Consider the following 72,089-nt stretch of genomic DNA (forward strand, 5'->3'; position numbering starts at 1 on the left):
CTTGACCGACGAACTCATAGTAGATGTGAATCCACGTCGGCTCTTGTTCAGCCAGAAAATTGCAAACTTCTCGATCCCTGGGAGAGATCCCTTCAAGAACTCAACACCATCGTGCGCGGGCCCCATGGTGGGCGCCAACTGTCGTGGAATTGTCATGGCAGATGTCCTTAGTGTGAGGACTTAGTCGTGAGGCCAACACATCTATGTGGTAGCTTGAGAGGGGTTGGGCAGAATCGAGAGATGCAACATTAGACAAGGATTTAGACAGCTTCGGGCCCCGGGAAACATCATCCGATAATAACCCTACATGCTGTTTGTGGCTAGGTCTTATTATGATCATGAGGGGGTCGCTAGTAAGCCGGCTCTTTGTCTCTAGCCCTAGAGATTGTTTCTTCTTGCTTGTCCCCCTCTTGGGGTGCCCTGCCCCTCCTTATATAAGTTAGAGGGACGGGTTACATGTGGAGTCCTAGTAGGATTAGGACTAGTCTATCTTTTCTTACAAGCTGAATACAAGTCCGGGTCTTACTTCCTCGTAAAGGAAATATTCATCATCCCTTTTCTCTTAAGCCGGCCCATCATAACATGAGCCGGCCTTCTGGGCCTTGGGCCTTGTCTTCTATCTGACCCGCCGCCAGGGCCATCCTTGAGTCGCCAGTCCTTCGGCGAGTTACCAATGAAAATGTCAAGCCCGGCCGGGTCATACTTCCGGTCGGATCATACCGCGGGGTATATCCCTGACAGGAACCAATATGGGCATCCAGGACTCGCTATTGGTTATTGGCCGGAGAAGTGTCTCGGTCATGTCTACATCATTCTTGAACCTGTAGGATCCGCACGCTAATGTTCATTGATGATATAGTATTATATGAGTTATGTATGTTGGTGACCGAATGTTTTTTGGAGTCCCGGATGAGATCACAGACATGATGAGGAACTTCGGAATAGTCCGAAGGTAAAGATTGATATATGGGATAATAGTGTTTGGTCTCCGGAAGGTTCCGGAATTCACCGAAGGGGTTTTGGATGTTTCCCGAAATGTTCGTGTATGAGAACACTTTATTTGGGCCAAGGGGTAAAGACCATGAGGCTTAAGTAAGGTGCAAAAGGAAGTTTTGCGGAGGCCAGGGGCCAGACGCCAGGGACCCTGGCGTCTGGGGCCAGACGACGAGGACCCTGGTGTCTGGTCCTAGAGTCCGAGAAGGACTCTTGCCTTGCGGGCTAAACCAACTTTGAGGAGGCTCTTTCTCCAAGTTACGACCCCAGTGCTCAACATATAAATAGAGGGGCAGGGCTAGCACCCGGAACACAACAAGATTCACCAAGCCGTGTGCCGGCAACCCCGCCCCTCTAGTTTATCCTCTATCTAGTATCCATTGTGCTTGGCGAAGCCCTGCAGATATTGTTCTTCACCAGCACCGTCACCATGCCGTCGTGTTGCCGGAACTCATCTACTACTTCGCCCCTCTTGCTGGATCAAGAAGGCAAGGACGTCATCGAGATTAATGTGTGCTGAATGCTGAGGTGCCGTACGTTCGGTACTTGATCGGGACAAATCTGAAGGTGTACGACAACATCAACTGCGTTGATAAACACTTCCTCTTAGCTATCTTCAAGGGTATGAAGATGCTCTCCCCCTCTCGTAGTTATGCATCTCCATGGATAGATCTTGTGTGTGCATAGAATTTTTTTATTTTCCATGCAACGTTCCCCAACAGTGGCATCAGAGCCAGGTCTATGCGTAGATGATATGCACGAGTTGAACACAAAGGAGTTAAGGGCGGTGATGTTCATACTGCTTACCACCAACGTATTATTTTGATTCGGCGGTATTGTGGGATGAAGCGGCCCGGACCAACCTTACATGTCCACGTACATGAGACCGGTTCCACCAACTGATGCAACTTGTTTTGCATAAGGTGGTTGGTAGGTGTTTGTTTCTCTCACTTTAGTTGAATCGAATTTGACTATGGCCGGTCCTTGCAGAAGGTTAAAACAGCAAACTTGATAATCACCATTGTGGTTTTGCGTAGGCAAGAACGGTTTTTGCTAGTTACACATAGCAGCCACGTAAAACTTGCAACAACAAAGTAGAAGACGTCTAACTTGTTTTTGCGTGGGTATGTTGTGATGTGATATGGTCAAGATGTGATGTGATTTACGTTGTTGTATGAGATGATCATGTTTTGTAATATCGACAACCGACAGGAGCCTTAGGGTTGTCTTTTAATTATTGTATGACCTACGTGTCAATCATTAAGCGCCATGTAGTTTCTTTACTTTATCGCTATGCATTAGCAATAGTTGTGGAAGCAATAGTTGGCGAGATGACCCCGGCGCAACGATGGAGATCAAGGTGTCGCGCCGGTGATGATGGAGATCATGACGTTGCTTTGGAGATGGAGATCAAAAGCACAAGATGATGATGACCATATCATGTCACATATTTGAGTGTATGTGATGTTTATCCTTTATGCATCTTATTATGCTTAGAACGACTGTAGCATTATAAGATGATCCCTTCACTTAATTTCAAGATAGAAGTGTTCTCCCCGAGTATGCACCGTTGCTAAAGTTCGTCGTTTCGAAGCACCTCGTGATGATCGGGTGTGATAGACTCTACGTTCACATACAACGGGTGTAAGTCAGTTTTGCACAAGCAGAATACTTGGGTTAAACTTGACGAGCCTAGCATGTACAGACATGGTCTCGGAACACTGGAGACCGAAAGGTCGAACATGAGTCATATAGTAGATATGATCAACATGGAGATGTTCACCATTGATGACTACCCCATATCACGTGATGATCGGACATGGGTTAGTTGATTTGGATCACGTATCACTTAGATAACTTGAGGGATGTTAATTTAAGTGGGAGTTCATTAATTGAGCTTAATTTATCATGAACATAGTCAAAATTTCTTTGCAAATTATGTTGTAGATCAATAGCTCGCGATGTAGCTCCCCTATTTTTGATACGTTCATAGAGAAAACTAAGTTCAAAAATGATGGTAGCAATAATGCGGACTGGGTCCCTAATCTGAGGATTATCCTCATTGCAACACAGAAGAATTATGTGCTTGATGCACCACTAGGTGACAGACCTGCTGCAGGAGTTGATGCAGACTTTATGAACGTTTGACAAGCTCGATCTGATGACTACTTGATAGTTCAGTGCACCATGCTTTATGACTTAGAATCGAGGCTCTAAAGACGTTTTGAACGCCATAGAACATATGAGATGTTCCAAGAGCTGTCGGGGATATACCCCGCGGTGTAACCCGGCCGGATGTATAACCCGGCCGGACTTGGCGACTCACCAGAGACCTGGCTGGAGCTTGGCGACTCACTGGCGATCCGCCCGGACATGGCGGTTTACATGTAACCCGTCTGGACATTGTGATTCACTGGAGACCCGGCAGGCGGATTAGATGGACGACAAGGCCCAAGGCCCAGCAGGCCGACTTATATTCTGGTGGGCCGGCTTAAGAGGAAAGCATAAGGAATATTCCCTTACAAAGGAAGCAAGACTAGGACTCCACTTGTAATTGAGTAATTCTAATCCTATTAGGACTAGTCATGTAACCCGCCCCTTCAACTTATATAAGGAGGGGCAGGGCACCCCAAAGAGGAACAAGCAACAAGAAATAAGATCTAGGGCTAGACAGAAAGAGGAGAGTCAGCTTAGGGCGACTCCCTTATGAGCATAATGAGACCTATCCTCAAACAGCATGTAGGGCTATTCCGGATGATGTTTCCTGGGGCCCGAAGCTGTCTAAATCCTTGTCTTGCGTGTTGCGTCCCTCGATTCCGATCAACCCCTCTCAAGCTACCACATAGATGCGTTGGCCTCGCGACTAAGTCCTTACACTAAGGACATCTACCGTGACAATTCCACGACAGTTGACGCCCACCGTGGGGCTCGCGCGCGGTGGTGATGAGTTCTTGGAGGGATTTCTTCCAGGGATTGAGAAGTTTGCAGTTTTTTAGGATGAAAAATAACCAGTTTGAAAGGATTTGCATCAGCATCAAGTTCATCAGTTACTGATTTACAATCTGTGAAGATTTTGAGATCAAGAGAAGATTAGGGTTGCGCGTTGTGTTGCTGATGAACATGACCCGGCAATCCGTCAAGACTAGAGACGAATCAATATCTGTTAGTGGCTGTCATGCGAGTCAAGAAAACCATTTATTCTAGCGAGCCGCCGGTGTCCTGTGCTTGAATAGCAAAATACCATGATCCAGACATGGATTGTTCAAGACCATTACAACCTGGAGTAGGTCAACTTTCGTTGTTGTTATCGTGGGTCGCCGAAGCAGTCAGGGGATAGGCGGATAGCACTCCAGGTTAAAGTCAATCTATCAAAGTTATCTCCCTGGAGTAGTACTGGCAGAATTACCACAAGTAAAGGCAAATCAGCGTAGAGTACCAAAAAGAAAAGGAAGATCCGGATGTGGATTGGATTCCGTTCCGTCCGCTAACATCGCCACTTCGTGCCGTCCCCGCAGCGCCGAGCAGCCATCCCTGCGCCGCCGAGCCGGTGCTCTGTGCAACAAACCGCCTCCAAACCGTTGCTCCCTCGGCTGTTGCACGCCCGCGCCTAATGTGGCCCAGCGTCCCGTTTTCTGCTGCACTCCCGCGTCCGTTGTCGAGCGGCCCTGTTCCGAGCCGGACCTGCCTTGCTCGGGGCCGGTCTGCTTTTCTGCCAAGGTTCGGGGCGATCCGTCTCCGCTGGTGCGCCGCCGCTGATGCGGCCATGGCCACGGCCTCGCGCCCAAATACCCATCTCCAACGCCTCGTCGGTCCACCTCCACAGTCGCGGCCGCCTCCGCCTCTGCAGCGGTGAGTCGCCGCTGTGGTCTCCGCCTGCGCGTCGCAGCAGCCCAACTAACCGGCCGCAGACCACCTCCAAATCGCTATGGTCGTGCGCTATTCCGCTCCCTCGCCTACACTTGAGAGCCGGCCCGCCGGTTCAGTCGCGTCTCGCCTCCTCCGAGTCGCCCCGCACCCTCGCCTACAAGCCACCACCACGCCCGTCGGCCCGCAACTTGGGCCGCCCGCTTGCTCCTTCCATGACCCGTGCGTCGCCTCGTGAGCACGCTGCCCTCGAGCTGGCGCAGTGGACCTGAGGGAGTCCTGGACTATGGGGGTGTCCGGATAGCCGAACTATCATCATCGGCCGGACTCCAAGACTATGAAGATACAAGATTGAAGACTTTGTCGCGTGTCCGGATGGGACTTTCCTTGGCGTGGAAGGCAAGCTTGGCAATACGGATATGTAGATCTCCTACCATTGTAACCGACTCTGTGTAACCCTAGCCCTCTCCGGTGTCTATATAAACCGGATGGCTTTAGTCCGTAGGACGAACAACAATCATACCATAGGCTAGCTTCTAGGGTTTAGCCTCCTTGATCTCATGGTAGATCTACTCTTGTAATACCCACATCATCAATATCAATCAAGCAGGACGTAGGGTTTTACCTCCATCAAGAGGGCCCGAACCTGGGTAAAACATCGTGTCCCTTGTCTCCTGTTACCATCCGCCTAGATGCACAGTTCGGGACCCCCTACCCGAGATCCGCCGGTTTTGACACCGACATTGGTGCTTTCATTGAGTGTTCCTCCGTGTCGTCACCGATAGGCTCGATGGCTTCTCCGATCATCAACAACGATGCAGTCCAGGGTGAGACCTTCCTCCCCGGGCAGATCTTTGTATTCGGCGGCTTTGCACTGCGGGCCAATTCGCTTGGCCATCTGGAGCAGATCGAAAGCTATGCCCCTGGCCGTCAGGTCAGATTTGGAAGTTTGAAATTCACGGCTGACATCCGCGGGGACTTGATCTTCGATGGATTCGAGCCACAGCCGAGCGTGCCGCACTGTCACGACGGTCATGACTTAGCTCTGCAGCTGGACAGTAACCTGGAGGCCGCACACGAGTCTGCTCCGACCTTCAATTCGGAGCCGGCTATGCAGATCGAGGACGGGTGGCTAGACACCGCCTCGGGGGCTGCAACCTCTACGGCGATAGAGCCGAACACAGACCTTGTCCATCATGAAGCTTGTGACTCCGAGGTGCCGGACTCCTCGTCGGACTCCGAACCTCCCGCGCCCCCTCCAATCGAATCCAATTGGGCGCCGGTCATGGAGTTCACCCCTGCGGACATCTTTCAACACTCACCTTTTGGCGACATCTTAAGTTCGCTAAAATATCTCTCGTTATCAGGAGAGCCCTGGCCGGACTGCGGTCAGGACGGTTGGAATGTGGACGGCGAAGAAATTCAAAGCCCACCCACCACCCACTTAGTAGCCACTGTCGACGATCTAACCGACATGCTAGACTTAGACTCCGACGACATCGACGGTATGGACGATGATGCCGGAGACGACCAAGAACCAGTGCCTACTGGGCACTGGAAAGCCACCTCATCATATGACATATACATGGTGGATATCCCAAAGGATGGGAATGGCGAAGGAACAGCGGAGGATGACCCCTCCAAGAAACAGCCCAAGCGCCGGCGTCAGCGGCGCCGCTCTAAATCCCGCCACAGCAAGAATGGAGATTCCGGCACCGGAGATAATAACACCCCAGACAGTGCCGAAGACAACCCCCTCCAGCAAGATTCAGCGCAGGAGGACGGAGATGCCAGCCCTCATGAGAAAGCAGCAGACGAAGAAGTAGAGGATTACATGCCTCCGTCCGGAGATGAGGCAAGCCTCAACGATGACGAATTCATCGTGCCTGAGGATCCCGTCGAACAAGAGCATTTTAAACGCAGGCTTATGGCCACGGCAAACAGCCTCAAGAAAAAGCACCAGCAGCTTAGAGCTGATCAAGATCTGCTAGCCGACAGATGGACTAAAGTCCTTGCGGTCGAAGAGCATGAGCTCGACCGCCCCTCCAAAAGCTGCCCTAAACGCAAGCTGCTCCCCCGATTAGAGGAGGAGGCATATGAACCTGCATCACCAGCAGACAATACGGCTGACAGACCACCCCGTGGCCGCGACAGAGTGGCCTCTAGGCCCTCCACCAGAACCGTACCCCGGCATCGCTCGAAAAGCACAAGGCCAGAGGGGAATGCTCCGGACTTGCGAGGCATATTGGAGGATAAGGCAGGACAATCAAGATCGATCTATGGATCGCATGGGCGCCCCATGATACGCGACGACAACCGTCGCGCCGGACACAGTAAGTCCGGCCGGGCCGAACAAAATATACAAAGCTCTTTTGAACTCCGTCGTGATATCGCCCAGTATAGAGGCGCCGCACACCCACTATGCTTCACAGATGAAGTAATGCATCATCAAATCCCCGAAGGGTTTAAACCCGTAAACATTGAATCTTATGATGGCACAACAGACCCCGCGGTTTGGATCGAGGACTATCTCCTTCATATCCACATGGCCCGCGGTGATGATCTCCACGCCATCAAATATCTCCCACTCAAGCTTAAAGGACCAGCCCGGAATTGGCTTAACAGCTTGCCAGCAGAGTCAATCGGGAGTTGGAAAGACCTGGAAGCCGCATTCCTCGATAACTTCCATGGCACGTACGTGCGACCACCAGACGCTGACGACCTAAGCCATATAATTCAGCAGCCAGACGAATCGGCCAGACAATTCTGGACACGGTTCTTAACCAAGAAAAATCAAATCATCGATTGTCCGGATGCGGAGGCCCTCACGGCTTTCAAACATAACATCTGCAACGAATGGTACCCGGCACCTGGGACAGGAAAAGCCGAAATCCATGGCGGCCCTCACATCACTCATGACCCGCTTCTGCGCGGGTGAGGACAGCTGGCTAGCACACAGCAACAACCTCAGTAAAAATTCTGGCAGTCTCGATATCAAGGACCGCAATGGCAGGCCGCATCGCAACAAAAGCAAACGCCGCATTAACGGCGACAATGGTGAGGATACGGCAGTTAATGCCGGATTCAGAGGCTCTCAACCCGGTCAACGGAAAAGGCCATTCAAAAGAACTATTTCGGGTCCGTCCAATTTGGACCGAATACTCGACCGCTCGTGCCAGATACACGGCACCCCCGAAAAGCCAGCTAACCACACCAACAGGGACTGTTGGGTATTCAAGCAGGCAGGCAAGTTAATTGCCGAAAACAACGACAAGGGGCTGCATAGCGATGACGAGGAAGAAACCCGACCGCTGAACAATAGAGGACAGAAGGGTTTCCCCCCACAAGTGCGGACGGTGAACATGATATACGCAACCCACATACCCAAAAGGGAGCAGAAGCGTGCACTCAGGGATGTATACGCGATGGAGCCAGTTGCCCCGAAGTTCAATCCATGGTCTTCCTGCCCAATCACTTTTGACTGAAGGGGCCACCCCACCAGTATCCGCCATGGCGGATTCGCCGCATTGGTTTTAGACCCAATCGTTGATGGATTTCACCTCACCAGAGTCCTGATGGACGACGGCAGCAGCCTGAACCTGCTTTATCAGGATATAGTGCGCAAAATGGGCATAGACCCCTCAAGGATTAAACCTACAAAGACGACCTTTAAAGGCGTCACACCAGGTGTAGAGGCCAATTGTATAGGCTCAGTTACAGTGGAAGTGGTATTCGGATCCCCGGATAACTTCCAAAGCGAAGAGTTAATCTTCGACATAGTTCCGTTCCGCAGCGGCTATCATGCTCTGCTCGGACGCACCGCATTTGTGAAGTTCAACGCGGTACCGCACTATGCATACCTTAAGCTCAACATGCCAGGCCCTCGAGGAGTCATCACGATCAACGGAAGCACTGAACGCTCTCTCCGAACGGAGTTACATACAGCGGCTCTCGCGGTAGAAGTACAGTGCAGCCTCTTAAGGCAATTCTCGAGTCCGGTCGTTAAGCGACCGGACACGGCTAAACGCGCCCGGAGTAACCTACAACAAGACCACCTGGCACGTTCTGAGCACGCGTAGCAATGCGGCCCCAACCCCAGCCCCTACAAAATTCCAAGACGGGTCCTTCGCGTACATCATTATGCTCTGAAGATACCATGGGCATAGGGGGAGGGGCACGACCACGATAGGCCTAGAATGCGGCTTAACCACACCAGGGGCTCTCAAGTGTGTCGTTCTTTTTTTTCTTTTCTTTTTTTTACCACAGGACCCCATTCATCAGAGGCCCTGTCCGGCAGTAGACCTGCCGAACTCACGATGTAACAGCCAGGGAAGGAGAAGGGCTACGACGAATATCCAGGTGGTCTCCATTATGAGCATTAAATCTGTTTTATACACCATTCCGCAGCCTACCCCTAGAGGGGGACATGTTTAATAGTCCCATCCCTTGCTTATCGCACCATTTGTATCGTTCTGCATTCACAGGGGAAACAATGCACCTTTTTGCTTACAATTGCATTCCTTTCTTATACATATGTTCATTTATGACATGTTGCATCCGTACACTTTGGTACGGCTAAATGCACCAGGGGCTTATGTTTCCCGCATCATAGTGCGATAAGTCTGAACACTTTCACAAGTGCGGCACCCCGAACTTATAGCATTATATGCATTGGCTCCGAATCATGTCTTGGGTCAATAGTTGGGTTTGCCTGGCTCCCATGTTTTGGTTCCTTATGTTCCGTTTTATCGGCTAAGGTAGCACTGGGGGAACCACTGCGATTGCGCCCCAGTTGAGCTGGGCGAGCGCCTCAGTGGAGAAAGCTAAAACTGACCGTCATGATGAGGCAAGAGCCGGTCGCTGTTCGAGAGGTTTTTTTGAGTCCCTAAAGACTTATGCCGCTTAGAGCGAGGAACCGGCTTTGTCCGGCCCAGGCGTGGATAGCGCCCAAAATTCGGCCTTCCGAACACTAGGGGCTTCGCCGAAATTTAAAATTATAGAATTCTATGGCTAAGTGAGAGTGTTCAAGCGTTATAAGTCCGGTTGCCTTGTTCGTTGTGTTGAGCACCTCCCTAGATGGACCCAAAAATGGGAACAAGAGTGCTCAAATTTATCCCGAACACCCCAGCACTCGTGGCATGGGGGCCGAAGCCGACGACTTGCCATCTCTCAGATTTGATAAACGGCCGCACAGAAGGTAATATTTTAAATTAACAAGCGTTGCTTAGCGTATATGAACAAAGTTTTCAGCGCACAAGATAACAAAATGCGAGTCTACTCAAATATTACATCTTTGGAGCACTCACCCGCAATAGTGCGGGCACCCTTCAGAATAGTCTTATAATACATCTCGGGAGTACGATACTCCTTGCCCAGTGGTGGCGCGTCCGTCACAAGCTTCTCAGCATCCATCTTGCCCCAGTGCACCTTTGCGCGGGCAAGGGCCCGACAGGCACCTTCAATACAGGCGGAGTGCTTGATGACTTCAACCCATGGACATGCATCCACTAGCCGCCGCACCAGACCGAAGTAGCTCCCAGGCACGGCCTCCTTAGGCCACAGCCGAACTATGAGGCCCCTCATGGCCTGTTCGGCCACCTTGTGGAGCTCGACCAGCTGCTTCAGCTGGTCGCTAAGGGGCACCGGATGTCCGGCCTCAGCATACTGAGACCAGAAGACCTTCTCCATCGAGCTCCCCTCCTCGGCCCGGTAGAAAGCGGCAGCATCGGACAAGCTGCCAGGAAGATCTGCGAACGCTCCTGGAGAGCTCCGAATTCGGGTAATTGATAGGTAATTCACACTCACATGCTTACTTTGCATGAAAAATGCCTTACCCGCTGCTATTTTCTTCAACGCCTCAATTTCTTGGAGGGCCTTGTAGGCTTTGGCCTTAGCGGCTTTGGCACTCTCAAGAGCCGATGCAAGCTCAGACTCTCGAGTCTTCGAGTCACGCTCCAGGCTCTCATGTTTTTCCACGAGATCCTGGAGCTCTTGTTGTACCTCCGCCACCCCCGCCTCCTGCTTCTCTCGCTCGGTGCGCTCCACGGCCGCATTACATTTGGCCGCAGACACCGCCTCCTTCAGGGTCGCCACCTCGGTCGTGGCACCTGCAATACCCATGTAATCCTTGTCAATTTTTTGCAACCAAATCCTTTTCTGTAAGGTACAATCTTAATACGGTGTTATTCACCTTCCTTGTCCTCGAGCTGCTTCTTGGCACGGCCGAGCTCGTTCTCGGACCGCTCGAGGCTTTGCTTCAAAGTATTGACCTCCGCAGTCAGTGCGGCAGAGGTCAGCAGCACAGCCTGCAATCCCATATTGACATATTTTTTATATATGACTCCTGCGTATATCCTTTTAGATCCTCAGTCCGGCTTTTCTTTCCGAATACCGAACTGAGCATCAGGGGCTACTGTCTATGCGGTACTATTCTACATATATCAAAATTCTTACCTCAAAGCCTGTTAGAAGGCTGCTGCAGGCTTCGGTCAGCCTGCTCTTGGCGAGCTGAACCTTCTGAATCACCGCACTCATGAAGGTGCGGTGTCCCTCTTCGATGGAGGCGCCGTTGAGTGCCTCCAGCAAGCTATCCGGCATCTCCGGTTGGACAGAGGCCGCTGGCGTCGCGGTCTTGCCCTTCTTACGAAGGGGGCGCCCGCCGGACTCCGGAGCCACTTCAGGTTCCGGTGCGGAGTCTGGCGCAAAGTCCGGGAGGTTACCCTGCGGCACCTCCGGGGCCTCCTCCTCCTGGCGGGTCCCTTCCCGGGATCCCACCTCGGCGTCTTCCGCATCACGGGGGGTGGAGGCGGTCGGAAGGGAATCCATATACGACGCACCCAAGGACCCGCTCGACGAAGCGGGAAAATCATCCTTGGGCGGACTACAGGGTTGTATGCGGCATTAGAAAGACACTATGTGGCGAAAATAAAAACGATGAAGTTATTCGGGAGTCCGGGTACTTACGATCTCGCCAAGGGCTTGGCCCTTGGAGGCCAATCCTCGTCGTCATCACTGGCGTTGGCAGAGCAGTCCGGGGGAAGAGTCTTTCCCTTCTTGGACCCTTCGGCCTCCCCCGTTGGGGAAGCCTTCCTTTTCTTCCCTCCCGCCGCTGGGGGAGAGGCCTTCTTCTTCTCCTCCTCGCCTTCGTGGGAGGAGTCTGCCTCGGAGTCATCGTCCGATGACACCTGAAAACGGGAACTCTTCCGAGTGCCCGTGGCCTTCTTCTTGGCCTTCTTCTCCGGCACCACGTGGGGTGCCGGAGCCAGCAGCCCCATTAAGCGGGCGTCTGCTGGGTCCTCTGGCAATGGGGCCGGACAGATAGTCTGTTCAGCCTTCTCCAGCCAATCCTGTCAAAGGAGAGGGAGTTTAGATCCCGCATAGAGTCAAACTATGGAAAACAAGTGTCCCGTAAAGGGCAAAATCGCTTACCTCGCTAGCTGGACACTGCGAGCTGAATCCGCGATATTCGGTAGCGGATGCGGGGGCCTCGGCACCTTTAAACAGCACCCTCCAGACATCTTCGTACGTAGTGTGGAAGAGCCCGCTCAAATTCTGGTGCTGCGCCGAATCGAACTCCCACATACTGAAGCCCCGTCGTTGGCACGGGAGAATCCGGCGGATAAGCATGACCTGGACTACGTTGACAAGCTTGAGCTTCCTTTTCACTAGCTTTTTGATGCAGGCTTGGAGTCCGGTCAGCTCCTCCGAATCACCCCATGTCCGGCCGCTCTCTTTCCAGGAGGTGAGCCGTATGGGGATGCCAGATCTGAATTCGGGGGCCGCTGCCCATTCAGGGTCACGCGGCTCGGTGATGTAGAACGACCCCGATTGCCACCCCTTAATGGTTTCCACGAAAGTGCCCTCAAGCCAAGTAACGTTGGGCATCTTGCCCACCATGGCGCCTCCGCACTCCGCTTGGCTGCCCTTTACCACCTTCGTCTTGATACTGAAGGTCTTGAGCCACAAGCCGAAGTGGGGCTGGATGCAGAGGAAGCCCTCACACACGATGATAAACGCCAAGATATTGAGGATAAAATTCGGGGCCAGATCATGGAAATCCAGGCCGTAGTAGAACATGAGCCCCGGGACAAAGGGATGGAGTGGGAAGCCCAGTCCACGGAGGAAATGGGGAAAAATACTACACTCTCGTGGGGCCTGGGGGTGGGGATGAGCTCTCCCCGGTGCGCGATGTCGCTGGACAGATATCCGGCGCTGTGCAGCTTCTGGATGTGCCCCTCCGTAACGGAGGAGGCCATCCACTTGCCTCCTGCTCCGGACATAGTTGGAGAAGGTTGAGGTGAGATGTGCGGACTTGGGCGCTGGAGCTCGAGTTCGCGGAGATGGATAAGCCAAGGAGGAAGAAGGTGCAGGTAAAAGGGTTGGATCTTTATCCCCTTATATGGGCGGACGGAAACATGCGTCCCCACCGGCCTGATAAAACTCGCTTATCTCCCAAGCGCCGCAATCAATGGCGCGGTTGGGTTACCCACGTCCGTATTGATGGCAATCCCGGAATAAGGGGAACACTATCTCTGCTTCGACAAGACGTGCCAAGGAAACCGCTTCGCTAAACACGCTGAGGTGGTACAATAAAACCGATTCGAGTAAAGGCTTGGAAGTGGTGTGACGTCACGCCACCAAAACCGTCAGCAGATTGAACTTGTCTAAATATTATTCTCTCTACGGTGGTATGTGGAATTTATTTTGCAGAGCCGGACACTATCCTGGTGTTCACAATCTTCTATAAATTATTCGGAGAAGGAACCTGCCTTGCAATGCCGAAGACAACATGCGCGCCGGACTCATCGTCATTGAAGCCTGGTTCAGGGGCTACTGAGGGAGTCCTGGACTAGGGGGTGTCCGGATAGCCGAACTATCATCATCGGCCGGACTCCAAGACTATGAAGATACAAGATTGAAGACTTCGTCCCATGTCCGGATGGGACTTTCCTTGGCGTGGAAGGCAAGCTTGGCAATACGGATATGTAGATCTCCTACCATTGTAACCGACTCTGTGTAACCCTAGCCCTCTCCGGTGTCTATATAAACCGGATGGCTTTAGTCCGTAGGACGAACAACAATCATACCAAAGGCTAGCTTCTAGGGTTTAGCCTCCTTGATCTCGTGGCAGATCTACTCTTGTAATACCCACATCATCAATATCAATCAAGCAGGACGTAGGGTTTTACCTCCATCAAGAGGTCCCAAACCTGGGTAAAACATCGTGTCCCTTGTCTCCTGTTACCATCCGCCTAGACGCACAGTTCGGGACCCCCTACCCGAGATCCGCCAGTTTTGACACCGACAGGACCCGGTTGTGATTTGTTCTTCCCTTAAGCCGCTAGCTTTCCGCTGTTGCCGCTGTCCAACACCGGCGTCGTTTCAAGTAGTGACTCGCGCGCCTCCGAGCCGCCTCCGCGTTGCTCCCCTGCACGCCCAAAGCTGCGCGCCCGCAGGCCTACAGATCTCCGTGCTGGCTGGCCAAATCGCCACTGCAGCGGTGACCCGCCACACCACGGGCCTTGACTCACCTTGTTTTGTTCAAGAAGAGCCGGCCCCGCCTCTGCCTTAAAACACCGTCAACACCTCCGGTTCTACGCGCCCACACTGAAGCCGGCCACGGCTGCGCCTCTCCAACCCGCCACTGCCGACCGCATCCGCGCGACCCGGCCATAGCCACGGCGTGTGAGTCGCCGCTGCAGTGGTCTCTGCTGTGATCCCCGTTTCAAGCGGACTTGCCTCCGCCGGCTTTGCCCCGCCTCTGTCTTTTTACATAAGGTCATCTGCTGCTAGATGAGATTTTGGTTCAGTCTCCCCTCGCCACATGCACACCAGGAAGTTTCCAGGCCAATTAGGATATCATGTTGTCCCTGCACAACAAGTCACAGCTACATGCATGTATTAGAGACAACGCAACAACAATTAAACACAAGGGTGGCATGAAGTTATTTAGTTATGTATTTTCTGACTGCAGCCAAATTGATTCAGCAATTGAGGAAGTGTCAAACATCAAATACTGTCACATGGGGTCCAAAGGAAAAAATACGTACGAGCCCACAGGACCCTAGTAGCACAATTGGTGTTGCTAGTAAAGGTGAACAGTGGCAGAAACAGAAATCGATTATGAGGAATCAAGTGAACGGATGGATGATTGAAAGTGGAGGCAAGCAAATTCCTCTAGTCAGGATGGTTTGTGTTGGCCTCTACTTCCAGTATTATCCAACATTAGTTCCTGCATTCATCTGATAAAAATACAAGGTGCTATCAGTTTCATTTATTTTAGCACATATTATTTTCGTCAAAGAATGATTGCTCTGGTCTGTATATTTTTTATATGCAGGATAATTATTCACTACAAAAGTGATTTATGCCGCGGGTACGGACTGCACACAAGCAATATTTTGCACCGGCGCTCGCCCGTGTCATGCAGTTGGACGGATATGTGAGCCAATCACCGCCCCCGCTACATCAACACACGTGACTGCCTCGTCGTCCGCGCCGCGGCCGACTCGCCCGTGTCTTTGCCGTTTGCAACACCATGGCCAACTCATTCATCCGTGCCGGTTTACAATGCCGCGGCCAACTCTCCCATCTGCACTGGCTTGCAACGCCGTGGCCGGCTTATCTGTCTGCTTTCACGGCCAACTCGGCTGTGATTGATTTCAGCTTCGCCATGGTGATCATCAACTCCGAGGTGAATAATTTTCTGGCTTAACAAATCAGGTGATATCCATCCAAGTTTTTTTATTGGCACATGTTCTTTTTGTCAAAGAACAAGTTTATCTTTGCCTTGGTCTGCAATAGTGCTTATGCAGGGCAATTATTTATGACAAAAAGTGTTATTATACCGCGGAGATAGAGGCATGCCAACATCCTTTGGCACAGGTGGTTATCGTTATTCAACGGACTCCCGCACCGGCCTACAACGCCGTGCCCGTCTCTCATGACCATGCCGGCTTACAACAAGAAGGACAACTTGCCCGTCCACACCGTCTATATCAACACATCGGGCCGCATCTGTCTGCATGAGTTGTTTATTAAGTATGAGCAAGTCACTACTTGGGAAGCCCGGTTTTCTTCCAACAAATTGGAGGCAAGTTATCATGTATTATCAGCCGCCGTCTGCACTGGATGGCTCAATGGACAGGCGCACAAGTCGCCGCCACTACGGTTTGGTTAAACTTCAAACAGCCAGTTGGAAGGAACCATTCGCCGAGTTGCTGACATGGTTCATACGGGATCATTTATAACCCACCGCAGTCACTTCAACCTTCTGTGGATTCACACCACATTATCAATGCCAAAGATATACACTTTCTGATGTGGTCAAATATGAGGAATCTCAAGCCAACTCTTCGAGTCATCTTGAGACTCGGGGGCTACAATGATATATGGTATGGCTCGGCGAAATTAGCCGGTTTCAATGAATTCAAGAACTCCGGGTCATTGAAGGGAAGATAACCGGCCCTGGAGACTACTGCTTTATTTGCGAATATTTAAAGGCCATCAGAAAAATTTCCGGCTCAAAATGAAGATTCCGGTTTAAAATACAGCTCAAGAGACATCTCTTTCCCACAAAGCTTTGAAGCTCTCAAAACCGGTTCAACATCCGGCTCAAGGTAAATTTGTCCCTTACAAAGCTTTGAGGATCTCAATATCCGGTTTAAAAATTTCCGGTTCAAAAAGAATTAATCTCTCGCAAGGTCGAGATCTCAGACAAATTAATGGTTATCAAAGAGAACTTGTTGCCATAATGCACGGTTTAAAACATGGGTATCCTGCCTTACGGCTTATCTTATTATGGTCACTTGGGGGCTTCCTGCTAATCGGGCATAGCTATCAGTACCCTCTTGATCGGCGCAATGCCAAAATTTATATGGTCACTTGGGGGCTTCCTGTTCAAACATAGGTCATATTCGAACGAAAGAGAACATAGCTGTCGATACCCTTTTGATTGGCAAACTGCCGAACCCACTTGGGGGCTTCTTGATCGTATCCGAATCATAGCTCAACCCCTTTGGGAATCGACGTGGATCATATTCGAATCAGCGTCGCTAAACAACTCTTAAGGTCATTTGGGGGCTTCCTGTTCAAACATAGGTCGTATTCGAACCAAAGAGAACATAGTTGTCGATACCCTCTTGATTAGCATCGCCAAAGCCACTGGGGGCTATATGATCGTATTCGAATCTTAGCTTAACCCCTTTGGAACGGTTTACTGATCGTATTCGAATCAGAAGCCTCAAAATTTTTATCTGTTTTTATACAATCGCAAGTATTTGAGTTGTCACAAATATCATATGTGCCGGCTCTCACAGAGTTGAGTTATTACCTTCACTGTCCGGGTCACATAAACCGGTGGTATCATTCAAAGGATCATAGGGATCTTGTGATCTACTCGTGTGCAGGATAAGACTACATTTGGGTGGTTACCCGCCCTGGCTCTTGACGTTAAGTCGCCAGGGCATATGTTGTTTAAACTTTGTGCAGGATTTGCAGAAATATGACTTATATAAATGCTTCAACCCAAGCTCATCACTGAAATTGGTGTCTCAAAGGGGTTATCAATTATTGATTTTGTCAAGGGCTATAGGCCACCGGGTTACAAGAATTCCGGCTTACAATGAATGCGCATTAAGTCGCCAGGTATTTAAAACTCCGGATTTACTTGTCAACCGACGAGGTATTCAAATTTTTAATAGCCAAAACTGGCTGGATTTTTATGATGATATTGAATGATTGAGGTTTTCATACCGGATTATATTATTCCAATCTTGAATATCCAACATGGCTGGATTTCTATTGTGGTTATCAGAAACTAATATTATGATTGAGGTTTTCAAAGTCGCTTCAGCGCAATGGCTATTATTTTATCAATGGATATGATTTATTCTACAATGGAAGGAATAGTCCCGAGTCGCTGCAGGCTTACGACCCGGCACTTGGGGGCTGCATTGTTGAAATCAAGATTGCATCGAATTACAAGTCCCATGTCACTGCCAGCATGCACCATGACACTTGGGGGCTAATGTAAAATCATTTTTTGCTCAATTTATTGAAGACCCGACTCATCATATCATAATGAGCTGGCCCTTGGGGGCTACTAATTGCTCCTGTCAAAAGTTCAAGGTACACAAGTTTTATTACGTTATGTTGAAAGATCCACTACTCAGTTGGTAGAGTACAAAGCTCTTAACCTTGTGGACGTGGGTTCAAGCCCCATGGTGGAGATTACATCATACGATGTTATTATCAATGAATCATATACAAAGTCCCAGCTCAGTAATATCTTACTGAGCCGGCCCTTGGGGGCTATACTCGTCGAAAGTTTTTATGAATATAAGGCAATTACAAGTCCCAGGTTGCTGCAAGCATGACAACCCGGCACTTGGGGTCTACAAGTGATATACATATAAGGAAAAAAGTCTTTAAATTCTCAGAGTTGAGTTATTCAGATTGACCCGGTGCTATCAATATTTACAAGCCGGCCATTTTGGCAGTTATAACTAACCAGCCTCGAGATCTTTAAACCGGCGGATCACCAGATGAATCTTGAGTCCAATATGTTTATTAAGCCGGAGCTTTGGAAACCGACTCAAATGGATTATTTCTTATAATATTTCTCAACAAGAGACAAATGTCAGCAAATTGACTCTGAAGCTGGCCTGTTGACCCGGATTTCTCAAAGGAAGTATCTGGATCTTTTGCATTGGTAAAATTGGGACATATCTGCTAAGGAGATTTGCTATGAGATCATGGATACATATCAATGAAGAAATGTCAAGGACTTAAGGATGATCAGGTGCCGGTTTAAAAGAATTCTTAACCCGGAGCACAACCTGTCAAATTTGTTCTTGTGTTTATTTTGCAGCATAAGTTTACCATTGATAAATCCAAGCTAAACTTGGGGGCTAATGTCGGGGATATACCCCGCGGTGTAACCCGGCCGGAAGTATAACCCGGCCGGACTTGGCGACTCTCCAGATACCCGGCTGGAGCTTGGCGACTCACTGGCGATCCGCCCGGACATGGCGGTTTGCATGTAACCCGTCTGGACATTGTGATTCACTCGAGACCCGGTAGGCGGATTAGAAGGACGACAAGGCCCAAGGCCCAGCAGGCCGACTTATACTCTGGTGGGCCGGCTTAAGAGGAAAGCGTAAAGAATATTCCCTTACAAAGGAAGCAAGACTAGGACTCCACTTGTAATTGAGTAATTCTAATCCTATTAGGACTAGTCATGTAACCCGCCCCTTCAACTTATATAAGGAGGGGCAGGGCACCCCAAAGAGGAACAAGCAACAAGAAATAAGATCTAGGGCTAGACAGAAAGAGGAGAGTCGGCTTAGGGTGACTCCCTTATGAGCATAATGAGACCTATCCTCCAACAGCATGTAGGGCTATGCGGATGATGTTTCCCAGGGCCCGAAGCTGTCTAAATCCTTGTCTTACGTGTTGCGTCCCTCGATTCCGATCAACCCCTCTCAAGCTACCACATAGATGCGTTGGCCTCGCGACTAAGTCCTTACACTAAGGACATCTGCCGTGATAGTTCCACGACAGTTGGCACCCACCGTGGGGCTCGCACGCGGTGGTGATGAGTTCTTGGAGGGATTTCTCCCAGGGATTGAGAAGTTTGCAGTTTTTTAGGATGAAAAATAACCAGTTTGAAAGGATTTGCATCAGGATCAAGTTCATCAGTTACGGATTTACAATCTGTTAAGATTTTGAGCTCAAGAGAAGATTAGGGTTGCGCGTTGTGTTGCTGATGAACGTGCCCCGGCAATCCGTCAAGACTGGAGACGAATCAATATCTATTAGTGGCTGTCTTGGGAGTCAAGAAAAATATTTATTCTAGCGAGCCGCCGGTGTCCTATGCTTGAATAGCCAAATACCACGATCCAGGCGTGGATTGTTCAAGACCACTACAACCTGGAGTAGGTCAACTTTCGTTGTTGTTATCGTGGGTCGCCGAAGCAGTCAGGGGATAGGCGGATAACACTTCGGGTTAAATTCAATCTATCAAAGTTATCTCCCTGGAGTAGTACTGGCAGAATTACCACAAGAAAAGGCAAATCAGCGTAGACTACCAAAAGGAAATGGAAGATCCGGATGTGGATTGGATTCCGTTCCGTCCGCTAACATCGCCACTTCGCGCCGTCCCCGCAGCGCCGAGCAGCCGGCCCTGCGCCGCCGAGCCGCTGCTCTGTGCAACAAACCGCCTCCAAACTGCTGTTCCCTCGGCTGTTGCACGCCCGCGCCTATTGTGGCCCAGCGTCCCGTTTTCTGCTGCACTCCCGCGTCCGTTGTCGAGCGGCCCTGTTCCGAGCCGGACCTGCCTTGCTCAGGGCCGGTCTGCTTTTCTGCCAAGGTTCGCCGCGATACGTCTCCGCTGGTGCGCCGCCGCTGATGCGGCCACGGCCACGGCCTCGCGCCCAAATACCCATCTCCAATGCCTCGTCGGTCCACCTCCACAGTCGCGGCCGCCTCCGCCTCTGCCGCGGTGAGTCGCCGCTGTGGTCTCCGCCTGCGCGTCGCAGCAGCCCAACTAACCGGCCTACACCTGATAGCCGGCCCGCCGGTTCAGTCGCGTCTCGCCTCCTCCGAGTCGCCCCGCGCCCTCTCCTACAAGCCACCACCACGCTCGTCGGCCCGCAACTCGGGCCGCCCGCTTGCTCCTTCCATGACCCGTGCGTCGCCTCGCGAGCATGCTGCCCTTGAGCCGCCGCAGTGGACTCGGTTGTGATTTGTTCTGCCCTTAAGCCGCTAGCTTTCCGCTGTTGCCGCTGTCCAACATCGGCGTCGTTTCAAGCAGTGACTCGTGCGCCTCCGAGCCACCTCCGTGTTGCTCCCTTGCACGCCCAAAGCTGCGCGCCCGCAGGCCTACAGATCTCCGTGCTGGCTGGCCAAATCGCCACTGCAGTAGTGACCCGCCACACCACGGGCCTCGACTCACCTTGCTGTGTTCAAGCAGATTCGGCCCCGCCTCTGCCTTAAAACACAGTCAACTCCTCCAGTTCTACGCGCCCACGCTGAAGCCGGCCACGGCTGCGCCTCTCCAACCCGCCACTGCCGATCGCATCCGCGCGACCCGGCCGTAGCCACGGCCTGTGAGTCACCGCTGCAGTGGTCTCTGCTGTGATCCCCGTTTCAAGCGGACTTGCCTCCGCCGGCTTTGCCCCCCCTCTGTCTTTTTACATAAGGTCATCTGCTGCTAGATGAGATTTTGGTTCAGTCTCCCCTTGCCACATATACACCAGGAAGTTTCCAGGCCAATTAGGATATCCTGTTGTCCCTGCACAACAAGTCACAGCTACATGCATGTATTAGAGACAACGCAGGAACAATTAAACACAAGGGTGGCATGAAGTTATTTAGTTATGTATTTTCTGACAGCAGCCAAATTGATTCAGCAATTGAGGAACTGTCAAACATCAAAGACTGTCACATGGGATCCAAAGGAAAAAATACGTACGAGCCCATAGGACCCTAGTAGCACAATTGGTGTTGCTAGTAAAGGTGAATAGTGGCAGAAACAGAAATCGATTATGAGGAATCAAGTGAACGGATAGATGATTGAAAGTGGAGGCATGCAAATTCCTCTAGTCAGGATGGTTTGTGTTGGCCTCTACTTCCAGTATTATCCAGCATCAGTTCCTGCATTCATCTGATAAAAATACAAGGTGCTATCAGTTTCATTTATTTTAGCACATATTATTTTCGTCAAAGAATGATTGCTCTGGTCTGTATATTTTCTATATGCAGGATAATTATTCACTACAAAAGTGATTTATGCCGCGGGTACGGACTGCACACAAGCAATATTTTGCACCGGCGCTCGCCCGTGTCATGCAGTTGGACGGGTATGTGAGCCAATCACCGCCCCTGCTACATCAACACACGTGACTGCCTCGTCGTCCGCGCCGCGGCCGACTCGCCCGTGTCCGTGCTGTTTGCAACGCCATGGCCAACTCTTTCATCCGTGCCGGTTTACAATGCCACGGCCAACTCTCCTATCTGCACCGGCTTACAACACCGCGTACTGCTTATCTGTCTGCTTTCACGGCCAACTCAGCTGTGATTGATTTCAGCTTCGCCGTGGTGATCATCAACTCCGCGGTGAATAATTTTCTGGCTTAACAAATCAGGTGATATCCATCCAAGTTTGTTTTATTGGCACATGTTGTTTTTGTCAAAGAACAAGTTTATCTTTGCCTTGGTCTGCAATATTGTTTATGCAGGGAGATTATTTATGACAAAAAGTGTTATTATACCGCGGAGATAGAGGCACGCCAACATCCTTTGGCACAGGTGGTTATCGTTATTCAACGGACTCCCGCACCGGCCTACAACGCCGTGGCCGTCTCTCGTGACCACGTCGGCTTACAACAAGAAGGACAACTCGCCCGTCCACACCATCTATATCAACACATCGGGCCGCATCTGTCTGCATGAGTTGTTTATTAAGTATGAGCAAGTCACTACTTGGGAAGCCCGGTTTTCTTCCAACAAATTGGAGGCAAGTTATCATGTATTACCAGCCGCCGTCTGCACTGGATGGCTCAATGGACAGGCGCACAAGTCGCCGCCACTATGGTTTGGTTAAACTTCAAACAGACAGTTGGAAGGAACCATTGGCCGAGTTGCTGACATGGTTCATACGGGATCATTTATAACCCACGCAGTCACTTCAACCTTCTGTGGATTCACATCGCGTTATCAATGCCAAAGATATACACTTTCTGCTGTGGTCAAATATGAAGAATCTCAATCCAGCTCTTCGAGTCATCTTGAGACTCGGGGGCTACAATGATATATGGTATGGTTCGGCGAAATTAGCCGGTTTCAATGAATTCAAGAACTCGGGGTCATTGAAGGGAAGATAACCCGGCCCTAGAGGCTACTGCTTTATTAGCGAATATTTGAAGGCCGTCAGAAAAATTTCGGGCTCAAAATGAAGATTCCGGTTTAAAATACAGCTCAAGAGACATCTCTTTCCCGCAAAGCTTTGAAGCCCTCAAAACCGGTTCAACATCCGGCTCAAGGTAAATTTGTCCCTTACAAAGCTTTGAGGATCTCAATATCCGGCTTAAAAATTTCCGGTTCAAAAAGAATTAATCTCTCGCAAGGTCGAGATCTCAGACAAATTAATGGTTATCAAAGAGAACTTGTTGCCATGATGTATGGTTCAAAACATGGGTATCCTGCCTTACGGCTTATCTTATTATGGTCACATGGGGGCTTCCTGCTAATCGGGCATAGCTATCAGTACCCTCTTGATCGGCACAATGCCAAAATTTATATGGTCACTTGGGGGCTTCCTGTTCAAACATACGTCGTATTCGAACCAAATAGAACATAGATGTCGATACCCTTTTGATTGGCAAACTGCCAAACCCACTTGGGGGCTTCTTGATCTCATCCGAATCATAGCTCAACCCCTTTGGGAATCGACGTGGATCATATTCGAATCAGCGTCGCTAAACAACTCTTAAGGTCATTTGGGGGCTTCCTGTTCAAACATAGGTCGTATTCGAACGAAAGAGAACATAGCTGTCGATACCCTCTTGATCGGCATCGCCAAAGCCACTGGGGGCTATATGATCGTATTCGAATCTTAGCTTAACCCCTTTGGAACGGTTTACTGATCGTATTCAAATCAGAAGCCTCAAAAATTTTATCTGTTTTTATACAATCGCAAGTATTTGAGTTGTCACAAATATCATATGTGCCGGCTCTCACAGAGTTGAGTTATTACCTTCACTGTCCGGGTCACATAAACCGGTGGTATCATTCAAAGGATCATAGGGATCTTGTGATCTACTCGTGTGCAGGATAAGACTACATTTGGGTGGTTACCCGCCCTGGCTCTTGACGTTAAGTCGCCAGGGCATATGTTGTTTAAACTTTGTGCAGGATTTGCAGAAATATGACTTATATAAATGCTTCAGCCCAAGCTCATCACTGAAATTGGTGTCTCAAAGGGGTTATCAATTGTTGATTTTGTCAAGGGCTATAGGCCACCGGGTTACAAGAATTCTGGCTTATAATGAATGCGCATTAAGTCGCCACGTATTTAAAACTCCAGATTTACTTGTCAACCGATGAGGTATTCAAATTTTTAATAGCCAAAACTGGCTGGATTTTTATGATGATATTGAATGATTGAGGTTTTCATACCGGATTATATTATTCCAATCTTGAATATCCAACATGGCTGGATTTCTATTGTGGTTATCAGAAACTAATATTATGATTGAGGTTTTCAAAGTCGCTTCAGCGCAATGGCTATTATTTTATCAATGGATATGATTTATTCTACAATGGAAGGAATAGTCCCGAGTCGCTGCAGGCTTACGACCCGGCACTGGGGGGCTGCATTGTTGAAATCAAGATTGCATCGAATTACAAGTCCCATGTCACTGCCAGCATGCACCATGGCACTTGGGGGCTAATGTAAAATCATTTTTTGATCAATTTATTGAAGACCCGACTCATCATATCATAATGAGCTGGCCCTTGGGGGCTACTAATTGCTCCTGTCAAAAGTTCAAGGTACACAAGTTTTATTACGTTATGTTGAAAGATCCACTACTCAGTTGGTAGAGTACAAAGCTCTTAACCTTGTGGACGTGGGTTCAAGCCCCATGGTGGAGATTACATCATACGATGTTATTATCAATGAATCATATACAAAGTCCCAGCTCAGTAATATCTTACTGAGCCGGCCCTTGGGGGCTACACTCGTCGAAAGTTTTTATGAATATAAGGCAATTACAAGTCCCAGGTTGCTGCAAGCATGACAACCCGGCACTTGGGGTCTACAGGTGATATACATATAAGGAAAAAAGTCTTTAAATTCTCAGAGTTGAGTTATTCAGATTGACCCGGTGCTATCAATATTTATAAGCCGGCCATTTTCGCAGTTATAACTAACCAGCCTCGAGATCTTTAAACCGGCGGATCACCAGATGAATCTTGAGTCCAATATGTTTATTAAGCCGGAGCTTTGGAAACCGACTCAAATGGATTATTTCTTATAATATTTCTCAACAAGAGACAAATGTCAGCAAATTGACTCTGAAGCTGGCCTGTTGACCCGGATTTCTCAAAGGAAGTATCTGGATCTTTTGCATTGGTAAAATTGGGACATATCTGCTAAGGAGATTTGCTATGAGATCATGGATACATATCAACGAAGAAATGTCAAGGACTTAAGGATGATCAGGTGCCGGTTTAAAAGAATTCTTAACCCGGAGCACAACCTGTCAAATTTGTTCTTGTGTTCATTTTGCAGCATAAGTTTACCATTGATAAATCCAAGCTAAACTTGGGGGCTAATGTCGGGGATATACCCCGCGGGGTAACCCGGCCGGAAGTATAAACCGGCCGGACTTGGCGACTCACCAGAGACCCGGCTGGAGCTTGGCGACTCACTGGCGATCCGCCCGGACATGGCGGTTTGCATGTAACCCGTCTGGACATTGTGATTCACTCGAGACCCAGTAGGCGGATTAGAAGGACGACAAGGCCCAAGGCCCAGCAGGCCGACTTATACTCTGGTGGGCCGGCTTAAGAGGAAAGCTTAAAGAATATTCCCTTACAAAGGAAGCAAGACTAGGACTCCAGTTGTAACTGAGTAATTCTAATCCTATTAGGACTAGTCATGTAACCCGCCCCTTCAACTTATATAAGGAGGGGCAGGGCACCCCAAAGAGGAACAAGCAACAAGAAATAAGATCTAGGGCTAGACAGAAAGAGGAGAGTCGGCTTAGGGCGACTCCCTTATGAGCATAATGAGACCTATCCTCAAACAGCATGTAGGGCTATTCCGGATGATGTTCCTCGGGGCCCGAAGCTGTCTAAATCCTTGTCTTACGTGTTGCATCCCTCGATTCCGATCAACCCCTCTCAAGCTACCACATAGATGCGTTGGCCTCGCGACTAAGTCCTTACACTAAGGACATCTGCCGTGATAGTTCCATGATAGTTGGCGCCCACCGTGGGGCTCGCACGCGGTGGTGATGAGTTCTTGGAGGGATTTCTCCCAGGGATTGAGAAGTTTGCAGTTTTTTAGGATGAAAAATAACCAGTTTGAAAGGATTTGCATCAGCATCAAGTTCATCAGTTACGGATTTGCAATCTGTTAAGATTTTGAGGTCAAGAGAAGATTAGGGTTGCGCGTTGTGTTGCTGATGAACGTGCCCCGGCAATCCGTCAAGACTGGAGACGAATCAATATCTATTAGTGGCTGTCTTGGGAGTCAAGAAAAATATTTATTCTAGCAAGCCGCCGGTTTCCTGTGCTTGAATAGCAAAATACCACGATCCAGGCGTGGATTGTTCAAGACCACTACAACCTGGAGTAGGTCAACTTTCGTTGTTGTTATCGTGGGTCGCCGAAGCAGTAAGGGGATAGGCGGATAACACTTCGGGTTAAATTCAATCTATCAAAGTTATCTCCCTGCAGAAGTACTGGCAGAATTACCACAAGAAAAGGCAAATCAGCGTAGACTACCAAAAGGAAATGGAAGATCCGGATGTGGATTGGATTCCGTTCCATCCGCTAACATCGCCACTTCGCGCCGTCCCCGCAGCGCCGAGCAGCCGGCCCTGCGCCGCCGAGCCGCTGCTCTGTGCAACAAACCGCCTCCAAACTGCTGTTCCCTCGGCTGTTGCACGCCCGCGCCTATTGTGGCCCAGCGTCCCGTTTTCTGCTGCACTCCCGCGTCCGTTGTCGAGCGGCCCTGTTCCGAGCCGGACCTGCCTTGCTCAGGGCTGGTCTGCTATTCTGCCAAGGTTCGCCGCGATACGTCTCCGCTGGTGCGCCGCCGCTGATGCGGCCACGGCCACGGCCTCGCGCCCAAATACCCATCTCCAATGCCTCGTCGGTCCACCTCCATAGTCGTGTCCGCCTCCGCCTCTGCCGCGGTGAGTCGCCGCTGTGGTCTCCGCCTGCGCGTCACAGCAGCCCAACTAACCGGCCTACACCTGAGAGCCGCCCCGCCGGTTCAGTCGCGTCTCGCCTCCTCCGAGTCGCCCCGCGCCCTCTCCTACAAGCCACCACCACGCTCGTCGGCCCGCAACTCGGGCTGCCCGCTTGCTCCTTCCATGACCCGTGTGTCACCTCGCGAGCATGCTGCCCTTGAGCCGCCGCAGTGGACCCGGTTGTGATTTGTTCTGCCCTTAAGCCGCTAGCTTTCCGCTGTTGCCGCTGTCCAACATCGGCGTCGTTTCAAGCAGTGACTCGCGCGCCTCTGAGCCACCTCCGTGTTGCTCCCCTGCACGCCCAAAGCTGCACGCCCGCAGGCCTACAGATCTCCGTGCTGGCTGGCCAAATCGCCACTGCAGCTGTGACCCGCCACACCACGGGCCTCGACTCACCTTGCTGTGTTCAAGCAGAGTCGGCCCCGCCTCTGCCTTAAAACACAGTCAACTCCTCCGGTTCTACTCGCCCACGTTGAAGCCGGCCACGGCTGCGGCTCTCCAACCCGCCACTTCAGACCGCATCCGCGCGACCCGGCCGTAGCCACGGCCTGTGAGTCACCGCTGCAGTGGTCTCTGCTGGGATCCCCGTTTCAAGCGGACTTGCCTCCGCCGGCTTTGCCCCGCCTCTGTCTTTTTACATAAGGTCATCTGCTGCTAGATGAGATTTTGGTTCAGTCTCCCCTTGCCACATGCACACCAGGAAGTTTCCAGGCCAATTAGGATATCCTGTTGTCCCTGCACAACAAGTCACAGCTACATGCATGTATTAGAGACAACGCAGCAACAATTAAACACAAGGGTGGCATGAAGTTATTTAGTTATGTATTTTCTGACAGCAGCCAAATTGATTCAGCAATTGAGGAACTGTCAAACATCAAAGACTGTCACATGGGATCCAAAGGAAAAAATACGTACGAGCCCATAGGACCCTAGTAGCACAATTGGTGTTGCTAGTAAAGGTGAATAGTGGCAGAAACAGAAATCGATTATGAGGAATCAAGTGAACGGATAGATGATTGAAAGTGGAGGCATGCAAATTCCTCTAGTCAGGATGGTTTGTGTTGGCCTCTACTTCCAGTATTATCCAGCATCAGTTCCTGCATTCATCTGATAAAAATACAAGGTGCTATCAGTTTCATTTATTTTAGCACATATTATTTTCGTCAAAGAATGATTGCTCTGGTCTGTATATTTTCTATATGCAGGATAATTATTCACTACAAAAGTGATTTATGCCACGGGTACGGACTGCACACAAGCAATATTTTGCACCGGAGCTCGCCCGTGTCATGCAGTTGGACGGATATGTGAGCCAATCACCGCCCCTGCTACATCAACACACGTGACTGCCTCGTCGTCCGCGCCGCGGCCGACTCGCCCGTGTCTGTGCCGTTCGCAACACCATGGCCAACTCTTTCATCCGTGCCGGTTTACAATGCCGCGGCCAACTCTCCTATCTGCACCGGCTTACAACACCGCGTACTGCTTATCTGTCTGCTTTCACGGCCAACTCAGCTGTGATTGATTTTAGCTTCGCCGTGGTGATCATCAACTCTGCGGTGAATAATTTTCTGGCTTAACAAATCAGGTGATATCCATCCAAGTTTGTTTTATTGGCACATGTTGTTTTTGTCAAAGAACAAGTTTATCTTTGCCTTGGTCTGCAATATTGTTTATGCAGGGAGATTATTTATGACAAAAAGTGTTATTATACCGCGGAGATAGAGGCATGCCAACATCCTTTGGCACAGGTGGTTATCGTTATTCAACGGACTCCCGCACCGGCCTACAACGCCGTGGCCGTCTCTCGTGACCACGCCGGCTTACAACAAGAAGGACAACTCGCCCGTCCACACCATCTATATCAACACATCGGGCCGCATCTGTCTGCATGAGTTGTTTATTAAGTATGAGCAAGTCACTACTTGGGAACCCTGGTTTTCTTCCAACAAATTGGAGGCAAGTTATCATGTATTACCAGCCGCTGTCTGCACTGGATGGCTCAATGGACAGGCGCACAAGTCGCCGCCACTACGGTTTGGTTAAACTTCAAACAGACAGTTGGAAGGAACCATTGGCCGAGTTGCTGACATGGTTCATACGGGATCATTTATAACCCACCGCAGTCACTTCAACCTTCTGTGGATTCACATCGCGTTATCAATGCCAAAGATATACACTTTCTGCTGTGGTCAAATATGAAGAATCTCAAGCCAACTCTTCGAGTCATCTTGAGACTCGGGGGCTACAATGATATATGGTATGGTTCGGCGAAATTAGCCGGTTTCAATGAATTCAAGAACTCCGGGTCATTGAAGGGAAGATAACCCGGCCCTAGAGGCTACTGCTTTATTGGCGAATATTTAAAGGCCGTCAGAAAAATTTCTGGCTCAAAATGAAGATTCCGGTTTAAAATACAGCTCAAGAGACATCTCTTTCCCGCAAAGCTTTGAAGCCCTCAAAACCGGTTCAACATCCGGCTCAAGGTAAATTTGTCCCTTACAAAGCTTTGAGGATCTCAATATCCGGCTTAAAAATTTCCGGTTCAAAAAGAATTAATCTCTCGCAAGGTCGAGATCTCAGACAAATTAATGGTTATCAAAGAGAACTTGTTGCCATGATGTATGGTTCAAAACATGGGTATCCTGCCTTACGGCTTATCTTATTATGGTCACATGGGGGCTTCCTGCTAATCGGCCATAGCTATCAGTACCCTCTTGATCGGCACAATGCCAAAATTTATATGGTCACTTGGGGGCTTCCTGTTCAAACATAGGTCGTATTCGAACCAAATAGAACATAGATGTCGATATCCTTTTGATTGGCAAACTGCCGAACCCACTTGGGGGCTTCTTGATCTCATCCGAATCATAGCTCAACCCCTTTGGGAATCGACGTGGATCGTATTCGAATCAGCGTCGCTAAACAACTCTTAAGGTCATTTGGGGGCTTCCTGTTCAAACATAGGTCGTATTCGAACGAAAGAGAACATAGCTGTCGATACCCTCTTGATCGGCATCGCCAAAGCCACTGGGAGCTATATGATCGTATTCGAATCTTAGCTTAACCCCTTTGGAACGGTTTACTGATCATATTCGAATCAGAAGCCTCAAAAATTTTATCTGTTTTTATACAATCGCAAGTATTTGAATTGTCACAAATATCATATGTGCCGGCTCTCACAGAGTTGAGTTATCACCTTCACTGTCCGGGTCACATAAACTGGTAGTATCATTCAAAGGATCATAGGGATCTTGTGATCTACTTGTGTGCAGGATAAGACTACATTTGGGTGGTTACCCGCCCTGGCTCTTAACGTTAAGTCGCTAGGGCATATGTTGTTTAAACTCTGTGCAGGTGAGGGAGTCCTGGACTAGGGGGTGTCCGGATAGCCGAACTATCATCATCGGCCGGACTCCAAGACTATGAAGATACAAGATTGAAGACTTCGTCCCGTGTCCGGATGGGACTTTCCTTGGCGTGGAAGGCAAGCTTGGCAATATGGATATGTAGATCTCCTACCATTGTAACCGACTCTGTGTAATCCTAGCCCTCTCCGGTGTCTATATAAACCGGATGGCTTTAGTCCGTAGGACGAACAACAATCATACCATAGGCTAGCTTCTAGCGTTTAGCCTCCTTGATCTCGTGGTAGATCTACTCTTGTAATACCCACATCATCAATATCAATCAAGCAGGACGTAGGGTTTTACCTCCATCAAGAGGGCCCGAACCTGGGTAAAACATCGTGTCCCTTGTCTCCTGTTACCATCCGCCTAGACGCACAGTTCGGGACCCCCTACCCGAGATCCGCCGGTTTTGACACCGACATTGGTGCTTTCATTGAGAGTTCCTCTGTGTCGTCACCGATAGGCTCGATGGCTTCTCCGATCATCAACAACGACGCAGTCCAGGGTGAGACCTTCCTCCCCAGACAGATCTTCGTATTCGGCGGCTTTGCACTGCGGGCCAATTCGCTTGGCCATCTGGAGCAGATCGAAAGCTACGCCCCTGGCCGTCAGGTCAGATTTGGAAGTTTGAACTTCACAGCTGACATCCGCGGGGACTTGATCTTTGATGGATTCGAGCCACAGACGAGCGCGTCGCACTGTCACGACAGGCATGACTTAGCTCTGCAGCCTGACAGTAACCTGGAGGCCGCACACGAGTCCGCTCCGACCTTCAATTCGGAGCCGGCTGCGCAGATCGAGGACGGGTGGCTAGACACCGCCTCGGGGGCTGCAACCTCTACGGTGATAGAGCCGAACACTGACCTTGTCCCTCATGAAGCTCGTGACTCCAAGGTGCCGGACTCCTCACCGGACTCTGAACCTCCCGCGCCCCCTCCAATCGAATCCGATTGGGTGCCTGTCATGGAGTTCACCACTGTGGACATCTTTCAACACTCACCTTCTGGTGACATCTTAAGTTCGCTAAAATATCTCTCGTTATCAGGAGAGCCCTGGCCGGACTGCGGTTAAGACGGTTGGAATGCGGACGACGAAGAAATTCAAAGACCACCCACCACGCACTTAGTAGCCACTGTCGACGATCTAACCGACATGCTAGACTTCGACTCCGATGACATCAACGGTATGGACGACGATGCCGGAGACGACCAAGAACCAGCGCCTACTGGGCACTGGAAAGCCACCTCATCATATGACATATACATGGTGGATATCCCAAAGGATGGGAATGGCGAAGGAACAACGGAGGATGACCCCTCCAAGAAACAGCCCAAGCGCCGGCGTCAGCGGCGCCGCTCTAAATCCCGCCACAGCAAGAATGGAGATTCCGGCACCGGAGATAATAACACCCCAGACAGTGCTGAAGACAACCCCCTCCAGCAAGATTCAGCGTAGGAGGACGGAGACGCCAGCCCTCATGAGAAAGCAGCAGACGAAGAAGTAGAGGATTACATGCCTCCATCCGGAGACGAGGCAAGCCTCAACGACGACGAATTCGTCGTGCCTGAGGATCCCGTCGAACAAGAGCGTTTTAAACGCAGGCTCATGGCCACGGCAAAGAGCCTCAAGAAAAAGCAGCAGCAGCTTAGAGCTGATCAAGATCTGCTAGCCGACAGATGGACTGAAGTCCTTGTGGCCGAAGAGCATGAGCTCGACCGCCCCTCCAAAAGCTACCCTAAACGCAAGCTGCTCCCCCGATTAGAGGAGGAGGCATATGAACCTGCATCACCAGCAGACAATACAGCTGACCGACCACCCTGTGGCCGCGACAGAGAGGCCTCTAGGTCCTCCACCGGAACCGTACCCCGGCATCGCTCAAAAAGCACAAGGCCACAGGGGAATGCTCCGGACTTGCGAGATATATTGGAGGATAAGGCAAGACAATCAAGATCGATCTGTGGATCATGTGGGCGCCCCATGATACGCGACGACAACCGTCACGCCGGACACAGTAAGTCCGGCCGGGACGAACAAAATATACAAAGCTCTTTGGAACTCCGTCGTGATATCGCCCAGTACAAAGGAGCCACACACCCACTATGCTTCACAGATGAAGTAATGGATCATCAAATCCCCGAAGGGTTTAAACCCGTGAACATTGAATCTTATGATGGCACAACAGACCCCGCGGTTTGGATCGAGGACTATCTCCTTCATATCCACATGGCATGCGGTGATGATCTCCACGCCATCAAATATCTCCCACTCAAGCTTAAAGGACCAGCCCGGCATTGGCTTAACAGCTTGCCAACAGAGTCATTTGGGAGTTGGGAAGACCTGGAAGCCGCATTCCTTGATAACTTCCAAGGCACGTACGTGCAACCACCAGACGCTGACGACCTAATCCATATAATTCAGCAGCCAGATGAATCGGCCAGACAATTCTAGACACGGTTCTTAACCAAGAAAAATCAAATCATCGATTGTCCGGATGCGGAGGCCCTCGCGGCTTTCAAACATAACATCCGCGATGAGTGCCTTGCCCCGGCACCTGGGACAGGAAAAGCCGAAATCCATGGCAGCCCTCATATCACTCATGACCCGCTTCTGCGCGGGTGAGGACAGCTGGCTAGCACGCAGCAACAACCTCAGTAAAAATTCTGGCAGTCCGGATATCAAGGACCGCAATGGCAGGCCGCGTCGTAACAAAAACAAACGCCGCATTAACAGCGACAATGGTGAGGATACGGCAGTCAATGCCGGATTCAGAGGCTCTAAAACCGGTCAATGGAAAAATCCATTCAAAAGAACTACTCTGGGTCCGTCCAATTTGGACCGAATACATGACCGCTCGTGCCAGATACACGGCACCCCCGAAAAGCCAGCTAACCACACCAACAGGGACTGTTGGGTATTCAAGCAGGCAGGCAAGTTAATTGCCGAAAACAACGACAAGGGGCTGCATAGTGATGACGAGGAAGAAACCCGACCGCCGAACAATAGAGGACAGAAGGGTTTCCCCCCACAAGTGCGGACGGTGAACATGATATACGCAACCCACATACCCAAAAGGGAGCGGAAGCATGCACTCAGGGATGTATACGCGATGGAGCCAGTTGCCCCGAAGTTCAATCCATGGTCCTCCTTCCCAATCACTTTTGACCGAAGGGACCACCCCACCAGCATCCGCCACTGCGGATTCGCCGCATTGGTTTTAGACCCAATCGTTGATGCATTTCACCTCACCAGAGTCCTGATGGACGGCGGCAGCAGCCTGAACCTGCTTTATCAGGATACAGTGCGCAAAATGGGTATAGACCCCTCAAGGATTAAACCTACAAAGACGACCTTTAAAGGCGTCATACCAGGTGTAGAGGCCAATTGTACAGGCTCAGTTACACTGGAAGTGGTATTCGGATCCCCGGATAACTTCCGGAGCGAAGAGTTAATCTTCGACATAGTTCCGTTCCGCAGCGGCTATCATGCTCTGCTCGGACGCACTGTGTTTGCAAAGTTCAACGCGGTACCGCACTACGCATACCTTAAGCTCAAGATGCCAGGCCCTCGAGGAGTCATCACGGTCAAAGGAAACACTGAACGCTCTCTCCGAACGGAGGAACATACAGCGGCTCTCGCGGCAGAAGTATAGTGCAGCCTCTTAAGGCAATTCTCGAGTCCGGCCGTTAAGCGACCGGACACGGCTAAACGCGCCCGGAGTAACCTACAACAAGACCACCTGGCACATTCTGCTCACGCGTAGCAATGCGGCCCCAACCCCAACCCCTACAAAATTTCAAGATGGGTCCTTCGCGTACATCATTAGGCTCTGAAGATACCATGGGCATAGGGGGAGGGGCACGACCACGATAGGCCCAGAATGCAGCTTAACCACACCAGGGGCTCTCAAGTGTGTCGTTTGTTTTTTTTTCTTTTCTTTTTTCACCACAGGACCTCGTTCATCAGAGGCCCTGTCCGGTAGTAGACCTGCCGAACTCACGATGCAACAGCCAGGGAAGAAGAAAGGCTACGACGAATATCCAGGTGGTCTCCATTATGAGCATTAAATCTGTTTTATACACCATTCCGCAGCCTACCCCTAGAGGGGGACATGTTTAATAGTCCCATCCCTTGCCTATCGCACCATTTGTATCGTTCTGCATTCACAGCAGTATTTCTTGAATAAACAATGCACCTTTTTGCTTACAATTGCATTACTTTCTTATACATATGTTCATTTATGACATGTTGCATCCGTACACTTTGGTACGGCTAAATACACCAGGGGCTTATGTTTCCCGCATCATGGTGCGATAAGTCCGAACACTTTCACAAGTGCGGCACCCCGAACTTATAGCATTATATGCATCAGCTCCGAATCATGTCTTGGGTCAATAGTTGGGTTTGCCTGGCTCCCATGTTTTGGTACCTTATGTTCCATTGTATCGGCTAAGGTAGCACTGGGAGAACCACTGCGATTGCGCCCCAGTTGAGCTGGGCGAGCGCCTCAGTGGAGAAAGCTAAAACTGGCCGTCATGATGAGGCGAGAGCCGGTCGCTGTTCGAGAGGTTTTTTCGAGTCCCTAAAGACTTACGCCGCTTAGAGCGAGGAACCGGCTTTGTCCGGCCCAGGCGTGGATAGCGCCCCAAATTCGGCCTTCCGAACACTAGGGGCTTCACCGAAATTTAAAATTATAGAATTCTATGGCTAAGTGAGAGTGTTCAAGCATTATAAGTCCGGTTGCCTTGTTCGTTGTGTTGAGCGCCTCCCTAGATGGACCCAAAAATGGGAACAAGAGTGCTCAAATTTATCCCGAACACCCCAGCACTCGTGGCATGGGGGCCGAAGCCGACGACTTGCCATCTCTCAAATTTGATAAACGGCCACACAGAAGGTAATATTTTAATTTAACAAGCGTTGCTTTGCGCATATGAACAAAGTTTTCAGCACACAGGATAACAAAATGCGAGTCTACTCAAATATTACATCTTTGGAGCACTCACCCGCAATAGTGCGGGCACCCTTCAGAACAGTTTTATAATACATCTCGGGTGTACGATACTCCTTGCCCAGCGGTGGCACGTCCTTCACAAGCTTCTCAGCATCCATCTTGCCCCAGTGCACCTTTGCGCGGGCAAGGGCCCGACGGGCACCTTCAATACAGGCGGAGTGCTTGATGACTTCAACCCATGGACACGCATCCACCAGCCGCCGCACCAGGACAAAGTAGGTCCTAGGCACGGCCTCCTTAGGCCACAGCTGAACTATGAGGCCCCTCATGGCCTGTTCGGCCACCTTGTGGAGCTCGACCAGCTGCTTCAGCTGGTCGCTAAGGGGCACCGGATGTCCGGCCTCAACATACTGAGACCAGAAGACCTTCTCCGTCGAGCTCCCCTCCTCGGCCCGGTAGAAAGCGGCAGCATCGGACACGCTGCGAGGAAGATCTGTGAACGCTCCTAGAGAGCTCCGAATTCGGGTAAGTGATAGGTAATTCACACTCACATGCTTACTTTGCATGAAAAATGCCTTACCCGCCGCTATTTTCTTCAACGCCTTGATTTCTTGGAGGGCCTTGTAGGCTTCGGCCTTAGCGGCTTTTGCACTCTCAAGAGCCGATGCAAGCTCGGACTCTCGAGTCTTCGAGTCACGCTCCAGGCTCTCATGTTTTTCCACGAGATCCTGGAGCTCTTGCTGTACCTCCGCCACCCGCGCCTCCTGTTTCTCTCGCTTGGTGCTCTCCGTGGCCGCATTAATTCAGCCGCGGACACCGCCTCCTTCAGGGTCGCCACCTCGGTCATGGCACCTGCAATACCCATGTTATCCTTGTCAATTTTTTGCAACCAAATCCTTTTCTGTAAGGTACTATCTTAATATCGTGTTATTCACCTTCCTTGTCCTCGAGCTGCTTCTTGGCACGGCCGAGCTTGTTCTCGGACCGCTTGAGGCTTTGCTTCAAAGTATTGACCTCCGCAGTCAGTGCGGCAGAGGTCAGCAGCACAGCCTGCAATCCCATATTGACATATTTTTTATATATGACTCCTGCGTATATCTTTTTAGATACTCAGTCCGGCTTTTATTTCCGAATACCGAACCGAGGATCAGGGGCTACTGTCTATGCGGTACTATTCTACATATATCAAAATTCTTACCTCAAAGCCTGTTAGAAGGCTGCTGCAGGCTTCGGTCAGCCCGCTCTTGGCAAGCTGAACCTTCTGAATCACCGCACTCATGAAGGTGCGGTGTTCCTCTTCGATGGAGGCGCCGTTGAGCGCCTCCAGCAAGCTATCCGGCGCCTCCGGTTGGACAGAGGCCGCTGGCGCGGTCTTGCCCTTCTTACGAAGGGGCCGCCCGCCGGACTCCGGAGCCACTTCAGGTTCCGGTGCGGAGTCCGGTGCAAAGTCCAGGAGGTTGCCCTGCGGCACCTCCGGGGCCTCCTCCTCCTGGCGAGTCCCTTCCCGGGATCCCACCTCGGCGTCGTTCGCATCACGGGGGGTGGAGGCGGTTGGAAGGGAATCCATATCCGACGCACCCAAGGGCCCGCTCGACGAAGCAGGAAAATCATCCTTGGGCGGACTACAGGGTTGTATGCGGCATTAGAAAGACACTATGTGGCGAAAAGAAAAACCATGAAGTTATTCGGGAGTCCGGATACTTACGATCTCGCCAGGGGCTTGGCCCTTGGAGGCCAATCCTCGTCGTCATCACTGGCATTGGCAGAGCAGTCCGGGGGAAGAGTCTTTCCCTTCTTGGACCCTTCGGACTTCCCCGTTGGGGAAGCCTTCCTTTTCTTCCCTCCCCCCGCTAGGGGAGAGGCCTTCTTCTTCTCCTCCTCGCCTTCGTGGGAGGAGTCTGCCTCGGAGTCATCGTCCGATGACACCTGAAAACAGGAACTCTTCCGAGTTCCCGTGGCCTTCTTCTTGGCCTTCTTCTCCGGCACCACGTGGGGTGCCGGAGCCAGCAGCCCCGTTAAGCGGGCGTCCGCTGGGTCCTCTGGCAATGGGGCTGGACAGATAGTCTGTTTAGCCTTCTCCAGCCAGTCCTGTCAAAGGAGAGGGAGTTTAGATCCCGCATAGAGTCAAACTATGGAAAACAAGTGTCCCATAAAGGGCAAAATTGCTTACCTCGCTAGCCGGACGCTGCGAGCTGAATCTGCGATCTTCGGTAGCGGATTCGGGGCCTCGGCACCTTTAAACAGCACCCTCCAGACATCTTCATACATAGTGTCGAAGAGCCCGCTCAAAGTCTGGTGCTGCGCCGAATCGAACTCCCACATACTGAAGCCTCGTCGTTGGCACGGGAGAATCCGGCAGATAAGCATGACCTGGACTACGTTGACAAGCTTGAGCTTCCTTTTCACTAGCTTTTTGATGCAGGCTTGGAGTCCGGTCAGCTCCTCTGAATCACCCCATGTCCGGCCGCTCTCTTTCCAGGAGGTGAGCCGTATGGGGATGCCAGATCTGAATTCGGGGGCCGCTGCCCATTCAGGGTCACGCGGTTCGGTGATGTAGAACCACCTCGATTGCCACCCCTTATTGGTTTCCACGGAAGTGCCCTCAAGCCAAGTAACGTTGGGCATCTTGCCCACCGTGGCGCCTCCGCACTCCGCTTGGCTACCCTTTACCACCTTCAGCTTGATACTAAAGGTCTTGAGCCACAAGCCGAAGTGGGGCTGGATGCAGAGGAAGGCCTCACACACGATGATAAACGCCGAGATATTGAGGATAAAATTCGGGGCCAGATCATGGAAATCTAGGCCGTAGTAGAACATGACCCCCGGACAAAGGGATGGAGTGGGAAGCCCAGTCCACAGAGGAAATGGGGAAGAAATACTACCCTCTCGTGGGGCCTAGGGGTGGGGATGAGCTCTCCCTCATCGGGGAGCCGGTGCGCGATGTCGCTGGACAGATATCCGGCGCTGCGCAGCTTCTGGATGTGCCCCTCCGTAACGGAGGAGGCCATCCACTTGCCTCCTGCTCCGGACATAGTTGGAGAAGGTTGAGGTGAGATGTGCGGACTTGGGCGCTGGAGCTCGAGTTCGCGGAGATGGATAAGCCAAGGAGGAAGAAGGTGCAGGTAAAAGCGTTGGATCTTTATCCCCTTATATGGGCGGACGGAAACATGCGTCCCCACCGGCCTGATAAAACTCGCTTATCTCCCAAGCGCCGCAATCAATGGCGCGGTTGGGTTACCCATGTCCGTATTGATGGCAATCCCGGAATAAGGGGAACACGATCTCTGCTTCGACAAGACGTGCCAAGGAAACCGCTTCGCTAAACACGCTGAGGTGGTACAATAAAAACGATTCGAGTAAAGGCTTGGAAGTGGTGTGACGTCACGCCACCAAAAACGTCAGCAGATTGAACTTGTGTAAATATTATTCTCTCTATGGTGGTATGTGGAATATATTTTGCAGAGCAGGACACTATCCTGGTGTTCACAATATTCTATAAATTATTCGGAGAAGGAACCCGCCTTGCAATGCCGAAGACAACATGCGCGCCGGACTCATCGTCATTGAAGCCTGGTTCAGGGGCTACTGAGGGAGTCCTAGACTAGGGGGTGTCCGGATAGCCGAACTATCATCATCGGCCGGACTCCAAGACTATGAAGATACAAGATTGAAGACTTCGTCCCGTGTCCGGATGGGACTTTCCTTGGCGTGGAAGGCAAGCTTGGCAATACGGATATGTAGATCTCCTACCATTGTAACCGACTCTGTGTAACCCTAGCCCTCTCCAGTGTCTATATAAACCGGATGGCTTTAGTCCGTAGGATGAACAACAATCATACCATAGGCTAGCTTTTAGGGTTTAGCACCCTTGATCTCGTGGTAGATCTACTCTTGTAATACCCACATCATCAATATCAATCAAGCAGGACGTAGGGTATTACCTCCATCAAGAGGGCCCGAACCTGGGTAAAACATCGTGTCCCTTGTCTCCTGTTACCATCCGCCTAGACGCACAGTTCGGGACCCCCTACCCGAGATCCGCCCGTTTTGACACCGACAACAGGATTTGCAGACATATGACTTATATAAATGCTTCAGCCCAAGCTCATCACTGAAATTGGTGTCTCAAAGGGGTTATCAATTATTGATTTTCTCAAGGGCTATAGGCAACCGGGTTACAAGAATTCCGGCTTACAATGAATGCGCATTAAGTCACCAGGTATTTAAAACTCCGGATTTACTTGTCAAACGATGAGGTATTCAAATTTTTAATAGCCAAAACTGGCTGGATTTTTATGATGATATTGAATGATTGAGATTTTCATACCGGATTATATTATTCCAATCTTGAATATCCAACATGGCTGGATTTCTATTGTGGTTATCAGAAACTAATATTATGATTGAGGTTTTCAAAGTCGCTTCAGCGCAATGGCTATTATTTTATCAATGGATATGATTTATTCTACAATGGAAGGAATAGTCCCGAGTCGCTGCAGGCTTACGACCCGGCACTTGGGGGCTGCATTGTTCAAATCAATATTGCATCGAATTACAAGTCCCATGTCACTGCCAGCATGCACCATGGCACTTGGGGGCTAATGTAAAGTCATTTTTTGCTCAATTTATTGAAGACCCGACTCATCATATCATAATGAGCTGGCCCTTGGGGGCTACTAATTGCTCCTGTCAAAAGTTCAAGGTACACAAGTTTTATTACATTATGTTGAAAGATCCACTACTCAGTTGGTAGAGTACAAAGCTCTTAACAGTGGACGTGGGTTCAAGCCCCATGGTGGATATTACATCATACGATGTTATTATCAATGAATCATATACAAACTCCTAGCTTAGTAATATCTTACTGAGCCGTCCCTTGGGGGCTACACTAGTCGAAAGTTTTTATGAATCTAAGGCAATTACAAGTCCCAGGTTGTTGCAAGCATGATAACCCGGCACTTGGGGGCTACAGGTGATATACATATAAGGAAAAAAATCTTCAAATTCTCAGAGTTGAGTTATTCAGATTGACCCGGTGCTATCAATATTTACAAGCCGACAATTTTGGCAGTTATAACTAACCAGCCTCGACATCTTTTAACCGGCGGATCACCAGATGAATCTTGAGTCCAATATGTTTATTAAGCCGGAGCTTTGGAAACCGACTCAAATGGATTATTTCTTAAAATATTTCTCAACAAGAGACCAAAGTCAGCAAATTGAATCTGAAGCTGGCCTGTTGACCCGGATTTTTCAAAGGAAGTATCTGGATCTTTTGCATTGGTAAAATTGGGACATATCTGCTAAGGAGATTTGCTATGAGATCATGGATACATATCAAGGAATAAATGTCAAGGACTTAAGGATGATCAGGTGCCGGTTTAAAAGAATTCTTAACCCGGCGCACAACTTGTCAAATTTGTTCTTGTGTTTATTTTGCAGCATAAGTTTACCATGGATAAATCCAAGCTAAACTTGGGGGCTAATGTCAGGGATATACCCCGTGATGTAACCCGGCCGGAAGTATAACCCGACCGGACTTGGCGACTCACCAGAGACCCGGCTAGAGCTTGGCGACTCACTGACGATCCGGCCGGACATGGCGGTTTACATGTAACCCATCTGGACATTGTGATTCACTGGAGACCCGGCGGGCGGATTAGACGGATGACAAGGCCCAAGGCCTAGCAGGCCGACTTATACTCTGGTGGGCTGGCTTAAGAGGAAAGTGTAAGGAATATTCCCTTACAAAGGAAGCAAGACTAGGACTCCACTTGTAATTGAGTAATTCTAATCCTATTAGGACCAGTCATGTAACCCGCCCCTTCAACTTATATAAGGAGGGACAGGGCATCCCAAAGAGGAACAAGCAACAAGAAATAAGATCTAGGACTAGACAGAAAGAGGAGAGCCGGCTTAGGGCGACTCCCTTATGAGCATAATGAGACCTAGCCTCAAACAGCATGTAGGGCTATTTCGGATGATGTTTCCCGGGGCCCGAAGCTGTCTAAATCCTTGTCTTGCGTGTTGCGTCCCTCGATTCCGATCAACCCCTCTCAAGCTACCACATAGATACATTGGCCTCGCGAATAAGTCCTTACACTAAGGACATCTGCCGTGACAATTCCACGACAAGAGCTGAAATTGGTATTTCAGGCTCATGCCCATGTTGAGAGGTATGAGACCTCTGACACGTAATTTTCCTACAATATTGAGGAGAATAGCTCAGCCAGTGAGCATGTGCTCAGAATGTCTGGGTACTACAATTGCTTGAATTAAGTGAGATTTAATCTTCCAAATAAGATAGTGTTTGACAGAGTTCTCCAGTCACTATCACCAAGCTATTAGAGCTTCGTGATGAACTATAATATGCAAGGGATGACGAAAACGATTCCCAGAGCTCTTCGTGATGCTAAAATAGGCAAAGGTAGAAATCAAGAAAGAGCATCAAGTGTTGATGGTTAACAAGACCACCAGCTTTAAGAAAGGGCAAGGGAAAGAAAGGGAACTTCAAGAAGAACGGCAAGGAAGTTGCCGCTCCCGTGAAGAAGTCCAAAGCTGGACCAAGCTTGAGACTGAGCGCTTCTACTACAAGGGTAATGGTCATTGGAAGTGGAACTGCACGAAATATTTGGCGGATAAGAAGGATGGCAAAGTGAACAAAGGTATATTTGATATACATGTCATTGATGTGTTCCTTACTAGTCACTAGTAGAAAACAGGGCTATCATTCGGGCCTGGCCAGCCCATTAGTCCCGGTTCTTCAAGAACCGGGACCCATGGGGGGTATTAGACCCGGTTCATGAGCCCAGGGGGCCGGCCGGGGCCTCGTGGGCATTGGTCCGAGTTCGTCTGGACCCATTTGTCCCGGTTCAAGGCATGAACCGGGACCAATGGTCCTTGCTGCTGGCCCACATCCATTGGTACCAGTTCATGCCTTGAACCAGTGTAGAAGGGGGGCTTTAGTCCCGGTTCATGCCACGAACCGGGACAAATAATTTGCCTATATATACCCATCGCCACGGCAGAGCACTCCACAGTGCTCTGTTTTTTCAATCCGGCGAGGAGAGGGCATTTGGGTGCTCTAGTTCACCTCCTATGCACATGAGGTGTTCGATGAAATGCCTGAGCCACACTATTTAAGCTTTCTCCCCTCGAAGCTCGACCTTGGAGCTCCATTTTTTCCGAGATTTGTCTAGATTTAGCGGTACGTCACGGCCCGTCCCCGTTTTGACCGTCGCTGATCGCCCGCGCCGATCTCGTCGCCGACACCACCGTGGTGAGCCTCTTGTTCTTATCTTCTTTGTGATACTTGTCTGATTTTCTTACTTTAGATAGATATTTGTTTGATTTTCTTACTTTTGACACACATAATTATATATAATGCACGCAGATGAACCGGCAATGGATGTATGGTGACAGACACACCTTCGAGTACATTAAGGGCATGCATAATTTTCTCGAAGTGGCTGAGGCAAACAAGCAAAATGGTTTTATGTGTTGTCCATGCACTAAATGTGGGAATACGAAGTCTTACTTTGACCGGAAAATCCTTCACACCCACCTACTTTACAAGGGTATCATGCCACACTATAATGTTTGGACGAGGCACGGAGAAATAGGGGTTATGATGGAATACGGCGAAGAAGAAGAGGACAATAACAACTATGTGCCCCCTGAATACGTTGATGCTGCAACGGGGGGAGCTGCTAAAGATCAAGAGGAACCAGACGATGTGCCTGATGATGCTGCAACGGGGGAAGCTGCTGAAGATCAAGAGGAACCATACGATGTGCCCGATGATGATCTCCGCCGGGTCATTGTCGATGCAAGGACGCAATGCGAAAGTCAAAAGGAGAAGCTGAAGTTCGATCGCATGTTAGAGGATCACAAAAAAGGGCTGTACCCCAATTGCAAAGATGGCAGCACAAAGCTGGGTACCGTACTGGAATTGCTGCAGTGGAAGGCAGAGAATGCTGTGCCTGACAAAAGATTTGAGAAGCTACTGAAACTATTGAAGAAGAAGCTTCCAAAGGATAATGAATTGCCCGACAGTACGTACGCATCAAAGAAGGTCGTATGCCCTCTAGGATTGGAGGTGCAGAAGATACATGCATTCCCTAATGACTGCATCCTCTACGGCGGTGCGTACGAGGATTTGAATGCATGCCCGGTATGCAGTGCATTGCGGTATAAGATCTTACAAGATGACCCTGGTGATGTTGACGGCGAGCCCCGCAGGAAGAGAGTTCCTACGAAGGTGATGTGGTATGATCCTATAATACCACGGTTCAAATGACTGTTCAGAAACAAAGAGCATTGCCAAGTTGATGCGATGGCACAATGAGGACCATAAGAAAGACAGGAAGTTGAGAGCACCCACTGACGGGTCGCAGTGGAGAAAAATCGAGAGAGAGTACTGGGCTGAGTTTGCACGTGACCCAAGGAACGTATGGTTTGGTTTAAGCACGTATGGCATTAATCCTTTCGGGGAGCAGAGCAGCAATCATAGCACCTGGACCGTGACTCTATGTATGTATAACCTTCCTCCTTGGATGTGCATGAAGCGGAAGTTCATTATGATGCCAGTTCTCATCCAAGGCCCTAAGCAACCCGGCAACGACATTGATGTGTACCTAAGGCCATTAGTTGAAGAACTTTTACAGCTGTGGAATGGAAACGATGTACCTGCGTGGGATGAGCACAGATAGGAGGAATTTAACCTGCACGCGTTGTTATTCGTAACCATCAATGATAGGCCCGCTCTCAGTAACCTTTCAGGACAGACAAACAAGGGATACCACGCATGCACGCACTGTTTAGCTGACACCAAAAGTATATACCTGGGAAGCTGCAGGAAGAATGTGTACCTGGGCCATCATCGATTTCTTCCGACCAACCATCAATGTTGAAAGAAAGGCAAGCATTTCAAAGGCGAGGCAGATCACCGGAAGAAGCCCGCCATGCATACTGGTGATCACGTACTTGCTATGGTCAATGATTTACACATAATATTTGGAAAGGGTCCCTGCGAACTAGCTCTTCCGAGTGACGCTAAGGGACACGCACCCATGTGAAAGAAGAAATCTATATTTTGGGACCTACCCTACTGGAAAGACCTAGAGGTCCGCTCTTCAATTGGCGTGATGCACGTGATGAAGAACCTTTGCGTGAACCTTCTAGGCTTCTTGGACGTGTATGGGAAGACAAAAGATACATCTGAGGCAAATGAGGGGCTGCAACGTTTGCACGAAAAAGACGGCATGCCTCCAAAGTAGTATGAAGGTCCTGCCAGCTACGCTCTTACCAAAGAAGAGAAGGAAATCTTCTTTGAATGCCTGCTTAGTATGAAGGTCCCGACTGGCTTCTCGTTGAATATAAAGGGAATAATAAATATGGCAGAGAAAAAGTTTCAGAACCTAAAGTCTCATGACTGCCACGTGATTATGACACAACTGCTTCCGGTTGCATTGAGGGGGCTTCTACCGGAAAACGTCTGATTAGCCATTGTGAAGCTATGTGCATTCCTCAATGCAATCTCTCAGAAGGTGATCGATCCAGAAATCATACCAAGGCTAAGGAGTGATGTGGTGCAATGTCTTGTCAGTTTCGAGCTGGTGTTCCCACCATCCTTCTTCAATATCATGACGCACGTCCTAGTTCATCTAGTTGACGAGATTGTCATTATGGGCCCCATATTTCTACATAATATGTACCCCTTTGAGAGGTTCATGGGAGTCCTAAAGAAATATGTTCGTAACCGTGCTAGGCCAGAAGGAAGCATCTCCATGGGCCATCAAATAGAGGATGTCATTGGGTTTTGTGTTGACTTCATTCCTGGCCTTAAGAAGATAGGTCTCCCTAAATCATGGTATGAGGGGAGACTGACTGGAAAAGGCACGCTTGGAGGGGAGACAATAATATGCAGGGACGTATATTCTTGGTCTCAAGCACACTACACAGTTCTACAGAACTCTACCTTGGTGACCCCTTATGTCGATGAACACAAGTACAGTCTGTGCTCCAAACACCCGGAGCAGTGCAACAACTGGATTACATGTGAACACATCAGGACTTTCAGCAGTTGGTTGGAAACACGTCTCAGAGGCGAAAACACTGTTTGTGAGGAGCTGTACTCGTTGTCCAGGGGACCATCTTCGACTGTAATGATTTGGAAAGGATACGAGATAAATGGGATACACTTTACATGATCGCCCAAGATCAAAAGAGCACCAACCAAAACAGCGGTGTCCTGTAAGTGCATCTAGTGCCCCTTAGTGATTTTGGTGTATTGAAGACTTATAGGTTAAGGGACTAATGCGTTTGTGAGTATACACAGGTCTATAAGTCTATGAGGAGTTTGATATTTACAGAGAAAGTCGACCCCTAAAAATTGAAGTTCTTCAACTGAAGACTTTGATATTCTGAAGACTTTTTGAAGACTTTGAAAGTGAAGAAATTGGTGTGACCTTGAAGACTTGGTATTCATTTGTGGAACATGAAGCGTGAAGACTTTTGTTTTCGTAGTTTCATTTTCTCCTTCTTGAGTCATAGGAAACACCGTACTGTTAAAGGGGGTCGAGGAAATACTAAGGAAAAATTTCCATGTGATGCTCAACTCAAAATCCTACACCTACCAATCCCTTCGAGTGAAGCCTTTGGAAATCTCATACAGTTCAGTCACTTTCTTCAGTGACAGAGACAAAGTTCTTCTGGTCGCTGATGAATTTGTTCTGACTGAGGAGTTAGGAATTCGTCAGTGCGAATTACCTACACAGTGAGGAACATGATAGCCCTGAGGAATTTGAGAGTCAAATTTCCGACTGTTGCTGTGCTGCGCGCCAGCTGTCCCAAAATATCTTATCCACCTAACGGTCATATCATTGAGGGGCATTTATGTCTTATCATGTCGGGCTGCTCCCTAGGCTATAAATAGCCGCCCCCTACAACCACTAGCTGGTTGGCTGCTCCGAGAGAACTTGACACTTGTCATTTGAGAGCAACCCATCCTCCGAGGACTTTGAGAGAAAATCATCGAGTGAGGAAAACCCAAAACCAAACCCCTACAAACCCAAAGTGATTGATCATCACTGAAGAAATTGATCCTGCGTGGATCCGATGCTTGTTACCTTTGAAGACTGTGCTTCTTCCAGACGGTTAGGCGTCAAGGTCTAGAGCATCCAAGAGGAATTGTGGATCGCCGAGTGACCAAGTCTGTGAAGGTTTGGAAGTCGCCTGAAGACTTACCACGAGTGATTGGACGAGGTCTGCGTGACCTTAGTTCAAGGAGAATACGGTGAGGACTGGGTGTCCTGAGCTGCGTGCTCAGCGACTGGGTGTCCGGGACTATGTGTCCTCGAGTTTAAATACTCAGCCGCTCCAACCAGACGTACAACTGAGACAGCAGTTGGAACTGGTCTACCAAAGCATTGTCTTCACCAACCTAACTGGTTCTATTTCCTCAAACCTTTCATTTCCTCATTACTGTGTTGAGTGTTTGTTCATATCTGTGTTTGAAGACATTGACTGAAGACTTTCTCAATTTCCTCAGTTCAATTTCTTCAGTCTGTTTGTCTTCATCTTGTGTTATCCTGTGATTACGCTTTCTGTACTCTGTGCTAGTCTTCATTTCATCATGATGACCATGCTTGTATTCTGTTATGCTTACTTCTGAGCACTTATTCCACTGCTAATAGTTCTTCGCTAAGGAATTTCCTCACCGGCAAATTCCTCAGTGAAGAATTCATAAAAATCGCCTATTCACCCCCCGTCTAGTCGACATAACGCACTTTCAATTGGTATCAGAGCAAGGTACTCCCTTGTTCTGTGTTATTTTGGTTTAACCGCCTGGAGTTTTAGTTATGTCGACCGCAGGTATGATTAAGGTCTCGGCTGGGTGTCCTACCTTTGATGGGACGGACTACCCCTACTGGAAAAACAAGATGCGAATGCATCTCGAGGCAATTGACAACGATCTCTGGTATGTTGTGGAAAATGGTGTTCCCTCTGTTTCACCCTCACTGAACGCTACCGATGTGAAGAGATTCAAGCAACTCGATTCTCAAGCGAAGAATATCATATGTGGCCATCTGAGTATAGGACAGTATGGAAGAGTGTGTGCTTTGGAAACTTCTAAGCTTATCTGGGATAGGCTGTCCAAAGTGAATGAAGGAGTCTCAACTCAGCGTGACTCTCGAGTTGATGTTCTTCGGAATCTCTTCAACCGCTTCAAAAGACTCGACAATGAAAATGTCCAACAAACCTTTGATCGCCTCACTGACATCTCAAATGAGCTTCAAGCCCTCGGTGCCACTGACATCACTGACCATGAGGTGGTGAAGAAACTGTTGAGATCGCTTGATTCCTCATTTGATACTCTGGGTCTGATGATACAAGAACGGGCTGACTACAAGTCTCTTGATCCTGCCGATATCCTCGAAAGGCTAAATACTCACGAGTTCCAGCTTGCTGAAAAGAGAGATCTCTATGGTTCAAGCTATGGCAAACCACGTGCCCTGAAGGCCAAGGTTATGTCTCAGTCTGAATGTGAGGATTCTGGTAGTAGCCTTGGTGATCCTGAAGAATTGAGCCAGGAGCTAGCACTGCTCGTGAAGAAATTCCAGAAGTTCTCAAGACGTGGTCGCTTTGGAATATCCTCAAGAAGCAGTGATTCCTCATCAAGTGACTATAAGAGAAGGTTGTGCCACAAATGCAAGAAACCTGGTCATTATATTCAAGATTGTCCTCAGTGGGAAAAGGAATTGAAGAAGAAGAAATACAAGGATTACAGTTCTGATGATGCGAAGAAGAAGAAGAAATCGTCAAAATCTTCGTCATCAAAATCCTCGAAGTCTTCATCTCACAAGAAGAGCAGCTCCAAGAAGACTCGGGCATTCATTGGCAAGGAAATGGACTCTGAAGCTGAATCTGAGGAACATGAGGAAGAGGAGACATCTGAAGAATCCGAATCTGGTGTGGCGAGTCTGGCCTTCGCTACTGCTTTCGTTAGCAAGTCCATCTTCAACACTGAAAAAACTGACCCCACCGACAAGCCTGATGAAGATAATGATGACTACGCTCCCACCTATTGCTTCATGGCAAAAGGTGCAAAGGTACTCAAATACACCTCCTCTGAATCTAGTGAAAATGAATCTGATGAGGATCTCAAGCCCAGCTACTCTAAACTTGCTAAGATTGTTGTAAAACAACAAAGGGCTTTTGAAAAGGTTCAAAACATGCTAGATAAGAGTGATGATATGTTAGGTGAAGAAATGGATCGCACTAAAGCCCTAACTGAAAATCTTCAGTGACTTCAGTCTAGGTTTGATAACCTTCAAAGTCATCATAACACTCTCTTATCTGATCATGAGAAACTTTCTTATGAATTTCTTCAAAGAAAGCAAGATTTTGAGAAGCTAAGAGTGAGTTATGAAGATCTTCAGAAGGAGCGCGATTCATTACTAGCTCAACAAATCAGGGCTTCTCAGGAAGAATTTGTTCCTCCATGCTTAAAGTGCATTGAACGTGAATCTGCTAATTCTTCACCTGAATGTTCAAATGCTTCAACTGTTACAAATTATTCACCTGCCTCTGCTATCACTAATTCCTCATCTGAGGACATTGCTAGTATCACAGACGATGCAGGGCTGAAGGAATTGTACATGACAGGCATGTACAAAAGCCTCAAAGGGCATCAGACTCTTTGTGATGTGCTTAAAAAGCAGATCCTCAACAGAAACCCTAGGAAAGAGGGTATCGCCTTTGAGAGGAAACTTAACGCTGATGGAACATATTGGAAGCCTGAGCAGTACCCCAAAACCTCATGGGTTGCTGCAAAGGGACCTCCAGTTGATCCATCTAACTTATCTGGATTTACATGTGAATCTCCTCATCCTTCTGATGAGTCATTTGACTCCAACTATAAACTGTTCAAAAATCAGAATGGTGAAGTATTTGCTAGATATGTTGGCACTAACTGCAGGAACGGTTCTCCTATGAAGAAAATCTGGGTTCCCAAGAAGTGCCTTGAAAGTCTTTAGGTGAATGTCCTCATGACACCACCAGTGAAGAACAGGAATCCCAGATCAAATTCTTGATATGGATCAAATTCCTCAAATGGATCAAAGTCCTCATATGATTATCATCGTGCTAACAACTCTGTTTCGCAGGGTAGAGCTAAGGGCTATGAATATGTGCATTATTCTTCAAACCATTATGTTCATAAGTCCTCGAAGAATTTCTCTGCTTATTCATATGCTTACCCTAACCCCTCTTATGTGAAACGAAATGGTTTGGCTTCTATGCCACCATTCTCGTATGGTGCTCGCAGAGTGATGAACTCTTTGCCACCCCTTCAGATGTGGGTGGTGAAGAAAAAGAACTAATCTCTTCTGCAGGGTCAGGTCTCCAGACGTGCCTTAACGTCTGAAGAATTTGCTAGGGACCTGACAAAATTGCCTGAAAGGACGCAGGCAAATCATGATGAAATAAACTTTCACACGTCCTCCTACTGCTATATCTGTTTACTGCTTGATGAAATTCATCTGATGAACTTGATATCATATTCTTCATTGATGAAGCATATGAGATTGTAAGTTACACTAATTCATCTGCAGGATGATCAACCCAAAACCACTGAATGGGTCCTCGATAGTGGATGTACAAATCACATGACTGGTGACAAGAATCTTTTGATAGATGCTCCCTTATCACCGTCACATCTGAAGCATATCATCTTTGCTGACAAAGGCAAAAGTCAGGTATTGGGTCTTGGTAAGGTTGCGATCTCTAAGGATAAACACATGGACAAAGTCATGCTTGTCGAGTCCTTAGGATACAACCTCATGCCAGTCTCAATGCTTTGTGATCTTGATATGGTTGTTGTCTTTGGCAAGTATCGCTGTGTTGTGATTATGGAAGCTGACTATTCCAAAGTCTTCGAAGGCTTTAGGAGAGGAGATTTGTATATTGTTGATTTCTCTACAGGACCACAACCAGCCGTGTGTCTACTTGCAAAAGCTTCAAAAGGCTGGTTATGGCATCGACGACTTGGTCACGCAGGCATGAGGAATTTGCACACGCTTGCGAAGAAGAAGCATGTCATTGGCATTGAGAATGTCAAATTCCTCAAGGATCACTTATGCGGAGCCTGTGAAGCTGGAAAAATGACCAAGGCCAAGCATCCAGCGAAGACTATCATGACCACTACTCATCCATTCGAATTGCTTCACATGGACCTCTTCGGACCTAATCATTACTCAGCAGTCACTAATGATGCATCTCTATATGGTTTTGTCATTGTTGATGATTACTCTCGATATACATGGGTACACATTGTTACTTACAAACATGAAGTGCAGGAAGTCTTCAAACGTTTTTCCTCGAGGGCTGCAACCAACTTTAGTGTGAAGATCAAGCACATCAGAAGTGACAATGGAACTGAGTTCAAGAATTCCGGTCTTGATGACTATCTTGATGAACTTGGTATTACTCATGAGTTATCTGCTCCCTATACTCCTCAACAAAATGGCGTCGTGGAGCGCAAGAACAGAACTCTTGTTGAGATGGCTCATACTATGCTTGATGAATACAAAACGCCTCATCATTTTTGGATTGATGCAATTGATACTGCATGCCACATCATCAACAGAGTATATCTTCACAAATTCTTCAAGAAGACGGCCTATGAACTCCTCACTGACAAGAAACCCAATGTGAGTTATTTCAAAGTCTTCGGTGCTAAATGTTGGATTAGAGATCCTCACCACAATTCTAAATTTGCACCGAAAGCACATGAAGGTTTTATGCTTGGTTACGGAAAGGACTCGCACACCTACAGAGTATTCAACATTGTTCTTCATAAGATTGTTGACACTGTAGATGTGCGGTTTGATGAAACTAATGGCTCGCAAAGAGAGCACCTACCTTCTGTGTTAGATGAACCAGCACCTGAGGATTCTATCAAGTTCAAGGCAACTGAGGATGTCATTCCTACTGAAGAATTTGCTGAAGAATTCATTCCAGTTCATGAAGAACATCGAGCTGATACACCTGAAGAAAATGCTGAGGAAAATGGTGCTGAAGAAAATGCTGATCAAACTCCTCAGCGACAACCAGCTCATCCTCGCGTTGCAAAAGAAGTGCAAGTGGAGAAGATCATCGATGACATTAGAGCACCAGGTCCTCTCACACGCTCAAAAGCTTCACATTTATCTAACTTTTGTGGGCACTATGCGTTTGTCTGTATCACAGAGCCCACTAAGGTAGATGAAGCATTTTTGGAGCTGAAGTGGATTCAGGCTATGCAAGAAGAATTACATCAGTTCGAGCTCAACAATGTCTGGGAACTGGTGAAACGTCCAGATCCTCGCAAGCATAATATCATTGGCACAAAGTGGATCTACCGCAACAAGCAAGATGAAAATGGCCTTGTGGTGAGGAATAAGGCACGACTGGTAGCTCAAGGCTACACACAGGTTGAAGGAATTGATTTCGATAAAACTTTTGCACCTGTTGCTAGACTTGAGGCTATTCGCATATTACTTGCTTATGCTAACCATCATGATATCATCTTATATCAAATGGATGTGAAAAGTGCATTCCTCAATGGTAAGCTTGAGGAAGAAGTATATGTTGCTCAACCCCCAGGTTTTGAAGATCCAAAGAATCCTGACAAAGTCTTCAGACTTAATAAGGCCCTCTATGGCCTCAAGCAAGCCCCTCGGGCGTGGTATGATACATTGAAGGAATTCTTCATGAAGAATGGCTTCACACCCGGTTCACTCGACCCTACTCTCTTTACTAAATCTTATGATGGTGAACTGTTTGTGTGCCAAATATATGTTGATGATATTATCTTTGGCTGTACTGACCAACGTTATAGTGATGAATTTGCCTATATGACGAGTGAAGAATATAAAATGTCTATGATGGGAGAGTTGAAATTCATCTTAGGTCTTCAAATTCGTCAACAGCGCAATGGCATATTCATATCTCAGGAGAAATACCTCAAAGATGTACTGAGGAAATTCAGCATGCAAGATTGCAAAGGCGTCAAAATTCCTATGCCCACAAATGGCCATCTATGCATTGATGAAAATGGTATTGACTTCGATCACAAGGTATACCGCTCCATGATTGGTTCTTTATTGTACTTATGTGCATCTAGGCCAGATATAATGCTTAGTGTTTGCATGTGTGCCCGATTTCAAGCTGCACCGAAGGAATCACACCATAAGGCTATGAAGCATATTCTTCGATATCTAGCTCACACACCAACACTAGGATTATGGTACCCCAAGGGCTCTGCTTTTGATCTCATTGGATATTCTGACTCTGACTATGCTGGTGATCGTGTGGACCACAAGTCAACTTCTGGCACTTGTCATTTCCTCGGACGATCTTTGGTCTGTTGGTCCTCGAAGAAACAGAACTGCGTATCACTGTCCACTATGGAAGCTGAATAAATTGCTGCTGGTTCTTGCTGTGCTCAACTGCTCTGGATGAAGCAAACACTCAAGGACTATGGCGTCAACGTGAAGAATGTGCCTCTCCTCTTCGACAATGAGAGTGCCATCAATATTGCTCACAACCCAGTTCAGCACTCGAAGACAAAGCACATTCAGATTCGTCATCATTTTCTTCGTGATCATGTGTTGAAGGGCGACATCTCCATCGAGCACGTGAAGACTGAAGAACAGCTAGCTGATATCTTCACTAAGACCTTGGATGAGAAGAGATTTAGCAAGTTGCGGTGTGAGCTAAATATCTTAGAATCTTCGAATGTTCTTTGAAAAGGACACACATCCTAACACTTATGCAAAATTGAAGACTTAGATGTGCAACACATGAAGAAACGTTTTTCTTCAATCAATGAAGAATAACACTCTAAGTGTGAAGAAATTAATGAAGAATTTGATTCTCAGAACCCTACGACAATTGTACGCGGTGTATGAAATCATCATTCTTATACGGTGGGTCACGCCACCACAAAAAGTTGAAAATCTTCAATTTGAGTTTTTTCCTCAGTTTTGAAATTCTTCAGTTTCTCAAATTCTTCAACTTTTCAAAATCTTCACTGGTTCCTTCGTTTTTCTCCATTGGCTATATATATATATATATATATATATATATATATATATATATATGAGTTTATGTCCTCTACAGCATTCACTTATAGCTATTTCTTCATGTTGCTTTTTCTGCTAAGTGAATGTGATTGGACTTTTCCCCCTCTATGCTATACTCAACCCAATCTATTCACAAATTCTTCATATGCGTTCTATTTGAAACTCGTTCAAAATCTTCACTGTGTCCTTGTCAGCTGAAGAAATTGCGAACGAAACTTTAAAACAAATCTTATCCAAATTTTCGGTTTTGCCGCTCAAACCGTTCCGCATCCCACAATGCATTATTCCATTCACCCATGATCATACTCGATCTCAACTACACAGTACGTGGGTGACACATGTCGCGAGAAGGAGAAAGGGCAGGGGCACGTTCGTCCCAAATCTTCGGGCGAACAGTTTTTCACCGTGTCTATAAATACCCCTCTCCCTTTCCTCACTTCATTTACTCCGCTCGGTCGCTACTCTCTCACTCGAGCTCCTCAAACCCTAGCGCCGCTGCTACTCCATCCTCGCCGGTGAGGAAGAGCTTCGCTGCCTCGACCTTGTCGCCGTCGTACTCACGCCGACCGCGGAAATCTTCACTCCGCCGCCGCCGTAGCTGTCTTCCTCTGCCAAGTTAGGGCGTGGGAGATCTAACTTGACAAACTTCACATCTGTTCTTCTCAGTTCGTCGTGTTCTTCACTTCGGGTAATTAAAAGTTAGTTTTATTACTCACTTTGATTCTCAAACTTTCCTGAAAATCTTCAAAGGTGTTTATTCTTCAAATCTTCACACATATGAACACCACACATCATATGATCTTGAACTGTTTCTCTAAGCAATCATTTTCTTCAAGATTCCCTAATTGTGTGGATCTTCGATCTGTATAACTCTGGAACCTAAGACAAGAACTCTTAGTGAAATTCCTCAAGGTTCATCTGGTCAAATTCCTCAAAACTTGTTCTTTTCGAAAAACCTTCTCAGAACGTATATGACCTCTCTGAATTCCTCGCACCTGTACTCTTTTCACAGGTACTCATGTCTGCTGCTGAATCACTAGGTTCTCATCAACTTAACTCATTTGCAGCGTTCCTCGAAAAAAAATGCATACTTCTTCAGAGAACTCGATTGTTCAAATTCCTCAACTAAAGAATATGGCAGACGGTAAGAAGCCGCAGAAAGGAGGAAAGAAACCTGAGGTTATGACTGCGTTTGAAATCCCTGAGAAAATTTATGCTGACTATTGCACACCTGATGAAGCAAAATTTGGCAAAGAAAACAAAAATCAGCGCAAGGTGCGCATTCAGAGGATTGAACGGAGATGGGCAAGGGAATGGAGGGAATACAGATATGTGACTCCAAAGTACATGAGGAAATTCGCCCTCAATCCTCCATGCCCAAGAGCTCCATTGGCACCTGGCCAAGTAGCTGACCCCACAAGCATCAAACGTGGTGAGGACTTTCCTGAAGAATGGGCTAAGAGCCAAGCTAAATTGGCAAGACAAGCCAAGGAGGCAGTGAAGAAATTCAATGAGGATTCTGCCACTGCTACTGCTACTGAGGCCTCGGTCAAACCGAGGAAATCCATGCCAAAGAAGCCTGCTCGTAAGCCAAGTGCTTCACCAGCAGTGCCCTCACAGCAAATTCCTCACACTGCTACAGCTCCACCAAAATCCTCAACAGCTCCTTCAAAGTCCTCAGCTCCTGTTCATCTGGCTACATGTCAAAGGACTGCTAGTTTTTTGATTGCATCTGGTGTTTCAGCAAGTTCCTCAGCTGCACCAATTTCCTCATCAGGCCCCACACTGTTGAAGACCAAAGCAACAGCTGGACGAGGTCCTCGGCCAAGTCCAAAGAAGAAACAGGTCGCATTCCATGTACCTTCTGATGATGAAGCTTCTGATGATGAACTTGCAGAAATCATCAGAGACAGACAGGTGAAGGCCGCTAGAGCCAAAGGCACAACTGTGCCACTGCTTTTGGATCCAAGAAAAATCCTCGATTATATTGATCTCTGGCACAAGGATCATAACACCCCTATGCTTGATTTTCATCTGACCCCTGGTCAAAGTCACATGCTGACCCATTTCATCACTGAAGAGAAATGGAAGTTTGGAAAGGCAAGAGAGATCAGAAAAGCTCAATACAGAAAGGAGAAGCTCCTGAAGAAAAACGTTGTCAGAATGACACCTGAGGAACTTCTCCAGGCTCAGTCTGAAATTCAAGCCCTCAGCAAAGACTTTGATGCCTACTATGCTGATTGGCAAGGAGCTAAAGTAAGATTCGTCAATCTGAAGAAGAAATTCACAAATGTTGCAGCTCCATCGCAACAAGAAAATCTTCAGGCTGCAGACTCTGCTGAAGAACATGCCAGCACCGCTGATGCCTGTCAGCCTGCTGAAGAAAATGCTCGTTCCAGGGCTGGTGAAGAAATTCCAGCCGCTGAAGAAATTGCCAGGGCATCCACTAGTGGTGCGCCTGAAGAAACTGAAGAGATCGGAGCAACTGCATCAGTTGCGCCTGAAGAAAATGAACCAGATTCCTCAGCTCCTCCTGCGCCAACACCAACTCCAATTCTTCCATCTGCCTCTGATGTGAAGAAGACCAAGGCTGCAGAGCAAGCTGCAGTGAAGAAAAGGAAGGCATCAGTTGCGTCAAACTCTTCGGCTGCGAAGAAAATGAAGCCAATGACCAGCTCACTCGAAAATTCAATTGATGTTGTTCCGATTTCCTCCATGCCATCAAAGGACCTTTTTCCTTTTGGAGAAGACTATGTGATCCCAAGCGGATCTGATGAAGAAAATCATTCTGCTGTTTCGTCAGAGCAGATTGATGAAGAAATTGAAGTGGAAGCAATCCCTTCAACCCCAATCATTTCCTCGCCTAAGCCTCAGTTCATAGCTGAAGAGGCCGGTGTTGAGGAACTTGAAGAAGATGTGGATATTGGAAACACAACGCCAGTGATGAACGATGACTTTTGGGAAAGTCAGCATCCTAATTCTCGACTCTTCACCCCAATCCAACAGATACCTCAGTCCCCTGCTCCAACTGTTCAAATGGGCTCTGAAGAAACTCATCCCACTTCATCTGTCCATGAAGAAATTCCAGCCACTAGTGCTGATGAACCTGCAGCTGCTGATCCTCAGACTGCACCTGTTGAGGAACAAGAAATTCCTCAGCCTGAAGAACCTGAGCTCGCGATTCTTGAGGTGGTGATGCAACTCACTGACACCCCTCTGCCAAAGCCAAAGAATCCGTTCTCAAGCAAACAGAAGTTCAAGGCTGAAGATTTCTTTGCCGAGCACGTATTCTTCACTGATTATAATCCATATGATTCTGCTCGCATAAGGAAGAGGCGGTTCTGGACTGCCAGCCAAGCCAATTTCTATTCCTTAGTGCTCTTCAACAAAGACAAAGTCTTCGATCATGCACATATTCCTCATGTGGACATGGAGTCTCTGCCCGGCTTTGAGCCAGTCCTCAGTGTTCTTCATGACGCAGGACTTCTGAATTTCTGCATTGATATCTGTGACTGGAATGAAGAACTCATTCTTCAATTCTATGCAACTCTGCACATCACCAGAGACACTGAAGATGTGAACTCATGGGTATTAGACTGGATGTCTGAAAATACTCACTACAAGGCACCAACAACTGAATTGCTTCGTGCTCTACCACTCAGTCCTCCACTTGACGGTGCTCGTTGTATCTACAACGAACCAGAACTTTCAAATCACTATATGCAAATGATGATGAAGCCTTTGAAGCCAAGGCAGGCCCCACGAACCAAATTCCTCATCAAGGAATTACTCTATGTGCCTCGGACTGTCTATTGAATTCTAACAAAGACAATGAGTCCCATCAAAGGCCACGACTCAAATGATGAAGAAGTCATTGGCATCATGAAGAATATGCTTTTCAACATCATTCATGGCGCTCCTGTCAACTTCCATGATTTCTTCATGAGGACTCTGGCCAATATTGCTATGTCACCATTCGAGCTGAAGACCTATGCTCCTTGGATTATGAGATTCATCAGGGCAAGATCTTCACTGAATTACAATGCTGACACTCTGAACCACGGTAGCTACTTGCCTCCCATTGAAGTCCTCAAACAGACAGTTTCATCAGCTGATGATAAAGGCAAGGCCGCTGCTGTGATCGATGAAGGCATTCGTCCATTGGATGGTCAATTTCGCAAGGCTGCATCTTACTCTACCAATGACGATTCTGCCACACATGACTCTGCCGCAAATACCTCAGCCAAGCAAAATCCTCAAGCCACAGCACCCAGGGTGATGACTGACCGTGAGTTACTCCTCAGTCTTCATCAGAAGGTTGATCGCAATCACAAATGGGTAAAGCGTTAGTTTGGTGCACTTCTTCACAATATGACCTCAACACACAATGAAGTGAAGAAGAACCAATACTACCTTCATGAAACCTTCAACCGCACATGGGTTGTCCTCACTCATGTCTATAGCACTGAAGAACTAAAGACCATGGGTCTCAAGGAAGAATTTGACTGGTCTGCACCTCCTCCGAAGAAATTCAAGAGGGTCAAAATTCCTCCACTAGTGGCCAGCTCTTATTCTTCATCGCGTGACACTGATGAGTATGAAGATTTGGACGACACTGCGGCAGGCCCTGCTACAACAAACAACCCCGACAACGCTGGCGCTCCTCCATCGACTTGAAATTCTTCAGGGGCGTTAGTCCTCAGTTTCAATCCTTTTGGTCATTTGATGAAAAAGGGGGAGAAATCTGAGTTAGTCTTCAAGCGGGTCTATATTAAGGGCATTTTTTTAAGTTACAACTCTCGTTCTTCTGAAACTTTTATTTGGATCGAGTTGTAATCTTAAACCCGATGGTGCGCTGATACTTTTGTTGCATTATGCTTTGCATGCTTATTCCTCGTTAATGACATTGCATGCATGCTGAATCTCATCAGGCACCATATTTCATCATGCATTTCAGTTTCTTCATATTATATATCAAATGCGTGTATGAATTACAAGATATAGGGGGAGATCTCCATGATTCAACTCTTCAAATGTGCATTGCCTCAAAAGCAAATTCCTCACTATGCACATCTTCAGGGGGAGTTCTTCTATATCTTGTAATCAAATTCCTCAATATCAGTGTATACACTTCATATGTTTATCCCCGTTGAAAACTTAACCTATGTTGTCATCAATCACCAAAAAGGGGGAGATTGTAAGTGCATCTAGTGCCCCTTAGTGATTTTGGTGTATTGAAGACTTATAGGTTAAGGGACTAATGCGTTTGTGAGTATACACAGGTCTATAAGTCTATGAGGAGTTTGATATTTACAGAGAAAGTCGACCCCTAAAAATGAAGTTCTTCAACTGAAGACTTCGATATTCTGAAGACTTTCTAAAGACTTTGAAAGTGAAGAAATTGGTGTGACCTTGAAGACTTGGTATTCATTTGTGGAACATGAAGCGTGAAGACTTTTGTTTTCGTAGTTTCATTTTCTCCTTCTTGAGTCATAGGAAACACCGTACTGTTAAAGGGGGTCGAGGAAATACTAAGGAAAAATTTCCATGTGATGCTCAACTCAAAATCCTACACCTACCAATCCCTTTGAGTGAAGCCTTTGGAAATCTCATACAGTTCCAGTCACTTTCTTCAGTGACAGAGACGAAGTTCTTCTGGTCGCTGATGAATTTGTTCTAACTGAGGAGTTAGGAATTCGTCAGTGCGAATTACCTACACAGTGAGGAACATGATAGCCCTGAGGAATTTGAGAGTCAAATTTCCGACCGTTGCTGTGCTGCGCGCCAGCTGTCCCAAAATATCTTATCCACCTAACGGTCATATCATTGAGGGGCATTTATGTCTTATCATGTTGGGCTGCTCCCTAGGCTATAAATAGCCGTCCCCTACAACCACTAGCTGGTTGGCTGCTCCGAGAGAACTTGACACTTATCATTTGAGAGCAACCCATCCTCCGAGGACTTTGAGCGAAAATCATCGAGTGAGGAAAACCCAAAACCAAACCCCTACAAACCCAAAGTGATTGAGCATCACTAAAGAAATTGATCCTGCGTGGATCTGACGCTTGTTACCTTTGAAGACTGTGCTTCTTCCAAATGGTTAGGCGTCAAGGTCTAGAGCATCCAAGAGGAATTGTGGATCGCCGAGTGACCAAGTCTGTGAAGGTTTGGAAGTCGCCTGAAGACTTACCACGAGTGATTGGACGAGGTCTGCGTGACCTTAGTTCAAGGAGAATACGGTGAGGACTGGGTGTCCTGAGCTGCGTGCTCAGCGACTGGGTGTCCGGGACTGTGTGTCCTCGAGTTTAAATACTCAGCCGCTCCAACCAGACGTACAACTGAGACAGCAGTTGGAACTGGTCTACCAAATCATTGTCTTCACCAACCTAACTGGTTCTATTTCCTCAACCCTTTCATTTCCTCATTACTGTGTTGAGTGTTTGTTCATATCTGTGTTTGAAGACTTTGACTGAAGACTTTCTCAATTTCCTCAGTTCAATTTCTTCAATCTGTTTGTCTTCATCTTGTGTTATCCTGTGATTACGCTTTCTGTACTCTGTGCTAGTCTTCATTTCATCATGATGACCATGCTTGTATTATGTTATGCTTACTTCTGAGTACTTATTCCGCTGCTAATAGTTCTTCGCTAAGGAATTTCCTCACCGGCAAATTCCTAAGTGAAGAATTCATAAAAATCGCCTATTCACCCCCCCTCTAGTCGACATAACGCACTTTCATGTCCGCTTTGATGCAGCCAACGAGAGGGGAAAGGACACATATTATGGTTACATAGTGGACATATGGGAACTTTACTACGGAGTAGATTTTAAGGTCCCTTTGTTTAAATGCAAATGGGTCAATCTGTCAGGAGGCGGGGTACAGGTAGACCCACAGTACAGAATGACAACAGTGGATTTGAACAATCTTGGGTACACTGACGAACCGTTTGTCCTAGCCAATGATGTGGCACATGTTATCTATGTGAAGGACATGTCTACCAAACCGAGAAAAAGAAAAAAAAAATAAGGAAGCGAATACATCATATGATGAGCCAAAGCGCCACATAGTTCTTTCAGGAAAAAGGGACATCGTGGGAGTGGAGGGCAAGACAGACATGTCCGAGGATTATGAAAAGTTTCATGAAATTCCTCCCTTCAAAGTCAAGGCTGGCCCAAGCATCCTGATAAATGATGAAGATTATCCATGGTTACGACACAATAAGGAATTGACACAAGCGAAGAAAAAGTGAAGACTTTGTCCACAACTATTATGATGATACCATGCCAACTTTCAACCTTTTCGTAGTTCATTTGAAATGCCTATTGTAACAAACGAGTTTCCGTATGAAATCCTGATACTTCGAAAGAGATTGTCCGTTTTGTAGATGAAGTGCATCCAGTTTTTGCCGTAACCCTCTCAACTTTCTTGCACATGCTATGTGGATGAAATGATGATACCATGCCAACTTCCAACCTTTTCAGAGTTGATTTGAAATGCTTTTCAATTTCAGGGTCTTATAGCTCAAAATAATCAGTAAATGCATGAAAAATAACAAATGAAGTCAGAAAGGGTTGAAAATTGATGATGTGGCTTTGAATGGTGCATTTTGAACACACAAAAATTTAGGAGTTCAAATAAGTTTTAAAAAATGAAATCCCTTTGTAACAGACGAGTTTCCGTATGAAATCCTGATACTTCAAAAGAGATTGTCTGTTTTATACAGAAGTGCATCCAGGTTTTGCCGTAATCCTGTGACGTGGCTTTGAATGGTGCATACTGACACACCTAGCGAGTTCGAAGCCCCGCCACATCGCAAGCATACTTATGACTCACCAAGCATTTCTGTTCCAGCTGCCGGCCAACATGCGTATTACAGGTGGGAGCATCGGTTGGTCGCCATGGAGCTCAGTTCGGTGTCAGCTATGGCCCTTTCATACTGGGAGGCAACCGAGCAGGTGAAACTATGTTCCTCTTTCTTACTGCCGCCCGCTACTTTGCTGCTCTATAAAGATCTCCAACTGGTGCTCCAAGCCTCCGATCTACCTATTTTCTCAGTGCAGTGCAGTCTATAGCCTATACACTAGTCCTCAAGGTATGAAGCTAAGCAACGTGCAGGTGAGCATTGCGCCTCTCCGTCAGCATTCTACATCTCTGCAAGGGACACAAGTACACATTTCAAATCCCAAAACACATAAGCACCCTAACTATTACAAAGATTCCCTACGATTTGTCCAAAGTGGGACTTTCCAGATATATAAGTCCGGAAACTCACTAGAGACACTAGTGATAAAAGGCTCATTTGTCCTGGTTCCAAAGGACCATTTGTCCCGGTTCTGGACCCGGGACTAAAAAGCAAAAAGAATGAACTAAAAATAATCAATTAAAATATTATGTTATGATCAACTAAAAAGCTTTTATAAAACTCCAATAGCAAAAGGAATCAACTAAAAAGCTTTTGTAAACCTCTAATATTATTGAAACTAAAATTATATAAAATTATGCAACTAAAATTATCAAAGTATTTTCTGTTCAAAACATTAAAAGCGAAAGGAATTTTCATAAATAATGTTTTTGTTAGAAACTTTAATAGAAAAAAGAATTATCATAAATATTTTTTTGTTTGAAACTAAAATAATAAAATCTGTTTTTGAATATAATGATAAAACATAGTAATATTAAATAGCAGGAAAAATAATCACTCAAAAACCTATTTTTATAGTAAAGTAATTCAAAACTGGTGATTCACACAAATTTCCAAAATTCAAGTTTAAACTATTCAAATTGGAAAAAAAATGGCACTAACAGAAAGTTTATATTTTTTATTACCTAAAAGCAAAAAGAATCACTAAAAACTAGTAAGTATTTTGCTGTAAGTAGAAACACAATAAAATAAATAAAGAAACAAAAAAGATATAAAAAACCCGCACCTACTGGGCCACCATGGCCTGAATACGACTAGAAACCCAACCATGGTCCAGGATTCAGGCCCGCAGCAGGCCTATTAGGCCCACAGGCACATAGTGACAGATTAGGCCCGAAAGCCTGCAGTTGAGAGGAGCTCAAGAGGGTGGGAGCAACAGTGCTTATAAACCACTCTTGAGCACTCTCAACTAGCGAGGCGGGACTAAACTTTTGGCCGTGTCGCGGGCAGCACAATGCCTTTTGTCCCGGTTGGTGGCACCAACCGGGACTAAAGGGGTGCATTGTGGCACCAACCGGGACTAAAGGAGTGCATTGGTACCGATTCGTGGTACCAACCGGGACCAATGCCCCCCATTTAGTCCTGGTTGGTGCCACTAACCGGGACCAAAGGCCTCTGCTTCCTGCCCTTTGGGATGCTGAAAAGAGGCATTTGGTCCCGGTTGGTGTCACCAACCAAGACTAAAGGTCACATTCGTCCCGGTTTGTCTCACGAACCGGGACCAATGCGTCGTCTATATAACTGGCACTTGTCAAAATTTCATTCAGCTCATTCTTCCCCGTCCCGACGCCGCCAGGCTGCCCCTCTCTGCCTCGCCATCGCCGTCGTCGCCCCGCGCCGTCCCGCGCCGTCGCCGCCCCGCACCCCGTGCCCCGCGACGCCGCTGGCCCTGCCTCGCTCGTCGCCCGTCGCCGCGCCACCCCTCACCGTCGCCCATCGCCGCGCCGCCCCTCACACACCGTCGCTGTCACCTGCCCGTCGCCCTCGCCGCGCCCCTCACGCCGTCGCCATCCTGTGAGCTTATATGAATTTTGCTAATTTAATTAGACGTGTAGTTAATTTAGATGTGTAGTTAATTGAGTTAGATTTTGTTCATAGATTTTTTTGTTAGATTTTTTTCATATTGTGTAAATTTTTCATATTGTGTTAGATTTTTTTTCTGTTAATAGATTTTTTTGGTGATATTATTGTTGAATGTGCATGTTTGTATGTTCATATATATGCAAAGATCGAATATGTGAATTTTTTATGATTTTTTTCTGTTCATAGAATTTTTATGATTTTTTCTGTTGTAATTTTGTTCATAGAATTTTAATGATTTTTTTGTTCATAGAATTTTCTTTGTCAATTTATGTATATGTTCGTATTGTGTATATATAGAAAAATTGTGTATGATCAAAGTCATTTATGTATATGTTCATATTTAGAAGAAAAAGCAGGAGAGGAAAAAGGAAAATAAGAAGAGAAAGTGTTTACTATAATTAGTTAGAAAAATAATAGAACTAGTTAAACTAGTTTATTTTTATTAAGTACTACTTTATTTTATTTATAGTAAGTGCTTAATATATAGTTGAACTAGTTGATTTAATAAACTACTTTATTTTACTATAGAAGTAGTTTGTTTTTAGTAAGTACTACTTTATTTATTTATAGTAAGTGCTTAGTAGTTGAACTAGTTGATTTAATAAAACTACTTTATTTTATTATATATAGAAGTAGTTTATTTTTAGCAAGAAAATTAATAGAACTAGTTTATTTTTTAGTTCAAGCAATTAATCCCGCATCGACGTCGGCGATGCCTATCCCGCATCCTCATAGTCGACTCGGCGGTGGAGGACTGCTTGATCAGGGCCATGTCCGGGACTAGGCTCCGCCGGGCTGGTATTGGGTGGTGCTACCTTCCGGGGGGCGTAGGTTGGTGAGGAGCCAGCCCGTTGTTGACCCGATCCTTGTTTGGTGGCGGTCGCGTGGGCCAGTGACGATGCCGAGGCTTCCGGACTCCGCGGAGGTGGTACATCACCGTGTCAGCGAGGAGGACGAGCACGTCCGTCGCTACATGGTTGCGTTGGAGGGCAGGTTCGACAATACCTGGCAGGTTCTTCAGGGATCTCATTGGAGCTATGATCCTGTGATGGTTCCTTATCTTTGGGTGTGCACCGCCCGCGACGATACCCGTCGGGCGCTACGGTTCTAGTTGTATTAGCGATGCTATATGTATGATAGTATTCGAGGAGTATTAGTGATAATATTCGATGATGTACGGACACAAGAGATGATGTACTTTTGCTTATAATTGAATGCATGCTAATTTGAATATTACTTTATTTTACGATTTGGTTTTGCTTATTGAATGCTCATATTGGAAGAGTACTCCTACTTTGAATGCTAAAATTGGAGAGCACTATGCAGAAATCTAGGAGCCCCCTCCATCATCCACGCCGTCGTGGGGGTAGCTTCTCCTTCGTTCCCGTGTGCTAGACAATTTGGTGTAATAATGCACTCGAGAATGAAAGGAGGAGCTACCATCACCGATAGTCAACCCATGATTAATAATAATGATCTAATTTAGGTTTTTTAGTACATATATTTAATTGTACAAGTTTAATATTTGAATTATGAACATAGGCCGGAAATGTCGTACTCGGACAACGAAAACCGCCCGGGGGAGTACGACTGGTGCCACGACGACCGAGGTATGTGCGACAGGTTCCTTGAGCTAGACGAAGATTGGTGCTTCAGCATTAAGCTCGAGGAGACCTTCGATGTTGAAACGGTACGCAACAATGACAATAGTTTTTTTTCATAATTAAGCACGACTTCAACTATTTTAACGTGTATTTTTCATCTTTTCCAATTCGACTAACTTATCCCATGCTATGCGAGACGCTATGTCTTGGAGAGGATGGGTTTTGAAGACCATGGAAGTATGGAAATCAAAAAAAATTCACCTAAGGACCCATCATGGTGTGGATTTTGAAGTAAAGCTGTACAATTCTGAGATTGTAACCCATTTTGGTTGCAAAAATTAGGAAGCACTTTGCAAGATGTATGGTTTTGATGAGGGTATGCTTGTCACCATGGATCTTGGTGATCGTACAATCGAGCAAGACAATATGGACATTTGGGTCCTTGTTGATACACTTCCAATTCTTCCCCCATGTGAGCTTCTCAAACATAGTTATTAAGTAATTTATATTGTTTATTTCAAAATAGTTGACAACTTATTTCCATTGACAGCTTATTTTCATTCTTCAAAGAATGTGCGGAAGATGGTAGACAAAACCAACTACACCGATGGCTCCGAATTAACTCATAAGGAGAAAAATCATCTGATCGCATTTTGTACTGATCTTGAGAATTACAATATCTACAATCGAACTCCTCAACATTATGGTCAATATGTGCCACTAGTGCACGTGTTGAACTACGGTAACTACCATGGAGATACCCTGGTAAGATTTTTTACTATTACGACATCCGTGCATCTTTTTGCATACTTTTAAAACTAGTACATCATTGCTAACTACGAAGTTATTACTATGTTTTTCAACAGATAATCCCGAATGATTGTGTGCCTCATCTGATGTATACACACGGTCGCCTTGATGTTTTGAACATACAACCAGGTCGTCCTACGAATCTCAACTGTCCATACCAAATTTCTAAAAGAAGTGGGGACATGACAATCAAAGAATGGAAAAAATGTGTGGATAGTCGTAAGGAGCTTCTTGGAAGCAAAAGGAAGCGAAGCGCAAGAATTGGAGACACGATGATCTCCATTCTTCATAATGGAGAGTTAGGGTCTATATTGTTTTATGCTATTTTACCTTAAGGGTGTTTAGGTCCTACTTGATACTGATGATCATGTGTTAAGAACAATTATGTAGGGTTGGGTTCGATGACTATGAGGATGATGATCGTATGACTTGTTATTAATAACGAGTAGAAGTTGTATGATGATGCATGATTAGTAGGACTTGTTATTATATATGATGATGTATGATGCGAGCATGAAGAGTTATTATATATCAGCGGGTGAAATGAACATAGCAGCAACGTTGGTAAACCAAGCACGAAGATATAAGAGAGGACACTTCTCTCTATTAGCTAGCTAATAACAACCTAAATTAACCCCCAAAACCCCTAAACCAGCCACTTTCAAAAAAAACCTCAGCTCCAGCCAGCTGCTGACGCGTGGATGCCTTTTGGTCCCGATTTATGTCACCTACCGGGACCAAAGGCCCCCCTGCCTGGGCTTCCCGCAGTGGCCACGTGGAGGCCCATTTGTCTCGGTTCGTGTAAGAACCGGGACTAAAGGCCAAGGGCATTAGTACCGACCTTTTAGTCCCGGTTCTTAAACCGGGACAAAAGGCCCTTACGAACTGGGACAAATGCCCTGTTTTCTACTAGTGAGTGCTCGTAGTAGCGCCTGGATATTTGATACTGGTTCTGTTGCTCATATTTGTAACTCGAAGCAGGTGTTGCAGAATAAACTCGGTATGCGATGGAGTATTAAGTACATGGTTTGCAATTCGTGATTTTATTATTTTATAGTCCGTCCTCAAACTGGTATATTGTGTAAGTGTAACATTGTAGGATTATATTTGCACAATATACAATAGCACATCTTGTTAAATCACTGCTATAGATCACAAGGTATGACCAAGGGTTGGCCAGGACTTCATGTTGTTGGCATTTGTTCTTGGGCGGTGGATCTAAACCCTAGATATTGGTGGCTCAACCTCACGGGGGTAGATCTATTTTGTGGAAGGCCCTTTCTTCTGTTACCATACTAGTATTGTGGATATTTTCGAACGAGAGAACCATGAAACTCTTCTACAACAAGTACGCACCACAAACAATCACCACTTGCATCAAATGGCACTAGTAGAAAAACACCTAATAGTCCCGGTTCGTGAGGGCCTTTAGTCCCGGTTCATGAACCGGGACTAATGGGCCGTTACTAATACCTCCACCCATTAGTCCCGGTTCAAACTAGAACCGGGACCAATGTGCCTCCACATGGCCCTATGCGCTGAGCCCAGTCAGGGGGCCTTTGGTCCCGGTTGGTGGCTCCAACCGGGATCAAAAGGCATCCACGCGTCAGCATTCCAGTGGCTGGGGTTTTTGTTTTTTTTTTGAAAGGAGGGGAGGTTGGGGGTTTTGGGGGGTTAATTTAGGTGTTTCATATATTGTGTTAGCTAGCTAATTAATAGAGAGAAGTGTCCTCTCTTATGTCCGTGCTTGGTCGACGCTACGTACTATATATACATAAGTGATTGAGAGAACCATTCAGTATAGAAGTTCGTCATGCATACCGAGAGAAGTGATCGATCGACCTCTCCTTCTCCGAGAGATTGGTCGAACAACAAGTTTTCATATCATGTATCCGACGCTACTGGCTACATACATGTACAATATGTATAAGATCTCTTAATTACAAACCCCTAGCATTTGAAATCAATTTCCACATGGTATTCTTCGGCTTTATTGATGACGTGGTCAAGAAAGAATCCCGCCAATTCCTCTTGAATTGCTTTCATGCGATCTGGTTCTAGGAGTTCATTCCGCATGTGCCACGTCTAATTTGAAGAAGGGGGTTAATTAATACATATATATGAATGAAACTCAACAGAAATGATGGTGTAATAAAATAAAATTGTGAATATTATTGCTTACGTACTTCATATTGTCTTTGAGAGTAGCCCCGCTTCTTTTTCAAAGTCGCGGTGTGGATGAACTCGCACACGTAGTATCCACATAAATCATTCCCTTCCTCCTGCCACAAGCACTTTACGAGAAATAGAGGTCAATCAAACTGATAATGAAGCATTATAAATGGCATTGATGAAAGTATAGCTATAGAATCAACGGGAGATGCGCGCAACTAGCTAGCCAGTAGTACTTACTTTCGGCCATTTATATGTCAGCTCCTTCGGCAGTCCCGGAGCTTCTGCGGTGAACTGTTTCCAAACCCTGCAAGACAAAGAAAATTATTATTATTACTTGAGATATCAGGAAATGAACAAAAAGTTGCCGATATGGTGCGATAATGATCGATTGAACTTACTTGCTGAGCATTTCAGTGATGTCCGCATAGGATTTGGGATCTTTCCGTCTCGAGTCTAAGACGGTTACTAGTCCACGCTCAAGCTTAATCTCCAGAAGAATATAGTGGTACCTGCGCACGCATGCATAACTCATCAATTGCATTACTATAAGCTCGCTTGAGTAATAAGGGAAACCGAATATGCACACGACAGTAACACTCACGGGCCGTTGTAAGGAAAGAGTATGGTATCTTTGTTTTGATTTTTGATCAACGATTGTAGCAAGTTGTCCTCGGCCTCTTTGACGTTCTTTTCAACCAGAAATACATCTATGATATTTGTGTTAATGAACCCAATATCATAAATTTCTTGTTTTTTGCACTCGACGATCTTCAATCTGCATAATATATTGAGGATAATTAATTATAAATACATGCAATGAAAGAGCCGAGCTATATAGAGAGACTTAATGACAGAAATAGTACTTACAGGCAGTAGGAAAAGACCATTAATTTATCGAGGGCCTTTTGATTGAAGAACTCGAAGAACTCCTCAAATGGAACAGTCAACAGATCATTTGCAACGAGATCATGCTCCTCTTTAATATGCAGATACAAAGCATTCTTACCCCCAGACTCTCTGCAGGTTTCCATGTACCAATTATGGAATCTTCGCATCATTGTTGTCAGAGATTTTTCATCTTTGACGAGAGGCTTCCCGTACACCGCGGAAGAGGATGCAATCATTAGGGCATGCATGTATCTTCTGCACCTCCAATCCTAGAGGGCATACGACCTTCTTTGCTGCGTATGTACTGTCGGGCAATTCGTTATCCTTTGGAAGCTTCTTCTTCAATATTTTCAGTAGCTTCTCAAATCCTTTATCAGGCACATCATTCTCTGCCTTCCACTGCAGCAATTCCAGTACGGTACCGAGCTTTGTGTTGCCATCTTCGCAATTGGGGTACAACCCTTTTTTGTGGTCCTCTAACATGCGATCGAACTTCACCTTCTCCTTTTGACTTTCGCATTGCGTCCTTGCATCGACAATGACCCGACGGAGATCATCATCATCGGGCACATCGTCTGGTTCCTCTTGATCTTCAGCAGCTTCGCCCGTTGCAGCATCATCGTGCACATCGTCTGGTTCCTCTTGATCTTCAGTAGCATCACCGTATTCAGGGGGCACATAGTTGTCATCGTACTCTTCTTCTTCGCCGTCTTCCATCATAACCCCTATTTCTCCGTGCCTCGTCCAAACATTATAGTGTGGCATGAAAGCCTTGTAAAGCAGGTGGCTGTGGAGAATTGTCCGGTCAGAGTAAGACTTCGTATTCCCACATATAGGGCATGGACAACACATAAAACCATTCTGCTTGTTTTCCTCCGCCACTTCAAGAAAATCATGCACGCCCTTAATGTACTCGGAGGTGTGTCTGGAACCGTACATCCATTGCCGGTTCATCTGCGTGCATTATATATAATTAAGTGTGTCAAAAATCATTACAGAACATCATGAATAGGTAATTAAGTGACCAAATTAATAGAAGTTCATCATCACATTAAAACCAAAGTATATACATAGTTCTCATCTAACAACATAAAGCTCTGCAGAGCATCTAAATTAATTAAACCATACACTGAAACTATGTAAAACATTTCAATGCGAAAACAAATGCGATCATAATCGCAACCAATGTAACAACTGATCCAACGTCATAATGATACCAAGCCTCGGTATGAATGGCATATTTTCTAATCTTTCTAATCTTCAAGCGCATTGCATCCATCTTGATCTTGTGATCATCGACGACATCCACAACATGCAACTCCAATATCATCTTCTCCTCCTCAATTTTTCTAATTTTTTCCTTCAACAAATTGTTTTCTTCTTCAACTAAATTTAACCTCTCGACAATAGGGTCGGTTGGAATTTCCGGTTCAACAACCTCCTAGATAAATAAAATCTATGTCACATTGGCCGGCATAATTGTCATAAACAATAAATGAACCAATAGTTATGAAAAAATAATATATACCACATCTGAATCATAGACAGGACGAGGGCCAACGGGGGCGGATACCAAAACCATCGCACTATATAATATGCAATAATAAAAGTAAGAAAATTATACAAGTATCTATATAAATATACAAGTAAGATTTTTTTTCCTTTCAGAAAGAAGATAAGAACAAGAGGCTCACCACGGTGGTGCCGGCGACGAGATCGGCGCGGGCGATCGACGGCGGTGAAGACGGGGACGGGACGTGACGGACCGCTAAACCTAAACAAATATTGAGGAAAATGGAGCTTGGAGGTCGAGCTTGGAGAGGAGAAAGCTTAAGTAGTGTGGCTCGAGCATTCCATCGAACACCTCGTGTGCATAGGAGGTGAGCTAGAGCACCACAAAGCTCTCCCCTCGCCGGCCACGAAAAACAGAGCACTGGGAGTGCTCTGCTCGCGGGCGAGGGGTAGATATAGGCAACTAATTGGTCCCGGTTCGTGCCACGAACCGGGACTAAAGGGCAGCCTTTGGTCCTGGTTCAAGCCACAAACCGGGACCAATGGTGGTGGGCCAGGAGCGATGCGCATTGGTCCCAGTTCGTCCCACCAACCGGAACCAATAGGTCCACCGGAACCGGGACCAATGACCCACGTGGCCCGGCCGGCCCCCGGTGCTCACGAACCGGGTCCAATGCCCCCATTGGTCCCGGTTCTGGATTGAACCGGGACTAATGGGCTGACCCGGCCTGGACCATTGCCCCCTTTTCTACTAGTGTGGGAAGGATTTAGGTAATACTCCCTCCGTCTCAAAATAAATGACTCAGCTTTGTACTAACTTTACCTGAGTACTATTTTAGGAGAGTACAATTTTTATTTGGCCTTCAGGCTTTTCCTTGTTAAAAAATGGTGGCTTCACTTTAGCAGATCTTATGCCTCTTCAGTTCTTACAACCCATGGTTCACATGTAACATGTATTCACTTTATCCTATCTTAATCATTCTTACTGGACATCAATTAACAAAGCAGAAAAGAACCAAAAAACAACTCTTCCACAATAGTTTCACTGAATGAAACCGTTATCCATATGCAACTTTAGTCCCTTTCATTCTTTGGTAAGCTCTCTTTACACTACCAAATGCACAAGAGTTTTACAAAAGCAGAACACCCACCTGCACTATAGCTCACCCTGTCACCTAGTGTGTAAGTTGCACCCAGGCAACAGTAAGAATGCCACATAATTCTGAGCATATGCTTGGTTTGCTACCAAATTTTAGCTAGCCAAAAAGTGTCGGCAGTCCAAAAATTGGCAAATCCAAGACTTATCTGAGGTTGGCTAGATCATTTAATTAGTAGCCAACCAATTAGTGGCTAATATCTGACCAAATGGCAAACATTGGCATCAAAGCAACGGCTAATTGTAGCACCTGCAAAGCTGTGTGAAGATCACGAAGCTAACGGAGCTCAGGAGCGCCAAGAACCAGTAGTAGTTATCCAGGCGCTCCACCCGGGGATCGTCGGAGAACCAGCCGTGGCCCTTTCCAGCGCCCCCCGCCGTGGCCACCTCGATCGCCGCGATCAGCACCGTGCCGACGAGGCTCCCGACGCCGAAGACGCTGAGGTAGAGCCCGAAGCCGATGGTCCTCATCGCGTCGGGGACCTGCGAGTAGAAGAACTCCTGCATCCCCACGACGGCGAACACGTCCGAGACGCCGAGCAGCACGTACTGCGGGAGCAGCCAGGCTATGTTCATCTGGCCAGCCGGCACATGGCGGCGCCGGGACTCGACGAGCGCCGCGACGACCATGGCCACGACGGAGAAGACCATGCCCACGCCGATCCGCTGGAGCACTGTGATCCCCTTGCTGTCCCGGGTGACGACGCCGATCAGGGGGATGATCACCCTGTCGTAGAGCGGCATGAGGATGATGATGGACACGGTGATCGTGCTCTGGAGCGTCGCCGGCGGGATCACGAAGGCGCCGCCGCCCACCCGGTGGTCCATCAG

The 72,089-nt window shown here is 47.4% G+C and overlaps 1 protein-coding gene across 1 annotated transcript in view; it reads right to left on the reverse strand.

The window, feature by feature from the left end:
• Positions 1 to 71,167: 71,167 nt before the first annotated feature.
• Positions 71,168 to 72,089, reverse strand: part of LOC119335177 (protein NRT1/ PTR FAMILY 5.8-like) — a 2,859-nt gene continuing 1,937 nt past the window's right edge. The window contains exon 4 of the mRNA XM_037607340.1: positions 71,168 to 72,089. This exon is cut by the window's right edge and continues 166 nt beyond it. Within this exon, the coding sequence (XP_037463237.1) occupies positions 71,496 to 72,089 (594 nt within the window). The 3' untranslated portion in view covers positions 71,168 to 71,495.

The sequence above is a fragment of the Triticum dicoccoides genome, chromosome 7B, assembly GCF_002162155.2.
Source record: "Triticum dicoccoides isolate Atlit2015 ecotype Zavitan chromosome 7B, WEW_v2.0, whole genome shotgun sequence".
NCBI lineage: Eukaryota > Viridiplantae > Streptophyta > Magnoliopsida > Poales > Poaceae > Triticum > Triticum dicoccoides.